The 71,688-nt window shown below is 46.6% G+C and overlaps 2 protein-coding genes across 2 annotated transcripts; both read right to left on the bottom strand.

Moving 5' to 3' along the window:
• Window positions 1-19,437: 19,437 nt before the first annotated feature.
• LOC123018043 (vomeronasal type-2 receptor 26-like) lies at window positions 19,438-35,177 on the bottom strand (the record flags this gene model as incomplete). Its single annotated transcript, XM_044419781.1, has 3 exons — window positions 35,159-35,177; window positions 34,585-34,656; window positions 19,438-20,303 (listed from the first exon to the last, which is right to left on the bottom strand). Coding segments are annotated over exons 1-3 (957 nt in total), but the record flags the coding sequence as incomplete, so codon positions are not given.
• Window positions 35,178-37,787: 2,610 nt separating this feature from the next.
• On the bottom strand, window positions 37,788-64,886 carry LOC123018042 (vomeronasal type-2 receptor 26-like). The gene is made up of 3 exons (XM_044419780.1): window positions 64,794-64,886; window positions 63,945-64,109; window positions 37,788-38,684 (listed from the first exon to the last, which is right to left on the bottom strand). Exons 1-3 carry the CDS (start codon window positions 64,884-64,886, stop codon window positions 37,788-37,790), a joined length of 1,155 nt encoding a protein of 384 aa, XP_044275715.1.
• Window positions 64,887-71,688: the final 6,802 nt, after the last annotated feature.

The raw sequence follows: 71,688 nt of genomic DNA, 5'->3' as shown, positions 1-71,688 counted from the left end.
ACTTTTTGTTGGGTGAGTTGGCTTTCAGATCATCATCAGAGACTTTTTTGGGGCAAACACATGGAAGAGACTTTCTTGGTTGTCTTCTTCTTTTCTTGGATGGAAAAATACATAATTCTACCTTTAGAATTGCCTTTATAAAATCCCCATCCATCAGGGACTGCTTTTCTCCTTAGAGTCCTTTGCCATGGGCCTTTACTTATCATTGTTCTGACTGTCTTAAAATAGGCTTTCCTGACATTCAAGCTGTCAGTTTGGCTACACTTGCATTTGCCCTCTGATTCCAGCAGAATTCCTAGTGGGATTCCAGTGAGTGGGCTGACCTATTTCAGGTCAGAGTTCAGATCCATTTCAAATTTGAAGAAGCAAATATTCCTATTCCAGGTGGCAGCTCAGTGAGCGCAGCTGTTCATGGAGAAGGGAAGGCAAAGGAGTGCAGAGGCTGCATGCAACCAGCAGGACAGACTTAGTGGACAAAGGGCAGCTACAGAAATTCTGGGGAAAGCGCCCATGCCTTACTTGGATGTTTACAGAAGGCAAATGCAAGTGTAACCAAACGGACAGCCTGAATGTCAGGGAAGCCCAATTTAAGACAGACAGAACAATGCTGCCTGTGAGTCTGAATTTCAAGGTGCTGAAAGCGGGCCCACAGTCCCATGGCTTCCAGTAGTGCAGAGCATCTGCTAATGCTTTTGCTTTTCACTGCCCCATTTTCCAGAGACTTCGCTTGTGATTTTCACTTCCCAACAGATTCTCTTCCTTGGCCTCAGCTAACTGTTGCATAGCTTGCCTTCAAAACTCATCATCATCTTACTCCTGTGCATGTGCCCCTTTCTCACTCCAGCACTCACTTTTTCTTCCAGCAGGGCTGCTTGCTTGCACTTCTTGCACATTCTTGCCACTCCGACCTTAGGAATAAAACCAGACATTGCATGGAGGTTGCAGGCCGCTACTGCTGGGGAGGTTCCTAGGTCCATATTCTCTGATTTGGAATCTACCTTTCTCTCCATGTAGCAAGATTCAATGCTATCACTTCTCCTCCCTGAAGGTGACCTGCGGAATCCACTTTGCTCTGCCTTGCCCCTTCTTGTACAACTACACTTCCGAACTCCTGCAAAGTCTCCATTTCGCTCACTGGAAGCTTCTTGCCTGTCAAGACTGGCACACCATTCCCTGTTCTTCTCAGCTGGGAACCTGAATGTATCCTGGGATCAGGTGTGCAGACACAACTAAGGGCATATTTTGTTCAGCTGGGCATAGCAGGTCCTACTTGGATTGCCTTGTGTTCTGAACCCAGGCAAGATAGCAAGCCCTCTTCTTCTTAGGTCAAGGAATCTCCGCAAGGACCTGTACAATCCGCACACTCCTTCTTAGTTCTGCTTCAAGATGACTTGAAACAACTCCATGGGAAATGACCAGTAAAAGGGACCAAATCATGGACCAGAACAGGGAATGCCAGCTGCCCCTTCATGTGAAAAATCTCACCTCAATTTCTCACATGCTAAATTCAATACCCAAGAAAGGGAGGGAATACCTGCTGTGGATGAAGTTGCTGCACACCTAGCCTGCCTCCACGTTCCATGGACATCCTCCTGGATCTGGAGGACAAAGCAGCATCCACAGCACAGGCCACAGCCTGGACTGTGCAGTAAGAGAAGCTCTCCAGAGACAGGATTCTCTCTTTGGCCACTTGGGGTAGGGCCTCTGATTCATCCTTTTCTCTGCATCTTGTCCACTCTTTTACCGACAGCACATGCTTTGAATTGGAGCACTTGAATTCTCTTTTCACAAATTCACGCAAAGTTATATAAAAATCTTGGAAACCATCATAGTTGATCCTTTCATTTTTTTGGGGAATGAAGGAAAAATATGAATAGACATGCTGCAGTATACTTAAACTATTTGTATAAGATAAATTCAAGGTAAAGTCAGACAATGTGGTGGTGATCCAGACTTTCCCATTAACAGGTTTCATAACCATTTCGATAACGACTTGCACAAATTTTATTCCATAGAGCAAGAAATAGATCTCTGCAAAACAAATGAAGACATTGATTTCTACTAACTCCTCCAGTGAATCCACCTGGATTTCAACATTGCCTGATTTCAGTTGTGAGATGCTGAGTGCAAAACTCACACAAATGCCATTCCCAAGGAGCTCTGGTTTCAAGGTTCTCATGAACTTCTCTCCATTCTCAGTGTCCAGTGCAAGGAGACCAACCATTGTCCACCTGAAATGCTGCAGTAGACTGACAATCCCTGGGTACTGGATGCCTTCTTCAGGGACCATCCTGTAGAAGGAAGGGGTGTGGGTTCTTTCTCTCTGGACCTGAGAAGTGAAAGCATAAGTGACCTTGGAAAGAGAAGAAAAGACTAATGGATTGCTTCATTTCAGCAGCAAGTCAAAGTTCCTCAACTCATGAGAATAAGTCACGTAAACTTAAATTATCTGCATCAAACATGATTTAAAAAGAAGTAATGCGTATTATTTCCAGAACAATAAAGTGCTTTATCATTATAAGTTTAAAACAATGACAAATGGATGTTGGGAGTAGCCTGAACTCTTGAGCATCTCCAGATTTTCCTTCCTCTTATACATTTCCCAAGACTTGACCTCAGAAATGGGAGAAGAATTGGGTTCTAGGGTTGGTCAAACACACATGCCATGGACACCTTCCTGAGGATTCAGAAGTGCATTTGTTGCTTGGGGGGGGGGGGGGAGGAAGGGAAACTATCTTGGTGTCCATTATATGATTGACTGTGAATGGCAGAATTATTTGCTCTACGTCTAGTGCTAAGGAAGAATACAGATATTTCCTGAGCACAAAAAAAAGGGGGGGTCAATTACTTACTATTCTATCCCTGAGATATGAATGAGTTGAAAATATAAAGCTCTGCCAATAAGGATAGAAAATGTAAAAATAAGCCTTGACCAGTTGTTTTGACACGAGAAATGTAGTTTAAGATTGTGTACAAAAAGAACATGTATGTTGTTCACTACATTTAATCACTGCAAAAATCTAAACTTATACAAGTACTGTGCATGATGCATATGACCACTGGCCTCAACTGAATGGGGGCTCACCCTCAATTAGAAATATAGAAACATAGAGAGAAAGCAAGTCGGAAGGGGTTCCCTGGGCCATCTAGTCTGACCCCTGACTCCAGCCAGCTCCACTCATGTAGACACCAATAAGTGGTTACTGGTAGTATATACAATTACTTGCTGGAGTTTCCTGTCACTCTCACAGTCAGAAAAAGAAGAGAGATCTTTCTGTTAATCCTTACCACTAACAGTACTGGATGGGTGCCTGGTGTGGGGCAGAGGGGCTTGAACCCTTTCCATCTCAGGATTGATTAGGATGGTCTGTTGTCCAGGGAAGGATATCATGCTTGCTAGTTATTTGGAGAATCTTTTGTTTTCTATTCATGGCACCTCATATCACTCCTCCCAAGCCTCTCACCTGTGGAATTTTGAAGATGCTCAGCATGTTGGAAAGCTGCATGGAGTTGTCAGAGTCAGATTCTTCCAGGACAGCCAGCAGGTGATTTCGCCTGCCACACTTGTAGTTGGGAACATGGGCCTGAGAGGTTGAGAACAGGTCTATGGCTGCGTCGGATGTCAGTCGAGCATCATGAAGGCTGTCATAGATGCTGTAGCCCAGGGTGAGGTTGGGCAAGAGACTGGGATTCTGGTTGATCTCCTGAATGGCAAAGAGGAAGCAGAGGATCTTCCAGTAATAGGTTGATCCCAACCTGAAGGAAAGTAGAAGAAAGGGTCACCCTTCCATCCCTGCTCATGAATCCTTCCACTGCCTTTTGAGGTTGGATCTTGCTTCTCAGGCTTCCACATGCTCTGCGTGGTCCCATCTGAATCATGAGCTGAACAGCTGATTCTTGCAGAATTCCTGGTGGGATTCCAGTGGGTGGGCCGGCCTATTTCTGGTCAGAGTCCAGATACATTCCCAAATTCAAGATGTGAAGGTGCGCATTCCATGCAGGAGCGCACAAGTGCAGCTGTGCACACTGAAGGAGAAGGGAAGGCAGAGGAGTGCAGAGGCAAGAAATGAGGTGCGTGTTCTGGAGCCTGGGACCTTTCAAGTTCCCTTGATTTCCCCTTGGCTTTGCTGCCTGTGAGTTCATGGTTGCCTGGGTATTCATAGGGAGAAGCCAGCTGGAAGAAATCATTCTGGCTTTTCATGCCACTGCAAGCTGCAATGCCTGGCCACCAGTGGCACTTCATGTTATCGTGTCAAGCAGGCCAATGACTTACCCAAGCTGTTCATTAGAGGCAGGTTTATTGAAAGTGTGTGGTCTAAAATGGCCATCTGTTGCAGAGATGCTGACACTGAAAATGAAGTCTCCTGGCCAGTAGTAATTCTGGGGCTGTAGCTCATCCCTGTCCCAGCTCCAGGGGCATTTGGCCTCCAGCACCCCACAGCAGGGCTCTGGGAGCAGCAGCAGCAGGACAAACTTTGCCATTCTTCTGGCACTTGATTTGGCCTCCATCCTGCCCCTTTCAACCTAATAGAGGCACAATTAGAAGAATAACTTCCTTCCAAAATGGATGCAGTGTCCAGCCAGCCAAGGATTTAGCTGAAGGGAAGGAGAAGCGCCCTGCATGGAGGCCTCCTCCCCTGCCCTCAGTCTCTCCCAAGCTGTGAGTGTGACAGCAGGGAATGAGGTGCCTTCCCTTTTGTGTCTGGATGCAAGACACACCTCTCCAATCTCTGATGTGCATCAGGGGCTCAGGATTGTCTTGAGGGAGGCAATCCCATGAAGTTTAGCAGGAGGACCAGTAATGCAGTATGATTTCCATAATTATACTGCCACATGGAAAGAACACCTCTGTGGCTTTTGAATGCTTTTTCTGTCCCACGTGCAGGAATGGCACATTATGAGATCTTCCTGATGAAGCCCCTTCGAGGCAAGCACAATCAATTGACTGCTTCAGTTTTGTCCTTCTTAATTGCCTCAAAGGGTGATCAGCTGCATCACAGCTTGCTATCCCCACACCCTTATTCCCTCTGTAGTGTGTTAATATGACCCTGCAAATGCTCTGTGTTGCCTTGTCCCATCCCATTTTTGGTGCACTCTGGTGACTAGGTCCTGCGCAGAGCATCTCTAGCTCAGAGGATTCCCATCACCATGTTGCACACTAAGTTTCCCCTCAGTGTTCAGGTTGTGCTGCAGGGATGGGACCTGTCAAAAGGTTGCTCTAGCAAAGCCAGCCAAGAAGGGCAGCAAGAGGGAAAGGCCCTGATGGAGGAAAGATCCTGTCTGTCCCATCCCAGCTATCTCTGAAGAACTAGGAAGGAAGGCACTTTCCCTCTCCCTACTCCTCTCCCCTCCTATTTCCCTTGCCAAATGTTTCTCCTTTCCTTCCACCTTTGCCAACTGCCCATTACTGGCATCCTGTTCCCCTTGAGATGTGTGTGCTGAGACTGTGTGCTTACCACTACTACATCCAGGAGTGGAAGCCAGTTTGAGGATAGGTGTGTCTACAAGCAGAACCCAAACCAGTCTGGTTGACAGATGAAGCAGAGGGAGTTTGGGTGTGCATCCATGCATGGGATCGAGTGTTCGATAAATGGGGTGGGGACTGAGAGAGCCAGGTCTGAATGCTAGAAGATCCTAGAAGATCTCTGTGTGACTTTTGGCCAGCCGCTCACCCTCAGCCTAACCTACCTCAAGGGTTGTTATTGTCTGGAAAGGAATTGAGAGAAGCATGCAAAGTGCTTGCTTTCCTCATGCATGGGCGAAGACAGGATGTAAGAGCAAGATGATACAAATAATAACAGTACCAGTGATGATAGGAATATTAATAGAAGTATCCCATTATGAAAACTAAACAGAAGAGCTTCAGTGAGCATTCCAGCCTGCCATGATACAGCCTTCCCATTGTGCAGTTTTCAGATTTCATGCCACATTGAGGCCACTGTGGAGATGGCCCTGGGATGCAATCACAGTTCCTGGCAGGTGAGATGAGCAGAATTGGGACCATGAGCCCCTTGAAGACAGTCTGAGCTCGCTGGGGAGAAGGCAGCACCCTGGATGCCCCGGCAGCCCCCTCTGGAGTGCAGGCAGGCAGCCCCCAAGGAGCCCCCAGCATGGACAAGGCAGAGGTGCAAGGAGAGTGCGAGGCCCCGGAAACCCCTTAGCACTCCTCAGCCCTCCTGTTCCCCCAGGAGCTTTCTCTTCTCTCCTCCTGTTTTATCTTTTCAGCCTGGAAGCATTAGAACCCCCACCCTTATTTTCTGTCCTTTTAATACAATGCTTTGTCCACCAAGCTTGTCTGTGTGTTGTGCTGAATCCAGAGGCCAGTTCTAACTGTTGTTTCTTGTCACGACATATAGGTTTCTCAAGAGAAAAATAAGATGGTCTGGTACTCCCATCTCTTTAAGAACTTGCCACAATTTGTTGTGATCCACACAATCAAAGGCTTTAGCATAGTCAATGAAGCTATTTGATCTCTAATTACTCTGCCTCGTCAAAACCCTGCCTGTAGTTCTGCTAGTTCTCGGTCCACATACCGCTGGAGCCTAGCTTGTAGGATTTTGAGAATAACTTTGCTAGCATGTGAAATGAGTGCAATGGTGCAGTAGTTTGAACATTCTTTGGCATGGCCCTTCTTTGGGATCGGAATGTAAACTGACCTTTTCCAATCCTGTGGCCACTGTTGAGTTTTCCAAATTTGCTGTCATATTGAGTGTCACACTTTAACTGCATCAACTTTTAGGATTTTGAATATCTCAGCTGGAATACTGTTGCCTCCTCTAGCTTTGTTGTTGCTCAGACTTCCTCAGGTCCATTTGACTTCGGATTCCAGGATGTCTCTTCTGCCTCTGTTAGGTCCCTGCCATTTTGATCCTTTTTCATGCCCATCTTTGCATGAAAGGTTCCCTTAGTATCTCCAATTTTCTTGAAGAGAACTCTGGTCCCCGCTATTCTATTGTTTTCTTCTATTTCTTTGCACTGTTCATTGAAAAAGGCATTCTTATTTCTTCTAGCTATTCTCTGGAATTCTGCATTCAATTGGGTGTATCTTTCTCTCTCTCTCTTGCCTTTTGCTTCCCTTCTATTTTAAGCTATTTGTAAAGCTTCCTCAGACAGCCATTTTGCTTTCTTGCAATTCTTTTTAATTGGGATTGTTTTAGTTGCTACCTCTATTACAATGTTGCAAACCTCTGTCCATAGTTGTTCAGGCACTCTGTCTATCAGTTCTGATTCCTTAAATCTATTTGTCATCTCTACTGTATATTCATCAGAAATATGATTTAGGTCATACTTCAGAGGCCTAATGCTTTTTCATACTTTCTTCAATTTAAGCCTAAATTTTGCAACAAGAAGCTCATGATCTAAGGTACAGACGGCTCCTGGTCTTGTTTTTACTGACTGTATAGAGCTTCTCCATCTTTGGTTGTAGAGCACATAGTCTATCTGATTTCTGTGTTGACCGTCTGGTGATGTCCATGTGTAGAGTCATCTCTTAGGTTGTTGGAAAAGAGTGTTTGCTATGACCATCGTATTCTCTGGATGAAATTCTACCAGCCTGTGCCCTGCTTCATTTTGTCCTCTAAGGCCAAACTTGCCTGTTATTCTGGTTATCTTTTGGCTTCCTACTTTAGCATTCCAATCCCCCAAGATGATATGGACATTATTTTTGGTGTTATTTTTAGAAGGTGTTGTAGGCCTTCAGAGAACTGATCAACTTCAGCCTCTTCAGCAGCAGTGGTTGGGGCATAGACTTGGACTGCTGTGATGTTGAATGGTTTGCCTTGGATTCGACCTGAGATCATTCTGTCATTTTGGAGATTGTATCCCAGTACTGCTTTTCCTACTCTTTTATTGACTATGAAGGCTATTCCATTTCTTCTGAGGGATTCTTGCCCACAGTAGTATACCTAATGGTCATCTGAATTAAATTAACCCATTCCTGTCCATTTCAGTTCACTGCTTCGTAAGCTGTCGATGTTCAGTCTTGTCATCTCATGTTTGACCACATCCAGCTTGCCTTGATTCATGGATCTTCCATTCCAGGTTCCTATGGAGTATAGATCTTTACAGCATCGGACTTTCCTTTCACCACCGGATACATCTGCAACTGAGTGTCCTTTCGGCTTTGACCCAGTCGCTTCATTCTTTCTGGTGCTATTAGTACTAGTCCACGGCTCTTCCCTAGTAGCACATTGGACACCTTCTGACCTGAGGAGCGCATTTTCTGGCATTATATTATATTTCCTTCTCCAGTGGATCAGCTTTTGTCATAGCTCTCTGCTATGACCTTTCTGTCTTGGGTGCCCCTACACCGCTTAGCTCATAGCTTCTTTTAGCTATGCAAGCCCCTTTGCCACGGCAAGCCTGTGATCCATGAAGGGGACAATTTTGTTACCTTGGCAGTATTATGGACGTGGAGGTGGGTGGGGGGGGGGGGACAGAAACAGATGTAAAAGGCCGGATGGCCAAATCAACTGCTGTGTTGCAACAAATGTGCTCATTTGGTGCACGTCCACTGAGGTTATTACAAGTACGTACAGATCAATTAATGCCATTGCTGTGCTGATTGCAAGTGAGACCTGGAAGTTTACTACAAAAATTAGTGAGAAGAGAAACATCTTTCATCAATGTTTCCTCTGAAATTTATTGCGCATTACATGTTGGGACCATATTACAAATGAGGAAGCATTGCAAAGAGGAGCTACCGGAAGACTCTCTGAGTGAAAGAATATATTTTGCTGGACATGTGTTCCATATGAATAAGCAACACTCTGCTAAGATCGCAATGGACTGGATACCACTCTGTCAGAGAAGGAGAGGAGGACCAAAAATGGCCATATGTCAACCATTTCAGAATTAACTAAGAAGTATCAACCTTGAATGGAGGGATAAAGAAACTGTTGCTGCATATTGAAAGCTATGGGAGACGCCTGTAGCCTGAAGTGCCCCACCCAGGACCCAAAGGGAGAAAATACACCCTATAGGTACAAGGACTCTATCTGTGCATTTTAGGGCCTGATCACCAACATCCTCACTGGGAGTGCTTAATGGGTCTTTTCTTTTAAACCAATCCTTTCTCCACACAGATGCTTTCCAGGAGGCAGCATAAGCTCCAAACACTCAGAGTATCACCCTACATCTTCTGCAATTGCCTTGCCTCCTTTGCACAAACCCTCCGTGTTTTAGGCACAACCAGATTTCTTTGGAGTGTTAGCCCAAGGCTGCCTCCACCTGTGGCTGGATGCAGACCTGATCTGACTCACAAAGGCACTTTGTGCTTTGTATCCGCTCAGGGACTCTGTGTGCACATTACCACACTCACAAAGGGGTGATACCTTCCTGCCAGAGCATCCCCCTATTTCTTAGCTCTCTGGACTGGCCATGGCCACAGAGCCAAGCGTTTGTGCAAAGTGTCCCCCTGACATTCCCTGAGTCAGGCTGGCCAACCAAACCCAGAGAAGAACTGCAGGTGTTCTCTCACATCACTGGCTGCTTGTGGGAAGCATGGCAGACCCCTCTTTCCTGATTTTTTTTCCTTTTCCAAAGTTTCAGCTACTACATCCCTTTCCCCATGTCTTTCATTCTCTCTCTTGTGCACCAACTCTCCCTTCACATGGGTCAAGCCTCTAAAAGCCTCTCACACACCAAGCACCAGCAATCAGGGAGCATCCCAGGCCAATCCTCCACCTCACACAATCTCTCTCCCACAGGACACACTCCCAGCACAAAGTACAAGCTTCCAGAGGATATACAAAATGTTTTTTTTTAGTTTTCTTGTCATGTACACAGGAGTGGAGTTGATGATGAGGGGAGAATAGGTACATTTCAACAGATAATTTGTTCATGAGTCAAGACAATATGAGAAACTGCTGAATAGACTGGGCATAATGGCACAGTAATTATTGGTGATTGCAGAGAGTTGACATGGCAACAAGGAAGGCACATGGATCATAACAGGTCCTGGATGTAAGCTTGACTTTCCCAACACAACGTCTCACCTGCCTGACAAGGTGGACCTCCAACAGCAGTCCCTTGAGCGGGTAGGAAGGCGCCAGACCCATGTCAAGAGTGCTTCTCAGTTCTCAGGGCTCCGCCCAACCCCCACTTCCTCTGGGAGTATCTAATGGCTTATCTAATGGCTTCCTCTGGGAGTATCTAATGGGGAGGAACAACACCTGGCAGGAGACCGCGCCCGCGCCCGAGAACCGCACCGCGCCCAAAGACCGCGCCGCGCACGCGCCCAAAGACCGCGCCGCGCACGCGCCCAAAGACCGTGCCGCGCACGCGCCCGAAGACCGCACGAAGACCGCGCCGCGCCGCCGACTCCGCCGCTACCTGACTGCCCTGCCACGCCCCTGCACACGTGGCAGGCGTGCCCGGACGGGGTGGGGCGTCGGGCGGCCGGCGGCTACAAAGCACCAGCACCAGCAGCGGCCGGGGCCGGCGGCCAAAGGGCGTCGGCCAAAGGGCGGTTTGCCGCCGTTTGGGGGGGCTGTTCGGGGGGGGCTAGGCTGGCCAGGGGACTTGCTCTTTTGTTGTGGCAGTCCCTTCTGTTGAACGGCCAATTTTAAATGTTTTATAATTTTAAAGTGTTTTAACTTGTTTTTATGGAGTCGTCCCTGGCCATGTTGCCGCCTGAGTTTCCTGGGGAGCGCACTGGCGCCGCCATTGGTGTGGTGATGGGCAATGGACGTAATAGCGGTGGGGGCTTAACGTGTCCGCATAGAAGAAGGAGGGACAGATGGCTGACACCTGTCCCTACTTCTGGTTTTGCTCCCAGCCAGAAGGTGCCAGGGAGTCTTGTCAGTCGCCCCTCGGGCCTGACGGTGCTGTTGTTTAATGCCAGGTCGGCCAATAACAAATCTGCCCTCATCCATGACTTGATTGTGGATGAGGGGGCCGACCTGGCCTGTATAACGGAGACCTGGGCGGGAGAAGGGGGGGATGTTGCCCTCTCTCAATTGTGCCCGCCCGGGTATATGGTCCAGCACTGTTCACGGCCGGAGGGGAGGGGAGGGGGGGTCGCTTTGGTTTACCGGGCCTCCATCACTCTCACGGGACTTCCTGTCCCTTCGAGACCAGGGCTGGAGTGTCTCTACTTGGTGTTGGGCGACCGAGACAGATTGGGGATTCTGTTGGTGTACCGTGCACCCTTCTGCCCAACAGTCTCCCTGCCTGAGCTGACGGAAACGGTCTCGGACCTGGTGTTGAGGACCCCCAGGATGCTGGTCTAGGGGGACTTCAATATCCATGCCGAGGCTAGTTTGACCGGGGCGGCTCAGGACTTCATGGCTTCCATGACGGCCATGGGGCTGTCTCAACATGTCACCGGCCCGACCCATGAACGTGGACACACTCTGGACCTGGTTTTCTCGACGGGGCAGGAAGAGGGTGGTCTGAGGGTGAGGAATTTATGCTTGACTCCCCTGTCATGGTCAGATCACTTCCTAGTGAGGTTTGTGCTCGAGAGCGACATCTCCCTCTGTAAGGGTGCAGACCCGATTGTGTGGGTCCGCCCCCGGAGCTGGATGGATCCGGAAGGATTCCTGAAGGCTCTGGGGGAGTTTCCGGCTGACAAGACGGGTGCTCCTGTCGAGGCTCTGGTTGAACTGTGGAATGGGGAGATGACCAGGGCTGTAGACACGATCGCTCCTAAGCGTCCTCTCCCACCGGGCAGAGCCCGCTCTTCCCCTTGGTACACTCCAGAATTGAGGGCAATGAAGCAGGTTGGGAGACGGCTAGAGCGTAGGTGGAGGAAATCACGTGATGAATCTGACCGAACACACTTAAGAGCCCACTATCGGGCCTATGCTGTGGCGGTGAGGGCGGCGAAAAAGAGACACTTCTCCGCTTCCATTGCCTCCTCACAATGCCGTCCGGCGGAGCTCTTTCGAGTGGTGCAAGGCCTGGTTCACCCAGGGCCAAAGGAAGAGCTGATTCCACCCTCAAAGGCCCGCTGTGACGACTTTGCCGAGCATTTTAGGGAGAAAATCGCTCAGATTCGTCACGAGCTGGATTCCACTATTGATTCAGAGGTTTTAAGGGAGACACCAACGCTGCCGTCTGGTCCAGAATTATTGGATGAATTTCAGTTATTGCGGCCCGATGATGTGGACAAGGTGCTTGGACGAGTACGTCCTACCACTTGCCTTCTGGACCCTTGCCCGTCTTGGGTAATAAAGGATTCCAAGCACGGGATTGGAACCTGGATCTTGGAAGTGGTTAACGCTTCTCTGAGGGAGGGTCGGGTGCCTGCCCCTTTAAAGGAGGCGGTAGTCCGACCAGTCCTGAAGAAGGCGTCACTGGATCCAGGGATGGCCGCTAACTATAGACCAGTGGCCAACATCCCGTTTCTGGGCAAGGTGTTAGAGCGAGTGGTGGCGGGACAACTCCAAGCACTCTTGGATGAAACTGATTATCTGGACCCATTTCAGTCCGGCTTCAGACCCGGGTACGGTACTGAATCTGCCTTGGTCGCCCTGTACGATGACCTGTGCAGGGAGAAGGACAGGGGGAGTGCGTCCCTGTTGGTTCTCCTGGACCTCTCAGCGGCTTTCGATACCATCGACCATGGTATCCTTCTGGATAGGCTGGCGGGATTGGGGGTCGGAGGCACCGCTTTGCGGTGGTTCCGCTCCTATCTCAACGACCGATTCCAGAAGGTGGTGTTGGGGGACTATGGCTCTGCGCCATGGCAGCTTTGCCATGGGGTACCGCAGGGTTCCATTTTGTCCCCTTTACTGTTCAATATCTACATGAAACCGCTGGGAGAGGTCATCAGGAGGTGTGGGCTGCGGACCCATCAGTATGCTGATGATACCCAGCTCTACCTCTCGTTTTCCACCAATCCAGGTGAGGCAGTGGCTGTACTGAACCGGTGCCTGGCCGAGGTAATGGGCTGGATGAGGGCCAATAAACTGAAGCTCAATCCAGACAAGACGGAGGTCCTGTTGGTTGGCGGTTCGGGCTTCGGAGAAGGTGACCTGAACCTTGTCCTGAATGGGGTTGCACTCCCTCCTAGGGACAAGGTCCGCAGCTTGGGAGTGCTCCTCGACCCGGAGCTTTCACTTGAAGCTCAGGTGACAACAGCGGCGAGGAGCGCTTTCCTCCAGCTTCGGCTGATTCATCAGCTGCGCCCCTACCTGGAGTACGACTGCCTTGCAACAGTGACTCATGCGCTGGTGACTTCCCGTCTTGACTTCTGTAACGCGCTCTACGTGGGGCTACCCTTGAAGACGGTCCGGATACTTCAATTGGTTCAGAATAGAGCTGCCAGGCTGCTGACGGGGACTGGACGTTATGTTCACATGACGCCAGTTCTCCGTCAGCTTCACTGGCTCCCCATTGAAGTCCGGGCCCAATTCAAGGTGTTGGTAATGACCTATAAAGCCCTAAACGGCTTGGGTCCTGGTTACCTGAAGGAGCGCTTACATCCATATTTGCCCAGTCGCCCCCTGAGATCGGCGGGAGAGGCCCTTCTCCGGGAGCCTTCCGTGAGAGAAATTAGGAGGGTGGCTACTCGGAGAAGGGCTTTCTCAGCGGTGGTGCCTAAGTTATGGAATGCGCTCCCCAGAGAGGTCCGCCTGGCGCCGTCGTTATTTGTTTTTCGGCGCCAGGCTAAGACCTTTTTATTTAAGCAACATTTTAAATGCTAAATACAATTGAATTTTATCTGGCCAGGGCGGCTTATTTTATAATGTGAGTTTTAATTAAGATTATTTTATATGGATTTTAACTTGTTTTATCTATGTTGTAAGCCACCCCGAGGCTTCGGCGAATGGGGCGGCATAAAAATGTTTTAATTAATAAATAAATAAATAAATAAATAAATAAATAAATCTTGGGTACCAGTTTTTAAGTTGTTGGTTCCAGGAGTGTGATTTCATGACTGGCTGAATCCTCCGCATTCTTATGATGGGATGGTGGAGAAACTGAGGAGTTTTGGGATACACCAAAGCACTGTCCGGTGGATTAGGGCATGGTTGACTGACCGAAAGCAGAAGGTAACCATTAGCGGGGAATCATCGGGATGGCAGTCAGTGACAAGCGGGGTCCCCCAGGGCTCTGTCCTGGGGCCGATCCTGTTTAATCTTTTCATTAATGACATGGAAGAAGGGGTGAACAGGCTGCTGATCAAATTCGCAGACGACACTAAAACTGGAGTAGTGGCCACAACTGAGGAGCAGGTACTCCAGATCCAAAAGGATCTGGACAGACTATGGAAGTGGGCAGGGGACAACAGGATGGCATTCAATGTGGATAAGTGCAAGGTCTTGCACTTGGGGCATAGGAATAGCTGTCATTACAGGTTAGGTGATAAGTGGCTGGAGAGCAGCATTTGTGAAAGGGACCTCGGGGTACTGGTTGACTGCAGGCTAAACATGAGTCAGCAGTGTGATGCGGTGGTCAAGAGGGTGAATGCCACCCTTGGTTGCATAGCCAGAAGTGTGGCTTCTAGATCAAGAGAGGTGTTACTACCACTCTACACCACTCTAATGCTCCCACAACTGGAGTATTGTGCTCAGTTTGGGCCCCTCATTACAGAAAGGATATAGCCAGGTTGGAGTCAGTGCAGCGTAGGGCCACAAGGTTGGTGGCCGGTTTGCAGGGGATGCCGTATGAGGCGAGACAGAGGGAACTGTGTCTCTTCAGCCTGGAGAAGAGGAGACTCAGAGGGGACATGTTGGCAACATATAGGTATGTGAGGGGATGTCACATGGAGATGGGTAGAGACCTGTTCTTCCCTGCAGAGGAAGGCAGGACGCGCTCCAATGGAGCAAAGCTCAGGGAGCCAAGGTTCCGTTTGGATGCCAGTCCTGACAGTCAGGACCCCGAGGGTGTGGAATGGACTTCCCCGGGAGGTGGTTGAGGCCCCATTGGTGCAGGTGTTTAAGGATAGGCTGGACGTCCACATGGTAGGCATGTTGTGAGCAGAGCTGGCTGGTGCCAGAGGTCAGACTAGATGGCCCGAGAGACCCCTTCTGACTTGCTCTGTTTTCTATGGTTCTATGTTTCTTTTTTTGTTGTTGTTGTGCTGCTCCGTTTTATCACTGCATCAAAGGGGGCATCCCTGTGTCCCTGGAGAATAATGAGGCATCTCCCCATTTTGCATATTGCAGGAAAGGACCTGAGAGCTGAGGCTGGGGTGTGGGTTTCCTGCTTCCTGCCCGAGGGGGCCAACCAGCACTGGGAGCCACCTGCTCCTGGCTGGCTTATTACTTGTAGGGTGAAAATAGGGGATGAAATAAAATTCCCACAAGGTGAAGAGCCGAACTGTGGCAGGAAAGCATGAGGGAGTCTGCAGGGTCCTCTGAGAGGCATGGTGATCTGGTGGGTGCGGGTCCGGTTCAACCTCCCCTTATCCTCAAAGCTCCCTAAAGATTCTTGGCCAATCACTCCCTCTGAGGTCACCTCCCTTGTAGGGTGTTGGTTGTAGAGAGGAGAAAAAGGAGAGCAGGACACATGTGTACACCACTTGGGGGCAGGGCAAGAAGGAAAAAGGCAGGGAATGAATGCAGCATGAACATAAAAGTAGAGCCTCAAACTCCTCCCCTCTCTGCTCCCCAGAATACACTCCCTCTTCTCCCCCAGAGGTCAGTAGTGGGCTGCTGCACTCTTTCAGATGAAAGGCAAGGGGACCCCCCTGAGGACATAAACTTCTGGCCTACAAAAATGAGGGGATCACAGAAATGGTGCACTGAGTTTGGCAGCCCAGTTGCCTCCAACACATCCCAGGAAATGTGAGGCAGGAGCTGATGCAGTGGTACCCAGCAGGCCCCAGCCATGTGACTGCTCTCCAGAAGGAGTCCAATCTTTGGGCATGGCCAAGGTTGCTAATACTGGAGTCCAGCTTGATATCTGCTCCAGAAAGGTCAACCACCCTCAGTGCAGTGTCACTGCTACTCACAAATGAAGCCTGATCTAGTAGGGCTGGGAAAGGATTGCTTCAATTCTACCTCATGTGAAGCAAGGCATTCCCTTCTTCTGATCTTTCTCTTCCTGCTCTCAAGAGGAGTTTCACATTGCTTTTCTTGCACATTGAGACATTTATCATTTGGCAGCATTGCAGAACTCATCTGTTCAATCTCAGAGGCCAGTTTTTATGTTGCTGGCTCCGAGAGGATAATTTGATGACTTACTGAATCCCGTGCTGCAGACCCAGTTAAGAGTGCAAACATTTTGCCACTTCCCGGTTGCGGCTCATTCCCATCACAGCAGGTGGGGTGGGGGAAGGAAAGAATCCCCCCCCCCTTGCCCACACACACAGCCTGATCACCGCCTTCCCCCAGCAAAACTCCGCCTCGCTTGGGCTCAAGCAGCTGCAGCATAGACCATTGCCTGAACCATGCCAGGGTTGCACACACCCTCCTCCCTGGGACCGGCATGCCCCCCATGCCCTCTCTTTCAGCCCAAGCTTGGTCTTCAGCCAATCAGCCTAGCAGGACAGGGGGTGCGGCTGCAAGGGTCTTCTGTTTCCTGAGATGCCCTCAGCCACCCACATGGAGCTACTGCTGCTGCCTTGAAAGGGGAATACTTTGAAACAAAGGCTTAGACGGGTGCAACACAAAGAAGACAGACACAAGCACAACAGGACTTGCTGAAAACCAATGTAAACAGATCCTGTACATCTCTAAAGAAACCCCACATTTGTGGCTCCTGGTGCCCCAGTACAAGATCCTGCATGTAGATGTCCAAATCACTATACTAACTTTTCTTTGATGCTCCGGGCTGTGTCCTACCCAGGTGGCCAGACCGTGCAAACTGTTTCCACTGGTGCACCGCAGGGGACTTCAGGAGATCCTGACCATCCCGAAGCTTCTGCTGCTACTGCAAAGGAACCTGAGTGCAGGGAGGGCTGGAAGGACCCTGCAAGTCTCTCCTGGCATCCTGGCCCTTTGGAATGCAAGAGGAAAAGGTCCTCTTTTTGCCCCTGGAGAATGCAGCTGTGGCTTGCCTTCCTATGGGCCAGGACTGATACAGGAGAACCACCAATCCCATCCTCGTTGCCATCTGTCAGAATTCCAGAGATGCTTGGAATGAATACTTGATTTCAGTGGACTCATACAATCAAGCACTCTAACTTCACTCTCCTCTCCTTAGCACTTACAGTCCAATCGGTAATATAGACCAGGTGTGCAACATAATAATATAACTTCAGATTAGGTACAGCAAAGCCTCCTTTTTCCTTTACATGGAGAATTTTTAACCTTATCCTCGGTTTCTTGCTATTCTACATAAAATTATTCAATTGTCTCTACCAATCTTAAAGGACTTTTTCCTGGATCACAACTGGTATCTGAAAAGGAAAGTTCAGTTTAGGTAAGGCATTCATTTGTATAATTGAAATTCTCCCCAACCAATTTGCTTGTATTTCAGTCCATTTTTGTAAGTCTTTTAGAATCTTCACCCAAGTTGTTTGATAATTGTCTTGAAAAAGTGTCTTTATGTCCTGTGATGTTTATCCCTAAGTATTTAACTCAGTTTGAACTTATTTCACGTCCTGAGATTTGTTTTTTTTTTTCCTATTCTCAATTTGTTACAAATTTTAATAAAATTTTGTTCTTATTCATCATATATCCTGAATAAAATCCAGATTGTTCAACTTGCTCCATTAAGTGCTGTATGGATTGATGTGGATCCAAAATAGTCCAGACTATATCATCTGGGTAACATTTTATTTTATATTCTTCTCCACCTGTTTTAAAGCCTTCAATTTTTGGATGCTGTCTTATTTTTTTGCCATGATTTCCAGTACAAGATTAAATAAAAGAGGGGATCAAGGGCATCCTTGCTGTGCTCCCTTCTCCATTTGAAAGCGGTCAGTTCATACACCATTGATTAAAATCTTCGCATGTTGTCTACCATAAAGTGACTGCATCCAATTCAAAAAGCTTGAGCCATGGTCTAAATGTTGGAGTTTTTCACTACTAAAGCCCAAGCCACAATATCAAAGGCTTTTGCCACATCTAAAAAGATAAATGCAGCTTTTTCCTTTTCTTCTTGATCCATTCAATTGCATCTATCACAAAATGGACATTGTCTTTCATATTTCTTTCCAGGACAACTCCCTAAGACACCTCCCTTAGACAAATCCCTAAGACAAAACACAAGCACACTTTTTCATGAGACATTTCAATGCCAAAGCATGGATATGAACTTGTACCACTACTCCATCCATGATCCAGGAGGCAGGTCTGTGGCCAAAGCACCGGTGGGTGTTGCTGCTGTTGCTTTGTGTGCCATCAAGTCATCTCCAGCCTCTGGAAGCCCTCTGCATGCCCTCAGAAATGCCCTGTCCCTGACAGCCCTACTCCACTCTGCATACTCAAGGCTATGGATGTCTTGATGGAGTCAACAAATCTCAGTGGATGTCTTCCTCCTCCTCTGCCTTTGACTTCCCCAACAATGAAGGTCTTCTCCAGGGAGTCTGGCCTTCTCATGAGGTGTCCAAACAGTGGCAGCCTCAGTATTGTCATTTTAGTTTCCAGGAAAAATTCTGGCTTGATATGATCTGGGACTGTCTTGTTTGTCTTTCTGTCAGTCCAGGATATTCCCCAAGCAGCAAGTATCACATGGATCCATTTCCTTCCTCTCAGCTTTCTTTACACTTGTGCTAATTCCAGCAGATGGAAACATAGAAACATAGTGAGTCAGAAGGGGCCTCCTGGGCCATCTAGTCTGCCCCTTGTTCCAGCCAGCTCTGATCATGTAGTCCCCAATATGTCCTTCAATAGCCTCACTGATGGAGCCTCAACCACCTCCCTTGGAAGCCCATTCCACATCCGATGCGTCCTGATCATCAGGAAGTACTTCCTGACATCCAACCTGAAATCCAGTTACTTGAGCTTTGCCCCATTGGACGGTGTCCTTTCCTTCACAACAGAGGAGAAAATGTAAAGGCCGTCCACTGTGTGACACCCCTTCACTTATCTCTTTCACAGCTGGTTGGCCAGATTCTGCAGGATTTTGGAAATGATGTTTGCTCCTGTGTGCCTTGCCCCCACAGTGACCACCTACTAAGCCTTTCCAGGGAATTCAGCTGTGCAACAGTCCAGGGAGACACTGCAGAGTTGTGACTTGATGGTCAATCCATTTTCCAGAGCTAAGAGCTTGACATGCCAGATCTGATGTGGCAGCTGGAAGGATCTCACCACTGGACAGACCACCTGCTGCCTGATCTGGCACCTGGTCCGTGTGTTGGTGGCTCATTCATAGGAGAGGGGAAGTCATGGACCATGCTTGGATTTGATTATCTTTTCCACTTTTCCCAAGTAATGAACAGTGCAAAAGATTTTTTCCCCAATACTTTCATTTCTGTACTGTCCATATACCTAAAATGGATCTCTGGGCTGTTCACAAAAGTAAGGATTTTGAGCTGCTGAGGAAAAATAGAAACACAATTTATGCTTTGTTTTTCATCATGAGATGCTCCTTGGTATTCAGGTCAGGCCTCCATAGAATGATGTAACACTTGGGCAGGAAGATGCAGCCCAGCAGCCCAGCACTGGAGGTCAATATGGAGAAGACCTGCACGGCCACCATGTACTTGCCCCTGGTGCTCAGGTAGGTGGGCACGAAGGACACCCAGATGCTGCAGAAGACCAGCATGCTGAAGGTGATCAGCTTAGCCTCGTTGAAGGCCCCGGGCAGCTTCCTGGCCAGGAAGGCCACTGTGAAGCAAATGGCAGCCAGGAAGCCCATGTAGCCAAGGGCAGCATAGAACATGGCCACAGAGCCTTCGTTGCACTGCAAGATGATCTGCCCCAGCTGGGAGTGCTTGTCAGAGTCAGGAAAGGGGGGAGAGGTGCCCAACCAGATGGTGGAGAGGACTACTTGGACGCTGGAACAGGACATGACAATGGAGTTGGCCAAAGTCTTCCCCAACAAGTTCCTTGTCATGTTGCCTGGCTTGGTGGCCAGGAAGGCCAGCACCACCGTGACTGTTTTGGCCAGGAGGGAAGAGATGGCCACTGAGAAGATGATGCTGAAAGCTGCTTGTCGGAGGAGGCAGGTGATGCTTCTTGGCTGTCCAATGAAGAGGAAAGAGCATGCAAAGCAAAGCAGGAGAGAGAGAAGAAGTATGTAGGAGAGGCCTCGGTTGTTGGCCTTGACTACTGGAGTTTCTTGGAATTTCCAAAAGATTCCCAATATGACTCCTGTGGCTATGGAGAAGAGTACAGCCATGCCAGTGAGGAAGGTCCCCAAATATTCTTCATAGGACAGGAAGGTGATGACCTTGGGGATGCACTGATCCTGAGCCTTGTTTGGATGCTGGTCTTCTGGACACTTCAGGCAATGCTTTGCATCTGTAGAAAGCAAAAGAAAAGAAAAGAAAAGAAAAGAAAAGAAAAGAAAAGAAAAGAAAAGACCACCCTAGAACTCTGACATCCATTCCAGTCTTGGTTCTTTACATTTCATTCATCCTTGTTGTTTTTCTTATTACTAGTGTAATTGTAAATGGTGGTATTACAACTAAGGGCTTGATTTTGGTTTAAGAGGCAACATAAAGAGCCAGTGTGGTGTAGTGAGAGCCAGTGTTGTGTAGTGGCTAAGAGCATGGGACTGGGACTCAGACGATTTGGGTTCTAGTCCCCGCTCAGCTATGGAGCCAACTGGATGACTTTGGGCCAGTCACAGTCTTTCAGCCCAACCTACCTCGCAGGGTTGTTGTTGTGGGGATAAGATGGAGGAGGCGATGTAAGCTGCCTTGAGCCCTATGTAGGAAAAAGGCATGATATAAATCAAAAAATAAATAAATAAATGTAGAGGTCTTTCTGGCCGGGGGTGGACTTTCTGGGCCCATTCATTCCCCAAAGTTAGCACATTTCCTCATATAAGCAGTCATGGCAGCCAAATACCAGGAGAGCAATTTGCAAAGTAAACTAAGTAGTTTTTTCTTTTTTATAATGAATAAATTCATGCATCAGATATTGTCTGTCCCTGGCAAGAACTCCATCCCTTTAAAGTTTTGATGGTGTGGTGTGAACATCTGAGGATGAAGTGAGGGGGACACATCTGTTCCTGGAAGTGCAGGAAGACTGTGCACTCTGGTGGGGTGGATCCCTGGACCATCCATGGTCTCACCACAAACCCAAATGGAGGGTGACACCATCCAGCATTGGTGCTTACACTCCTTTCTGAAATGAAGTAGGAACACCCAAAATAAAGTCTCTGTACAGGATGACTGGGTTTGGGCAATCCCCCTCTGACTGCACGGTTGTCAATCATGGTTGTTACATTGCACGCAAGCCCTGTCCCTGCTTCCTGCACCTCCATACTTGCTTTTACCAGCTTGAACAGGGAAAGGAGCAGCTGCATTGGTTGGAGAAGTTCAAGGAGATCAAGACACAGCACAAAATGCACTCCTAGGTGAAGCCATGTAGGCAGTCTTCTAATGACATGCACCCTTATTTGGAGGGACATGATGCAAGGTTGCACCACTCTTCTGAGGTTCCCCTAATCCCAGCCCTAATCCCAGCTCACTCCAACACTTGAGCCGCCCATCAAGAGTCAGGTAACAAGCCTTCAAGATGCATTGAGCCTGACGCTGGCTGAGCACCCACCACCAGTGCTCCCAAGCCACAAGGGGGCCATCCTGACACTCTTCCCTGCCTCCAGCTGTGCACCCCAGGAATTCCTTCCCTGTCTCCCCAGCCACCTGCCAGCCCATCCACTGTCACAAGCTCTCCAACATGGTACTTTTCCAGCACCAGCAGCCCTGCCCACTTTCCTCTGCTTAACAGAGACTTCCTCCCCTCTAAGAGTTGAGCAAAGCAACAGTCAGGACAGATTGAGGAATTGGCACCAGCCAAGCAACAGAATGAGATTCAATAAGGACAAGTGCCAAGTCCTCCACCTAGGAAAAAGAAAGCAAAGGCATCGCTCCAAGACATGGAATATGAGGCACAACCAAACTGAACAAGAGAAACATCTTGGAGTAATAGGCTAAACATGAGACAACAATGTGAGGCAGCAGCCAAAAGGGCAAATGCTACTTTGGGATGCATTAGCAGAAGCATTATGTCCAAATCACAAGAAGTAGCAGTTCCTGTATACTCCTCACTAGTCAGACTTCACCTGGAATACTGTGACTAGTTCTGAGCACCAAGATTTAAGAAAGATGCAGGAAAACTAGAAAGCGTCCAGTGGAGGGTGACAAAAATGATCCAGGGGTTGGAAACACTGCCCCATGAGGAGAGACTGGGAGAACTGGGCATGTTGAGCTTGAGGAAAGAGACTGGGGGGACATGATAACCCTATATAAGCACCTCAAAGGCTGTAACAAAGAGCAAGGTCAAGATCTATTCATGCTGATACCAGAGTGTAGGACATGGAACAATCAGTTCAAGTTGTGACAGACCAGATTCAGGCTGGGCATCAGGAAAAGCTTCCTCACTGCCAGCACAACACAATGGTGCAACCAGCGGCCTGGAGAGGGGTGGGCTCTCCCACACTAGTGAATTTCAAGGCTGAACTGGATAGCCATCTGAGTTGGATGGTGTAATGTGGTGTCCTGCAACACCAGGGGGTTGGATGGGATGGCTTTCATGACACCTTTCAACAATAATATTCTATGACTCTATGATCTCCTCAGTCATTCCCTTGACTTAACCAGGTGACTTGTGGTGGAGAAGGACCCTAAAGAGGAATCTGATGCACGGGCACTGCCAGCCCCTAATCTGCCTGTTCTGCCCCTCCCCACTTAGTACTTGCTTCAACCTTGCTCACAGCTATGGATAGAACCATCTTGGAACCAAATGGGCTGGGGCCAAGGAGCCTTTGGATCCTTCTGCCCAGGAAAACCTTCCAATTGGATTATCTCATGTTTGTAAAGGATTCTGGGAGGTTCTGTGAGTTCTGCACTAGTTCTACTTCAAAGAGATCATCAGGGTGGGAGAGAAGAGGAAGCAAACTGGGACTTGGGGATTCTGAGTTGGATGAGGGAGCTCAGCTCCCCTGGTGAGGTGGGTGGAATTCCACACCTGGCAGCACCTGCCTGACTGGGAGCCAACATAGTGCAGAGGACAGGCGATTCAGAATGTAGTCCTAACTCAGCCATGGGGATCACTAGGTGACTTGAAGGCATGACACAGAAAAGCTGTAGCCCAACATGCACAGCAGAAGATCCAAGCCACATGACCTCCTTACCAACCTTCCTGCACATCTGTGAATTCTCCATACCACAGGATCCATTGCTTGCACAATCTTCTGGGCCCAGCCACCCTCCCCAGCATCCTCCCTGAAGGCATGCCTTGCAATGCCATCAAGAGAAGTCCTCTTTCAGCTCTTCCAGATGAGGCAACAGAAGGTCCAAAAGCTCCCCATGCTCAAGAAAGATCCCTTTCTGCAAGCCACTCCCTTCTCCTTGAGGGAGCTACACAGGGCACTCCTTGTTCTGATGCACTTGGAGGGAAGTGATGACACGATAAGGCTGGCTTCATGCAGCAAGAGGTCATGAGGTATACTGTGGAGAGAGAAATGGGTGTGCTGCCAAAACACCACCCTCGATAGGGGAGGGAAAGGTTTCTCAGGAGATGGAGAAGACCAGGAGGAATGCAGGGGCAGTGGTGGGCAGGGGAGGCTTAGCATCAAGAAGCAGTGGAGGGAAAACATGTCTGCAGGGTACTGAATGCAAGGGGGTACCTTGCTGCTGCAGCAATGAGGGAAAGAGGCATTCTGGGAAGGAGAGAACACTGCACAGCAGTTGGGCCATGAAATGCTTCCAGGACTGAGTGGTGGGGCTCAGCAATGCCAACCCTATCAAAAAAGATTATCTGCTTGAATACTCCAGGAAAATCCAGGGATGCTAATAAGGCCACCATCTTTGTGGCCCTAAACTACACTGGCTATATCCTTTCTGTAATGTGGAGCCCAGAACTGAACACAGTACTCCAGTTGTGGGTGCACCAGAGTAGTATAAAGTGGCAGTAATACCTTTCTTGATCTAAAGGCCATGCTTCTGGCTAGGCAATCAAGGGTGGCATTTGTCCACCACCACATCACAATGATGAGGCACGTTTGCCCTGCAGTTGACGATTACCCCACAATCCCTTTCACAAGTATGGGTCTTCAGCCATTAGAGAGCACTACAATGGGCAATGAAATGGTTCCAGGACTGGAGGGAAGAGGTGCATTAAACCAGGCCCAAGGAAGAAACTTTTCTACTCTGAAATTCCAGAAACAAACAGGCCATCATAAATTCTTCACAGGATGGCTTAGCACACCCAAATGTGCCCCATTATTATTATTATTATTATTATTATTATTATTATTATTATTATTATTATTAGAACATTTCTATGTCGCCCCTTGCCGAAGCCTCGGGGCGGCTTACAACACAATAAAATACAAAAAAAATACAAAAATAACAATATAAAATTAAAATTAACAATATAAAATAAATAAAAACTATAAAATATAAAAGAGGTCGACCTGGCATGGTTGGATTTTGCTCCCCTCCTAATCACTGCCTTTTCCTCGGCACACCCACCTTCCTGAGTGGAGATGGTCTGTTCTGCACATGGAGCGCAGTCATAGCAGCACACGGGCTCTCCTTCCCGAGCCACCTTGAAGAATCCTGGGTGACAGCTTTTCACGCATCTGGCCTGGGGCAGCGGCTGAGTGAGAGAGGAGCATAAAAAAGGAGAGTTGGGGTAGATGAAGCTGTGGACTGAGGAGACAGAGCAGGAACTGACAAAAGAGAGAACCTTCAGCATTTCCTTGGATCCCATAACTGAATCTCATCCATTGAAGAAGAGCATCTGGACATTCTGTCCAGAGGAAATGCATTGCCTTTATTCTCTGCTCCTTTTATATCTCATGCATTTTATTTATTTATTAAATTTATGTACCTCCTGTTCCCTAAAATGTTAATGAATGGATGGGAAATGAAAACAATGGAATAATGGGGATGGTTTTCTTTACCTGATCTTGCCATCTGGTCCACACAATGGGATCTCTGTAAATGGTGAATTTGGGGTCAGGCAAGCCCCACCTTTCTAGACTCCCAACTTTCACTCTGTCAACTGTCTTGTTGGGAAACCTCACCCAACTGAAAAGGTCCAAGTTGGCTGCCAAGTCTCCGTCTTCATCTAAATACACCCCCTCGATAGAAAGATTGTGAAACTGGGAGTCTCTCAGAAAAGGGTGGAGCTGCAACAACAGAGGGAGCAACAGCATTTGAGAAGGCACGTTTCATACTCCAGTTTTTGCTAAGAGCTGGTCCCAGTTTAATGTGGTGGGTATGCCTCTTATAATGAAGAGGATTCTGATTTCAATGCTGGATACCCATGGTCACCTTTGGGAATTTAGGAAACAGAGAAAAGAAGCATTGTTTCTGAAGAGACAAGAATGGCAACTTTTCTGAAGGCAATATTTCATAAATCCTTAAAAGCAGCAAATGGAAATTTCTGCCCAGAACCTGCAGTCTTTCAGTGGCTGTCCTTGGATTTCATTGAAGCAGGCTTAATCAGATTTCTTTCTAAGCAGTTTCACAGCAATCCCAGAACAATAGATTTTCAAGGAGCAAGAAAAGATCTCCCTGTTATTTGGACCTTCTCTTCCATGTCCTGCTCTCTGGGATGATCAAGCAGAGATTGCGGCCCTGTATTTTTTTTGACAAACCATCAAGTACTTGAGGTATGCTATCATACCTCCCTTCAATATTTTCATCTCCTTGTTAAACATGCCCAGATCATTTAATCTCACTTCATATGCCTTTGTTTCCATCCATGCATGTGCTCCTCCAAATGTTTTCTTGTTTCTCCTACTGAGATACTGTGAAATTTCTTTCATGAATTTGGAAAATCCCATCACAATTTCTCACATTCTAAATTCAGTGCCTAAGAAGGGGAGGGAATACCTGCCATGGATGGAGCTGGAGCATGTGTAGCCTGCCTCCACATTCCATGGACATCCTCCGGGATCTGGAGGAAACAGCCGCATCTATGGCACGGGCCACAGCCTGGACTGTGTTGTAAGAGAAGAAGCTGTCTAGATGCAATATTCTCCCCTTGTCCACTCTGGGCAGGCCCACTGGTTTATCCTCCTCTCTGCATCTTTTCCACTCTTTCACTGACCATATGTGCTTTGAATAAGAACACTTAAATGTTTTCTTCACAAGTACATGCATAGCAATATAGAAATCTTCAAAACCATCGTAGTTGAAACGTTTGCTTGTTTGGGGAATGAAGGAAAAGTATGCACAGACATGCTGGAAATCACAGTTTGAAACAACTAAAGGCAAGGTAAAGTCACGTAAAGCTGTGTTGATCCAGACTTTCCCATTAACATGGTTCATAAACCTTTCAATAAATGTTTCTACAAGCCCTATTCCATAGAACGAGAAAAGTAAATCTTCAAAATAAATAAAGACATTGATATCTGCCAACTCCTTAAGGGACTGCAGCTTGATCTCTGTATTGCCTGATTTCAGCTGTGGGATGCTGCGTGAAAACATCACACAAGTGCCATTCCTGAGGAGCTCTGGTATCAAGGTTCTCATGAACTTCTCTCCATTCTCAGTGTCCACTGCAAAGAGACCAACCATTGTCCACCTGAAGTGCTGCAGCAGCCTGACTATCCCTGGGTACTGGATGCCTTCTTCAGGGACCATCCTGTAGAAGGAAGGGGACTGACTTTTTTCTCTCCGGACCTGAGAAGTGAAAGCATAAGTGACCTGGGAAAGAGACACAGAGACTGATGGAATGCTTCATTTCAGTACCAAATCAAAGTTCCCCATCTCATTCAAATAAACCTTAATTATCTGCATGAAATATGATTCAAAAGGAAGTAGTGTGTATTATTTTCTGAAAGACACATTGTATTATCATCATGAGTTTACAATATTGAACTACTGAGCATGTCCAGATTTATCACCCTGGAATAACTTTCCTAGCACTTCATTCCATAAATGGAAGTAAAATTGGTTCATAGGGTGGGTCAAAAACAGAGGCCATGGACACCTTTTTGGGGTTTCACTATCTTCCTTGCCCTTTTCAATTTGATGCGTGAGGAAGAAAAAAAACTATCTTGGATGCCCATGATATGATTGACAATAAGTTGAAGAATTCTTTGTACTATATCTGATCCTAATGAAAACACAAATTTTGGCTGATGAGAAAACATCAAGGGTAAATTCTTTTAGGGTTCTCTCAGGGAGAAATAAGAGAGTCAAAAATAAAAACTCTGCCAAGAAGGTCAGAATATGTAAAAGACCAGCTGGGAGGCACTTGTAGCTTGAGATAACCGTGTCCAAAAGGAAGATTTGAGAAGTGAAGCTTAAGCTCACCCTGTGCAAAAATAACATGCATGGTGTTCTCCCTACTTCTAATCATTGTAGAAAGCTGAACACATGATAGCGCTGTGTGTGATGGCCGTGGCAGCTGTTCTCAACTGCAGGTGGGCTCACTCTCGATTGTGGGAATGACTCAACAAGAGACTCTTTTGTATAAAATTTCTTGCTGGTGTTGCCTTTCTCTCTCACAGTCAGAAAATGAACAAGAGGGACATTTTTGCTAATCCTCAGTGCTAAAAGTGCCGGATGGGTGCATGGATTGAGGCAGAGGAGGCATCAACCCTTTTCATCTTGAGATTGAGTAGGATTGTCTCTTCTCCTGGGAGGGATATCATGCATGCAAAACATGTTGGGACCATCTGTTATTCCTTACCACTAAGAGTACTGGATGGGTGCCTGGTGGAGAGCATAGGGGCTTGAACCCTTTTCATCTAGGGATTGAGTGGGACTGTCTCCTGTTCTGGGAGGGATGTCATGCATGCAAATGATTTGGAGAATCTTTGGCTTTCTCTGCATGGCACCTCATCACTTTTCTGAATTTTCTCACCTGTGGGATTTTGAAGATGCCCAGCATGTTGGAAAGCTGCATGGAGTTGTCAGAGTCAGATTCTTCAAGGACAGCCAGCAGATGATTTCGCCTGCCACACTTGTAGTTGGGAACGTGGGCCTGAGAGGTCGAGAGCAGGTCTATGGCTGCATCAGATGTCAGTCTGACATCATAAAGGCTGTTATAGATGTTGTAGCCGAGGGTGATGTTGGGCAAGAGGCTGGGATTCTGGTTGAGCTCCTGGATGGCAAACAGGAAGGAGAGGATCTTCCAGTAATCTGTGGAGCCCAACCTGAAAAAAGAAAAGAAGTGGGCCACTGTGCCATCCCTGCTCGTGAATACTTCAACAGCCCTTTAACACTGTACCCTCCTTCTCAGGTTTCCACCTGCTCATCCTGGTCCCAACCCAAAGGAAGAGTGCAACTGCCAATTTTTGGAGAATTCCTGGTGGGATTCTATTGGGTGGGGCAGCCCGTTTTCCTGTCCGAGTGCAGGAGTATTTCCCATTAAAGACACCTGCAAGAAAGGTGCCCATCCGAGGTAGGAGTCCAGCAAGTCCAGCAACTGACACTGAAGGAGAAGGAAAGGTGGAGGAGTGCAGAGGCAAGGAATGTGTCACCTGTTCTGGGACCTGTTGCCCCCCATTACCCTGGACTCCCCCAGGGCCTGGGGCTTTACTGCCTATGAGTTTGCTAGCTGGGTGTTCATGAGAGAGAAGCCAGCTGGAAGGAATTGCTCTGGCTTTGCATGCCCTGCAAGCTGTGCTGCCCGGATGCCCATGGCGATTTTGGTATCAGGTCAAGCAAGCCAATGACTTACTGACGCTGTTCATTAGAAGCGGGTTTGAAAGTGTGTGGTCCAAATAGGCCTTGTGCTGCAGAGATGCTGGCACTGAAGATGTAGTCTCCTTTTTGGTAATAATTCCGTGGCTGCAGCTCATCCCTGTGCCACCTCCAGAGGCATTTGGCCTCCAGCACCTCACAGGAGGCCTCTGGGAGCAGCAGCAGCAGCAGGAAGAAGAGGGCCATTCTGCCAGCGCTTGGCACGGCCTCCATCCTTCCCCTTCCAACCAAAGAGAGCATCAATTTGAAGAACAATTTGCTTCCACAGCTTCAGCCAAAGGTAAAGAGAATAAAGGCCCTGCACAGAGGCCTCCTCCCCTGCTCTCAACCTCTCCCAAGCTCTGAGAAGGACTTAGGGAATGATGTGCCTTCCCTTTTGTGCCTGGATGCAAGACACACCTCTGCAGTCTCTTGTTTGCATCAGGGATTCAGGATGGTCCTGGGGAGGGCACCACATGACGCTTAGCGAGAGGACAGTAATACAGTATGATTTCCACAATCATACAGCCACATGGCTGCAGCACCTCTGTGGCTTCCTGAAAACCTTCCTCACTCCCACGTGCAAGAAAGGTACACTCTGAGAGTCAGGAAGTTAGCCCTGCATGACCCCTGCCTTGCTTTTTACCTTCCCATTTTTGTGCGCTCAGCTTGATCCCTGGATGGTGTGCTCAAGCCACCCAAGTGCTGCACCATCATCACAGTGTCATCTAATTTGCCCTTTGTGCCCAGCTTCACCTCCAGGGATGGGCAGGCTGTGATTTTGTCAAAATGTTGCTCCTGCAGGGATCACCAAGAAGGACAGCAAGAAGGAAACTCTCTGATGGAGGAATGATCCTGTCAGTCCTATCCCAGCTGTCCCTGAAGGACTGGGAGGGAAGGTGCTTTCCCTCTCTCTTCTCCCCCACCCCTCTTTCCCTCAGGGAAAGTTTCTTTTTTCCTAACTGCTGTGGTCACTGTCTATTTCTGGCATCCTGTTCCCCTTGGGGTGCGTGTGCTGGGACTGTGTGTTTCCCACCAGTCAATCTATGAGATGAAGCCAGTTTCCATTCTCAGCCTATCCTACCTGGCAGGATTGTTGTTGTCAGGAAAAGAACGATGGGTGAAGTATGCAAAGTGCTTGCTTTGCTTTCCTCATGCATGGAAAATTCACCCAAAGACACATCAGCACTCTCCTGGGATCCCAGGATCCATTCAAATCTGCCCTGCCCCATTGGTGTTTTGAAAGTGTAAGCAATCAGGGAGAGAACAGGCAGTAAGTGAGATTGACTTGGATTTTGGTCCTGTGGAAAAAATGCAGATAAATGAGAGGGGCAGTTTTGCTGGGGCCCATGTGCGTAATCTCAGCTCCTGCACCTGGCAGTGTCTGAGAATCCGATTTCGCAGCCTGTGAGGATGTCTGCTCTGATCTACAGGGAGACCTCTGTGGCACTGAGTTTCATCCTTTTTACACTTGGGGACTGGCAAAAATAGGAAAATTATTTCAGGGACCACTGAGGCAGAAATAAAAAGCATGATATGCATGATATAGTATTTTGTGTATTCGTTTTCAAACAGTACAAAAATAGGAAAGCAAATTCTCCTAAAATAACCAGAAACATAGAAGTAAAAATGCTAATAAAAGAATAAAATATTGAAATTACATCTAATTGGACACAAGTGAAATTTTTAGAGAGCTCTTGCGAGATCTGCTGTTGCTTCTTTTCAAGTATAATTGCTTAAAAATTCACAATAGCAAAACACAAAATCAACAGAAATGCAATGGTATATTTATAGCTAATAGGAATTCAGGTACCATTTTGACTCCAGAGCAACACAAAATCAAAGTGATTTAATACAATAATCACACTATTCAATTCAGAACTACAAGGACCCCCCCCCCCACCCCCCAGACCCCTCAGCCCCACCTGGCTGAGAAAATGCTATCCGCACCAGCCCGCCTCAGTGCTCCCCCCCCCCAGCAGAAAACGTGGTGGAGAGAAGGGAGGGCAGCTCTCGATCCCCACCCAGAGGCACACCTGGCCCAGGGTGGCTCCCGCTGAGTTGCCTCTCCCCCTCCCACCCCCTATGTCGAGGGAGAGACAGCAATTGGCAGGGGGCTCAGTGAGCTCCACATGGTCCTGGTGAGTGAGATGCCAGGATTCCTTGACTCCCGAGGCCTCTTTCAGCCACTGCAGCCTGAGAGTTTCATCCTCCTCTGAGCTGGGTCCCTCATGGTGATGCATATTCTGCCTGAGGTCATTATCACTTCTGGGCAGCCTCATTTGTATGATGTGGTACAGGATGAGGTGATGCAATTGTCTGGTGCACTTGTCAGTCCCTTGGCTTGCCTTTGGACAATTCTTCAAGATTTCATGATTTCTCCATGAAATTCATGAAGAAGACTTCACTCAGTCTTCTCTGCATTGGACCTGAGACTTTAGAGTGCCCTTGGCTCTCATAGTTTACCTGTTTACTTTCACTTTTTTTGTTTGTAGTAAGCACTGAGCCAGGACACAGAAATGGATTCCACTGGCCTCCATCACCATCACTGCAGTCCCTGCTCAGCATGAGGATGTGGTCAGGACCTTTCTCCCGGGCCTGAAGGGAAGATTCTTCCTTTGAGGTGTCTGTACACATTCTGATTCTCTCAGCTGCAGTGGATGGCACAGTTCACCTGGGTCCTGGCAGAGCACAGCTTAAACCAAATGAAGGAAAAAGACCTTTCACACTTCACAGAAGCTCATGGTAGGCAGCAGATGGCCTCACCTGCTCTCAGGATAGTTTGAAGACTCCCATTAGTTGGGGAAGAAATTGTGGAAAGTTGGGAAAGAAGATGGAAAGTCTCTGGGCTTTTTAACTCTGTCCAGCACAAGTCCCTTGAGCACAGTCTCAAATGTTCTGGGTTTTGTATCAGTCTAGCCAACACAAAGTGCACAAATGTGTATCTACAGTGATGGTAGTGGCCTGTATAAATGCCCCGACTCATTGTGAATAGTCAGAAAAATGAACTCGCACACATTTCAAAAGAACAACCAGTGCTTGTGCATTCAGATTAAATGAATGCCTATGATCATTAAAAAAATTCCAGGAGGAGCTGTATTGCTGCTTTACATTTCAAGCTGCCCATATCCTTGAGCTGACAAATGGGCTCACCAAACAGCAAATGTTAGGCTATTGTAAGGATGCTGATGATTTGGCACCACTGAGCTTGCAGTTTGCTTTTTTCCTGCCTGCCATATTCTAGGACATACGTGGGCTCAGTATGGGAAGAAAGCCTAGATAAAACCAGGCCATCTTAATTTTGCCATTTTTTAATGGAGGTGCAAAACACACCCTACTGGTTCCAGGATTCACTTTGTGAATTTTGGTGCCTGATCAGCTGTATTTTGACCTGGGTATCTGAAGGAGCATCTCCTTCTCGATGTGCCTGCCTGCCCCTTGGTTTCTGAGTCAGAGGTCCTTTTTCAGGAGCCTTCCTTAAAGGAGATTAGGAGGGTGGTTTCCTGGAGGAGGGTGTTCACAGTGGCAGTGCCCCTGTTATGGAATTTGCTCCCCAGAGAGGTTCGCCTGGTGCCAACACTGTATTCTTTTCAGCACCAGGCCAAAACTGTTTTATTTTCCTTGTATTTTAAGGTTGTGTTTTTTTTAAAAAAGAGGGGTTTTATTCTAGAGAATGGATGCTGTGCTCCACTTTGTTTTATTGTAAGACTGTCCCGAGACATTTTGTGGGGGACGGTACAAAAAAGTTTTAAATATATAAATAAATAACTTTAGCAATATTGCTAAAAAGAACCTGACTTCTTGTTTACCCAAGGGGAAAAGTAGCCTCATTGGGAATTGGGTAGGGGAATCTCCACAGACACACACCCATGTATGCACCACCCAAGAGTTTCATCCATTCCCTTCCAACCATTCCATTGCGACTTTGCAATGACAAGTTGATAAACTCACGTTTCAGAACATGTCTTTTATACCTGACTCAAATCCCACGTGAGTATGAGAAGACATTTGGTCCCTGGACCGAGCGGAAAGCTTGACTCTTTTGCTTTCTTCTTCTGGTGCTTCCTTCTTTCTGGTCATTCACACAGTCGTTGATGAATGCACACAACATCACTTTAGAAGTCTTCCTTTCCATAGAACAAATTCCCCTAGTCCCACCAAGATTTCTTTTGAGTGTTAGCTGATGCCTGCCTCCACCTGTGGCTGGAAGCACAGCTGATGTAACTCCCACAGGGACTCTGAGGTTTATACATGCTCAGGGGCTCTGTGTGCACACTACTGTGCTCACAGAGCAGTGATACTTTCCTGCCAAAGCATCCCCCTTTTTCTTAGCTGTATGCCATGGTCAAGGCCACAGAGCCAAGAGTTTGTCCAAAGTGTTCCCCTGAGACAGGCTGGCCAAACATCACTGGCTGCTCTAAGCAAGCAAGGCAGACCCCCCCCCCCCATTTTTCTCATTTCTGTTTTCTTTTTCCAAAGGTCCAGCAACTGCATTCCTTTCCCCATTTCTTTCATTCTTCATGCACCAAACCAGTATTTACATAGGTCAAAACTCTCAGACACCAAGCACCCAGCAATCAGTTCTGGGACCAATTCAGCTCAACCTTTTTATCAATGACCTGGTGGAGGGGATAACCTGTCTGCTGACTAAATTTGCAGATGATACCAAAGTAGAGGCCATGGCCTCACCTGGGGAGCTGGTAATCCAGATCCAGAAGGATCTGGCCAGGCTTTGAAAGTGGGCGAGGGACAACAGGATGGCATTCCATGTGGATAAGTGCAAGTCTTGTACATGAGACACAGAAGCAGGTGTCACAAGGACAGGATGGGGGCACATGGATGGTGAGCATCACTTGTGAAAGGGATCTTGGCATTCTTGTCAACAGCAGGCTGAACATGAGCCAGTGTTGTGATGTGACAGTTAAGAAGACAAACACCACGTGTGGCTTCCAGATCTACGGAGGTGTTGATACCACTCTCTATGACTCTGCTGAACCCACAAATGGAGTACGTCATCCAGTTCTGGTCTCCATGTTATAAGAGAGACATAGGCAGGTTCGAATTGGTTCAGCGTAGGGTCACAAGAAAGGGAGCCAGGTTTGGAGGGATCACATGAGAGGAGATGTTGAGGGAAATGGTTCCTTTCAGCCTCTAGGAGTGGAGGCTCCGAGGTGATCTTTTAGTGAATTACAAGTAGCTGAGGACATGTCATGTGGAGGAGGGCCATGGCCTGTTGTTTTCTGCAGTGGAGGGCAGGACACAATCTAAGGGAGCAAAGCTCAAGGAACCAGGCTTCAGGTTGGAGGTCAGGAAGTACTTCCTGATGATCAGGACACATAGGATATGGAATGGGCTTCCAAGGGAGGTGGTTGAGTCTCCATCACGAGGCAGAATGAGAGAGCTCTTTGCAGCAAAGAGAGTCCTTTGCCCTCTTACTTGCTCCCGAAATGACTTTTTTAAAATGAACCCAATGAGCAGCACCTTTGGAAAGGGCACGTGGTCTCCTGAACTTCATGCACCACCAAATTCATCCTCAGAGGATTCAGGAAAGATAAAAAGAGCATTTCTCCACACACTGCATAGCTGAACTATGGAACTGGCATCCAGGAGGAGGTGATAGTCACCAATTTGGGTGCCTTTCAAAGGTGATTGGAGGGATTTGAAGGGGGGAGGAGGAGGAGGAGGCAGCTATCATGGCTAGCAGCCTTGCTGGCCAAGGGCTATCTCCAGATCAGAGGCAATATCCCTGTGCACACTGGTTGCAGGGAGACCTTGGCTAGACATGACCCCTTGTTTGATCCATGGTGGCTCTTTCTAGGTTCTACAGACATGTCTGGCCAGCAGGGCATATGGGAGGGGTGCTGCGTGCACAACACACAGGACTCAATTCTTGGAAAGAGCTCAGCAATACTGGGTGTGTTTGCCAGGAACAAACTCCTCCTTGTTGTTCTCCTCCTTGTCATTGTCGTCGTCGTCCTCGTCCTCTTCCTCTTCATCTATTTACAACCAGATTCTGCTGAAATGCAGCAAACTGGGCCTATTCCACAGAATCCTTCCACAGATCTAGACTTTCACCACATGACTTCACTTGGTCTCTAAGTTTTGTGGCACATTTGGAGGTCAGAGTTGCTCTCTGTCATTTTCAATGCATCTCAGTAAAAGTCAGGACAAAGTGCCATACAAATCCTTTCACACAAAACACTGGCTCTTTAATTCAATGCAGAGAAGGACATTTAAGGCACATTTGGGTGGGTACCTTAAATACCGCATTCCCAAATGCACATTTTACCATTCACAGAACAAGAATGATGCCACAAAGGTTCATAGCAGGGAATAAGTGTGAGCTGCAGGTGGAACTGTGAGAAGTTCAACAAGCTAGAGCTTCCATGTTCCACTGATCAGGAGAACAGGATGTTATGGGATGGATAACATCAGAGGCAACCCAGTAATTTAACGTATGTGTGAGGGTGGAGAAGAGGAAATACAAGTTTTTGTTACCACTGTCTCCTCTAGGCATTCTGGAGTATGAAAGGAGCATTCTTATGGCCTATCGAGAGTGTACAAGGAGCCAATGGTTGGTTTAGAATCCTAGATAAGTGTTTAAAGCCTGCAGTCTGGCCTTGGAAATAGAAATCTGAGCACCAACCACCCTCCATTTCCCACTTGCACCTGGAATGGAAAGAGTGACACAGGCTGCTTCAAAAGGCAGGAATGCAAGCTCAAAGTGGGGGACTTGGGAAACGATTTTGGAATGGTGGAGACTGCAGGGTCCAGCAGAAAAGCTATCCCAACTCTTCTCCATCCTGTCTTTGGACAGGGAAGACTGACTGAGAAACACTACTTAGATCACAAAGTCAAAGTCTGCCCCAGCTCTCTGTCCTCATCCAAATACACTCTGCCCATGGAAGTGTCATGAAACTGGGGGCTCATCACATGAGGATGAAGCTGGAAGAGCAGGAGAAACACCATGATTGAGGAGAGAAGACAGCAAACTGACATCTTACTGCTGCCTGTGCCAGACTTAGGCCTCTCCCTAATTAATCATGGCTCTGTGTCTGTCTGTGTGTTTTAGTTTGGAAGAGTCTGTTTTCATAGAAACACCTCCAGTGGAAGCCCATCCCATATCCCAGGGGTCCCAACCATCAGGAAGTACTTCCTGACATCCAACCTGAAACCCGGTTCCTTGAGCTTTGCCCCACTGGACCACATCCTTCCCTCCATTACATCCCTCTGCCATGTGACACTCCTACACATACCTGTATGTTGCTTGAAGAGCCACACATACCTGTATGTTGCTTGAGTCTCCTCTTCCCCAGGATAGGAAAAAGAAGGATTGCACTTCCTCCTTTCCTGAAGAGCTCCAGGGCATTTAGCAAGAGCATAATGTACATCTATGAATGAGGATGGCCCAGGAGAAAGAACCTGTTGATTCCCAGTGAGCTATTGTCGCTTCTGTAACAAGAAGACCTGCCCCCTTGTATCCCATGGCTGCAAAGTTTGCTCAGAAGGCTTTTGTGGGCTACTCTTTCAAAACTCATGTGGAAGTCAAGAATGTCTATCAGATTTGCCCTGGTCATGTACTTGTGCACACTGCCAAAAAAGTCTAACAGGTAAAATGCATTTCCTATCGCAGAAGTTCAGTTGAATGTTTGTCAGCATTTCTAGGCCTTCTATGTGCTTGCTGGTCAGCCCTTTAAGTATGCTTTCAATTGATTTACCGACAGCAGATGTTAAAGTGACTGGCCTGCCATACCATGGATTTGCTCTTCTAGGCTTGGCAAAAATCAGTGCTCCACAGGCCATACCCCAGTGCTGGAGTGGAAAGCCACCACAGTATTCTTTCCTCAAAAGTCTCTCAGCCCCAGGACTAGCAGCATCAAGACATTCACCTTCAGTTGCTCACTCAAGTGCAAGAACCTTGGTTTGATGCCATCAGTGGCAGTTTGCAGATCCTGTTCCTTTTCCACTACACTGAGCTTCTGATAGTATTTAGACTTCGGAAGAATGTCTTGGAAAAGCCATTGGGTTGTGTCTTTCCACCACTTCTTTTATTGGTTCCTCAGTAACATGCCCCAGCCATGTAAAACGCATTGAATTGGAAAAGAAACTATTAACAACTGGAACATTGTTAACTGACATCCCATAAAAAACAAAACTGGATTAGTAGTGCCATATTTATTTATTAAAATGGCTATATTTCTTCTCATTGGGACAGAGTTAATTTTCTTCTATTGTAAATGATGTATCCCAACTTGTTCTAAGAAATTCTATCTCTACCTCCCTCCCTCTCTTTCCCACAACTGCCTTTATATTTCTGCAGATTCCCCTTCCATGGACTTCTCTTTGGGAGGTGCACGATCCCTTCCTCTGTGAGATGCTCTGCTGGGGATGAGGTGCTCACACTGCAGGGAAGGAGAAAGGCAGGGGAGCTGGAGGCAACTGGAAAAGGAGGTCAGAGACCCCTGTGGGGACTGCATGGTGGGCTTTGGGGGCAGGAGCCTTCCCTTTAGCTTGCTTGAAGAAGTCTTTGGAAGGTGTCTGCTTCCATGCAAGGCAGGAAAGGAAGAGCAGGAGCCCTGAAAATCTAAACTGACATCTAGGTGCCATATTTCCAGAGTGCAGATGAGGGTCCTGATACACTTTGGAGGGTGAGTGGAAGAACAATGTCTTAATTTTGGTTCCTGACTATTAACAAAAATAATAGCAGCAGCAGCAGCAACAATGTATCCTTGATGCTCTTAGCACTGTTCCTCTTCACGGCAAAATTAAGAAAGAAAGCATAATCAATTGTACACCAGAAATTCAAAACATAGACTGAACAAAGCAATGACTGAAAATAGAAACTATTATTACAAAGAAAGAAAGAGAGAGAGACAGAGAGACAGAGAGACAGAGAAACAGAGAAACAGAAAGACAGGCAGACAAAGCTCAGATCATGAGATTAACTTGGGAACATTTCAAGCATTGTGCCTCCCCATGTATGAAATGGACCTTTTTTACCCGCCGTGTTTGAAAAGGGCAAAACAATTCTCTTCCATTTCTATAATGTCCACATACACAAAATAGATCTCTAGCTGTTAAGAAATGTCAGAACATTGAGTTGCTGATGAAAAATAAAAAATCAACTTTATACTTGGCTTTTCGTCATGAGATGCTCTTTGGTATTCAGATCAGGCCTCACAAGAATAATGTAGCACTTGGGGAGGAAGATGCAGCCCAGCAGCCCAGCACTGGAGGCCACAATGGAGAAGACCTGCACGGCCACCATGTACTTCCCCTTGGTGCTCAGATAGGCAGGAATGAAGGACACCCAGACACTGCAGAAGACCAGCATACTGAAGGTGATGAGCTTGGCCTCGTTGAAGGCCCCGGGCAGCTTCCTGGCCAGGAAGGCCACCGTGAAGCAAATGGCAGCCAGGAAGCCCATGTAGCCAAGGGCAGTGTAGAACATGGCCACAGAGCCTTCGTTGCACTTCAGGATGATCTGCCCAGGCTGGGACTGCTTGTCTGAGTCAGGGAATGGTGGGGAGGTGCCCAGCCAGATGGTTGAGATGACTACTTGGACGCTGGAACAGGACATGACAATGGAGTTGGCCAAACTCCTCCCCAACCAGTTCATCGCCCGGTTGCCTGGCTTGGTGGCCAGGAAGGCCAGCACTACAGTGACAGTTTTGGCCAGAAGAGAAGAGATGGCCACTGAGAAGATGATGCTGAAGGCTGCTTGTCGGAGGAGGCAGGTGATGCTTCTTGGCTGGCCAATGAAGAGGAAAGAGCATGCAAAGCAAAGCAGGATGGCGACAAGCAGAATGTAGGAGAGGTCTCGGTTGTTGGCCTTGACTACTGGGGTTTCTTGGAATTTCCTGAAGATTCCCAAAATGCTTCCTGCAGCTACAGAGAAGAGTAGGTTTACACAAGTGAGGAAGGACCCCAAATATTCTTCATAGGACAGGAAGGTGATGACCTTGGGAATGCACTGATTCCGGGATGTGCTTGGATGCTGGCCTTCTGGACACTTCAGGCAATGCTCTGCATCTGTCAAAAGCAAGAGAAACAGCACCCCGACAGCCAGTACAGTCTCTGTTCTGTACATTGTATTCATTATTGTTGTCGTTCTTATTATGAGTATTAGTAGAAATGGTAGAACTGCTGGGAGGGGAATGATTCTTGTGTGAGAGCCAACATAGGGTGTTTTTCTGCCCTGCGTAGACTTGATGGGCCCCTTCATTCTTTAAAGCAGGGGTCCTCAGACTTTTTAAACAGGGGGCCAATTCACTGTTCTTCACACTGTTGCAGGCTGGACTATAGTAGGAAAACAATTTGAATGAATTTCTATGCACACTGCACAAATACTATTAGTAGCACAAAAAAAAAAAAAAAAGGAAAATCAAAACAATATTTAAAATAAAGAACAAGTGTAATCAGCAGAAACTTTTTATTAGTATTTCAATCAGAAGTATTGGCCTGCTTTTGGCTAAAGACAAGTTCAATGTCTGGTTCCATATTCTCTCCTCTCTTCTGCATTCTCGCTCCTCTGTTCTGTTTTCCAACGTATGCATAAAACAGGGGGAAGAGCCAGCATGTGCACAATTCATGCTGGCAAGGTCAGCAAAGCAGCGGGAGCCAGACAGAGCAAGTGGAGAGAGCAGGTGCACGCTCAGTAGATGGGAGCTGTCACAATTTGGTGCGTGCATTGGCTCTCTTTTAGTATCCGAAACTGAAATAGTTTCAGAGAACGTCTGCACTGGCTAATAGATTTTGGACTCATTCAGATATTGTTTTCTCTGAAAGAGTCTGAAAGCTCTGAGGTGAACCTGGTAAATGACCTTGGTGGGCTGTATCTGGCCCGTGGGCTGTAGTTTGAGGACTTTTGCTCTAAAGTCAATAAATGTCCTCACAGCAATTGTCATGACAGCGAAATAACTGGAAGGTAGAAATTGCACTAGGATGTGTGGCAATCATTAATACATTCATGCACCAGAAAATGTCTGATGCTGGCAGGGAGTCCTTCCCTTGTTTCTGCACCATCTCAAGTATTTCACGAAGATCATGATAGCACAAAACAACTTTCCCAGGTCAAGCCAGGCATGCAGCCTTCTCAAGACAAGCTTGCTGCAATCCTGCTTGAGTGGCGGGATATGAAGCAAGGGTGCACAACTCCTCTGGGATTTCCATAGTCCCAGCCAAAATCCTACCTCTAACTACAATGCTTGAGCCAGCCTTCAAGGGTCAGGTAAGATGCTGGAAGAGGTGCTGTTCTCCCACCCAGGACTCATCCAGCCTGACTCTGAGGCCTTCAGAATTCATTGAGCCTAACACTAGCTGTGCACCCACCATGAGTGCATGGAAGCCACACAGGGGTCGATCCTGAAGCTGTTTTCAAGGCTCCAGCTGTGCACCCTGAAAATTCCATCCTTGCCTCCCCAGCCACCAGCCAGCCCCTCTTCTGCCACAAGCTCTCCAAGAGGGCAATTTGCTGGTACCCACCACCCCTCCAGGAGTGGAGCTGAGGTACAGTCAGTGCAAACTGAGAAATTGGGACTGGTCATTTGGCCAGCCATTCCCTTGCCTGACCCAGGTGTTGTGTTAATGAGAGGGACCCAGAAGAGGACACCAACACAGGGGCACTGGCAGCCCCCGATATTCCTTCTGTGCCCTTCCAACATAATAGTTTCATCAACCTCATCCACAGCCATACATAGAGCATCTTGGAATCAAATGTTCTTGAACCAAGTGACACATTCATTGTTCTCTCTTTCTTCCCAGGAAAACCTTCTGAGTGGGTCATCTTGTGTTTGCAAAGTATTCTGGGAGGTTCTGTGAGTTCTGAACTCACTCTACATCACAGAAGTCATCAGGGTGGGAGTGAGATGGGAGAAGACTGGGGGTGGATCATTTCAATTTGTTAGAGGGAGTTCTGCTCCCCCAGTGGAGTGGGTTGAATTCCACACCTGGCAATGCCTGCCCAACTGGAGGCCAAGAAGGAGCAGGAAAAAGTGGTCTTGATTCCAGCCTTGACTCAGCCATGCTGGTCACCAGGTGGCTCTTTGCCACTGACAGACTCTCTGCTCTGCCTACCTCACAGGGTTGTTGTGAGGATAGCATTGAGAGGAGGAGAAGACTTGGATTGATAGTGGGAGGGAAGGCTTTCTGGAGAGATGGAGGACTGAAGGAGGAATGCAGGGACACTGCTAGGCAGGAGAGGCTTAGCAGCAAGGGGTACCAAAGGGACAATGTGCCTACAGTAGACAGAATGCCAAGGAGCAATGCAATAAGGCATTCTGGAAAGTAGAGAAAAATATACAGAAATGTGGTCATGCCGCCCATCCAGCATGGGGAGGGTAAATCGAACAGCTAGGAAGGTTTTCTGCTCTGTTACTCCAGAAGAAACCAGAGCATCATAAATGCTTTGCAGGATGATGAATGTTCCGCATTACAAAGCTTTACCCTCCTCCAAGGCATGACATTTTGCGCTGTACTCACCCACCTTCCCTAGTGGAGATGGTCCCTTCTGCACACGGGGCACAGTCATAGCAGCAAAGGGGCTGTCCTTCCCGAGCCACCTTGAAGAAACCCAGGCAGCAGCTCTCCACACACCTGGCCAGGGGCAGGGGCTGAGCAAGAGAGAAGGAGCATCAAGGGAGGAGGGTTGGGCTGAGGAAATTGGAGACTGAGGAGCTGGAAAGGACAGAGAGGGGAAGGATCTCCAGCATTTCAGTGGATTCCATAACTGAACCCCCAGCGGTAAAGGTGAAGCAGCTGGACATTCCCTCCAAATGAAATGCATCACCTGTTACATCTCAGGCTATTTATTCATTTAATAAGTATCTGTAGCTCTGATTATCCAGAATGTTATTGAAGGAATGGGAAATGAAAACAATGGAATAATGGGGATGGTTTTCTTCACCTGATCTTTCCATCTTGGCCATGCAATGGGATCTCGATGAATGATCAGCTTGGGTCCAGGCAAGCCCCATCTTTCTAGATTTCCAACTTTCACTTTCAGAGCAGTCTCATTTGGAAAACCCACCCAATTAAAAAGGTCCATGTTGGCTGTCAGGTCTCCGTTCTCATCCAAATACACCCCGTCAATAGAATGATTGTGAAACTGGGGGTCTCTCAGGAAAGGGTGGAGCTGGAACAAAAAAGAAAGCGAAAGCAGTTAAGACCCGTTTCATACCCCAGGTTTGCTAAGAGCTTGATCCCATTTAATGTGGCTGGGTATGACTCTTACTAAGGTCAGGATTATGATTTCACTGCTGGGTGCCCACGGTCTGCTTTAAGAATTTAGGAAATAGACAGTAGAAGCCTCATCACTGAAGGGAAAGGGAGGACAGCTTCTCTGATGGAAATTTTTCAGGAATCCAGAGCGTGCAGTCCTTCAGCAGATAACCTGGGAGTTCATTATAGCATGTTTAATGGGATTTCTTTCTGAGGAGTCTCATGGGAATCACAGAACAGGGGATTTGAAAAGGACCCCAAAGGGCTTCCTGTCACTTCAGACCTTTGTTCCATTTCTGCATTCTGGGATGATCAAGCAGAGATTGCTACCATACCCCTCTTCAGTCTTTTCATCTCCAGGTTTAATGTGTCAAGTACTTTCAATGTGAACTCAGTTCTTTGTTTCCAGTCCATGCATCATCCTTGCTTACCCCCTCTGAATGCATTCCTATTTCTCCTACTGAGAACTTGTGAAATTTCCCCCTGTCTCCCAAGTTATTAGCTAGCCCACTAGCTACGAAATTTGAAAAGCGCGGGTTTGATCCCCTCAGTACCCCACTCGTTACCTCTCTTTGTTTTCAAAAGGGGCCATTGATGAGCACACTTTGAGTCCAGTTCTGGAGCCAACTGTGCGTCCAGCTGAGAGTTGTAGTACCTAACTTGCTTGGAGCTAGTTTCCTAATTGCAACATCATGGGGCACTTCGTGCAAAGCTTTGCTGAATTGCAGATAGACGATGTCCACAGGATTCCCACAGTCCACCAGGGAGGCTACTCAGTCAAAACGTGAAATCTGATTAGATAAACTGATTTATTCCGGACAGTCCCTACTGGCCTCTGGGCATCACTGCATTATTTGCAAGGTGTCTGATGACCACTAGCTTTATAATCTACCGCTCCAAGTGGGTTCGCTCTCTGGAGGATCGCTGGCTTCCCTAGAAAGTCCTAGACCAGCTGGAGACCCATGCACTGCTCTTCTCAGCTAGGAACCAAAATGTAGGTTGCTGATTGCTATCAGGTGATTGCTGGGATTAGGAATGCAGACACAACTAAGGGAAGGCTGTGTTCAGCCAGGCCTAGCAGGTCAAACAAGGATAGTCTTGTGTTCTGAACCCAGGCAAGATAGCAAACCAATTATTTTTAGGTCAAGGAATCTGAGCAAGGGCTTGTACAGTCCTCACACTCCTTCTATGTTCTTCTTCAGGATGACTCAAAGCAACTCTAAGGGCCATGACCAGCTGGACTCAGTCCCGGCAAGCCAGTAGAAGTGTCCAAATCGGAGAACAGAACATAGAGTGTTCCAGCTGCTGCTTCATTTGGAAAATCTCATCTGAATTTTTCATTTTATGAATTCAGTCCCCAAGAAGGGGAGAGAATACCTGCCATGGATGAAACCGGTGCACATCTAATCTGCCTCCATTTTCCATGGACTTCCTCCTTGATGTGGAGGACACTGCTGCATCCACAGCACGGGCCACAGCCTGGACTGTGTTGTAAGCAAAGAAGCTGTCCAGAGACAGTGTTCGCTCCTTGTCCTCTTGGGGCAGGCCTACCAGGTTCTCCTTCTCTCTGCATCTTGCCCACTCTTTCACCGACAGGACATGCTTTGAATAGGAACACTTGAATGCTCTCATTACAAATTTCTCTATAGAGAAATATAAATCTCGTAAACCGTGATAGTTGATTCTTTTACTTGTTTGGGGAAGGAATGAAAAATATGTATAGACATGCTGGAAAAGATGATTACCATAAGCTACAACAAAGGTAAAGTCGCACAAACTTGTGGATATCCAGACTTTCCCATGAACTGGTTTCATTAAAATTTCGATAGCTCTCTCCAGAATGAGTATTCCATAGAAGAAGGAAAGCGACTCTTGAAAATATATGAAGACATTGATTTCTACAAAATTCTGAGGTGACTGTATCTTCATTGGTATATCACCTGATTTCATTTCTGAGACACTGTGAGAAAAAATCATGCAAATGCCATTCCTGAGGAGCTCCGCTTTCATGGTTCTCATGAAATTGTCTCCATTCTCAGTGTCCAGTGAAAAGAGACCCACCATCGTCCACCTGAAATGCAGCAGCAGTCTGACAATCCCTGGGTACTGGATGCCTTCTTCTGGGAGCATCCTGTAGAAGGAAGGGGACTGGTTTCTTTCTCTCTGAACTTGAGAACTGAAAGCATAAGTAACCTGGGAGAGAAAGCAAGAGACTGATGGATTTCATCACATCAGCACCAAATCAAAATCCCTTCACGCATGAGAATGAACCAGTTAACCTTTAAATGTATGCATGAAACATGATTTTAAAAGAAGCACTGCTTATTATTTTCTGAAAAATAAAGCATTTTCACACCGTAAGTTTAAAACAATGACAAATGGATGTTTGTAGTAATGTGAATTCTTGAGCTTCTGATTTTCCATCTGCAAACAATCTTCCCAGTCCTATGTCACATACATGGGAGAAGAATTTGGTTTGTAGGTGGTCAGACACAGATGCCATGAACACCTCCCTGGGGTCTCAGGATTGTCCTTGTCCTTCTGCATTTGATGCATGGGAAAGAAAAGGAAAATATCCTAGATGTCGATGATGAGATTCACCCTGAAGTGCAGAATTATTTGTTCTACATCTGCTCCTAATGATGATTCCATTTTTTTCCCTGAAAATCAAACAGTAAGGGTAAAATATTTTGGGTTCTATCAAAGACACAGAAGAGATTCTTGACGGATAAACCTCTGTCAAGAAGATCAGAATGTGGGAAAGATCAGTCTGGAGCCAGTTCATTTCAAACCAGAAGCAGAGCTTAAGATAACTGTGCACAAAAGGAACTTGCATTATATTTTCTCTGCATCTGATCATTGCAAAAAGCTGAGCATAAAATTGCCCCATGCCTGATGGTTGTGGCTGCTGATCTTGACTGGAGATGGGCTCACTCTCTAATGGCGGTGTGCACTTACGGTAAAGAAACTTTTTATACAATCAGTTCCTGGAGTTTCCTCTCTCTCTAATGGTGAGAAAATGAAGAAGAGGTACCTTTTATTAACCCTTGACTGAGGACTGAGTGGGATGGTCTGTGGTCCTGGGAGTGATACCATGAATGTAAATGACTTTGCGAATGTTTGGCTTTCTCTACATGAAACCTCATATCACTCCTCCCAAGCCTCTCACCTGTGGAATTTTGAAGATGCCATGCATGTTGGAAAGCTGCATGGAGTTGTCAGAGTCAGATTCTTCAAGGACAGCCCGCAGATGATTTTGCCTTCCACATTTATAGTTGGGAATGTGGGCCTGAGGGGTCGAGAGCAGGTCTATGGCAGCATCGGATGTCAGTCTAACATCATGAAGGCTGTCATAGATGCTGTAGCCAAGGGTGACGTTGGGCAAGAGGCTGGGATTCTGGTTGAGCTCCTGGATGGCAAAGAGGAAGGAGAGGATCTTCCAGTAAAATGTGGATTCCAACCTGAAAAAAGAAAGAAAAAAGAAAGAAAACAAATGGTTTGCCTTTCCATCCCTATTCATGAATCCTTCCAATGCCTTCTGCTGTCTGTTCCTCAGGTTTCCACATGCTCATCCTAGTCCCAACCAAAAGCAAGAGCCCAGCTGCCAATTCCTGTGGAATTTCTGGTAGGATTCCAGTGGGTGGGAAGGTCTACTTCTGATTGGAGTTCATATCAATTCCCTATTACAAGGCACACACAGCAATGGTACGCATCCCAGCAAGAGCCAGCAAGTGCATCCGTTCACACTGAAGGGGAAGTGAAGACAGAGGAGGGTAGAGGCAAGGAATACTGCACTCCTTTTGGGTCCTGGTGCCTTCCTGTTGCCTTTGACTCCTCTCTGGGCTTTATTTCCCTTCTGCTCACTGGCTGGGCTTTGCTACCCATGAGTTTGCAGGCTGGGTGTTCCTGAGAGAAAGGCCAGCTGGAAGAAATTCCTCTGGCATTGCATTACCTCCAACTTGCCCTGCCCGGCTGCCCATAGTGCCTTTTGGTATCATTTGAAGCAGGGCAGTGACTTACCAAACCAGTTCATTAGAGGCAGGTTTTTTGAAAGTGTGTGCTCTAAATCGGCCCTCAGTTGCAGATATGCTGGCACTGAAGACGATGTCTCCTGGTCGGTAATAAATCTGTGGCTGCAGCTCATCCCTGTGCCAGCTCCAAGGGCATTTGGCCTCCAGGATCCTGCAGGAGGCATCTGGGAGGAGCAGCAGGAAGAAGAGTGCCATCCTGTTGGCACTTGACACGGGCCCCATCCTGCCCCTTTCAATGAAGTAGAGGCACAGTTAGAAGAATTTGTTTCTGAAATGGATGAGGAGTCCGATTAGCCAACACTCCAGCAGAAGGGAAGGAGAGTAAGTACCGTGCCCTTCAGACTCCTCTCCTGTCCCCACTCTCTCCCAATCCCTTAGCAGGCTGTGAGGGAATGAGGTGCCTTCTCCTTTGCATCTGGATGCAAAACACCCCTGCAATCTTAGGTGTGCCTCAGGGGGTTCAGGATGGTCATGGGGGAGGGTACCCCTTGAGCCTTAGCAAGAAGATCAGTAATTTCCATAATTTTACAGCCACAGGGCTGGTTGAACTCTGGGGCTTTCTGAATGCTCTCCTCAGTCCCATGGGCAGGAAAGGCACATTCTGAGAACTTGTTGTTGCAACTCCTTTGAGGCAAGCAGAATCAAGGGACTCTTTTGGCCATGCAGTCTGCCAGTGGCCTTGAAGATATGACCTGCTGCATCTCAGACTTGCCATTTTCCCCTCCTTTATTGCCTCACAGTGAGGGAAGCAGGTGCAGCAAAAACTCTCTTTCACTTTGCCCTTTCCCTTTTTTTATGCTCAACTAGGTTCCTTGAGGTCCTGGTCAGGGCACCTCCAGCTCAGAGGAAGAATTGGGCTGGCTCCAGAATTGGGCTCTTCATGAGGCAGACAAATTTTCTCTTGGGGCCCAGCTTGAGCTCCAGGGATGGCACAGACTGTGATTCTGTCAAAATGTTGCTCCAGCAGAGCCAGCCAAGAAAGGCATGAAGAGGAAAATTGCCTGATAGAGGAACAATCCTGTCCATCCCATCTTAGCAATCCTCGAAGGACTGGGGGGGAAGCCACTTTCCCTTTCTCTTCTCCTCTCCCCTCCTATATCTCGGGGGAAATGTTTCTCTTTTCCTCTTTTCTACCATCCTACTTCCCTTGGGGGGTGGGGGGGGTGTTTGCTGGGACTGCATGTTTCCTGCTAGTTCATCCTGGAGATGAAACCAGTTTTAGGACAGGCATGTCTAAAAGCAGAACCGGAACTGTTCTTGTTTGAGAAGATGAAGCAGGGGGCTTTTGGGTGTGCATCCGTCTGTGGGATCCAGTGTGTATTTAGTGGGATGGGAATGTGAGATCCATGTTTGAATACCCACTCATCGCTTAAGATGTCTGGGTGACTGTTGGCCAGTCACACACTCTCAACCTGCCCTGCCTGACAGGGTTGTTCTTGTCAGGATAAGAATGGAGAGCAGACATAGGCAAAATGCTTGCTTTCCTCATACATGCAAAAGGACACTGTTTAAGTGCAAGGTGATACTAATAATAATAGTGACTGTGGTGGTAAAAATATTATTAGCGCTACCCCATCACAAATGTGAAGATTGCCCTGCTCTGGAGTCTCAGGTTTAGCAGCCATGATTTGCAGAAATGATGGGACTTTTTCTCGTGTTTAAGGTTTCAGAGAATGGGACATCCCTGTGTCCCTGTCTCCAGAGACTAATGAGACTCTTTTCCATTCTCATGGTGCAGTAACGTTTTTCCCATTCCACTGCAGCTCCAACATTCCAGGATTGGGGCCATTCTGTGCAAAGTGCTGCAGAGATGCCTGGTTACACCAAGGGAAGCCTTGGAGCTGCGTGGCTTCCAGAACAGAGTGGTGATTGATGTCCCAGGGCTCTGTTCCCCTGAGGGGAATCCCAGATGCTGTGAGGCTGATGGAGCATCTGCACAGCCGAAGGCACCATCCCAACTTGCAGGGGTTCAACTGGAAACCAGCAGCATCCCCCAGACGTATCATATTCTCCACACAACCTGTTATATGTAGGGAGAAAATAATGGACCGGACAAAATTACCCAAGCTGAAGAGTTGAACTGTGGCAGAGAAGGCCTGAGGGAGATTTTAGTGACTTCTGAGAGGTAGGGTGGCCTGGTGGATCAAATGCCAAGCAGGAGACATGAGAGTTCCCAGTTCCACTCCCGCTTCATCCACAAGGCTCCCTGTAGATGCTTGGCTAATCACTCCCTCTGAGTACGCCTCCCTCACAAGGTTGCGGTTGTTGGGGACATCAAAAGGAGAGGAGGACAGGCTTGGGAGCCTTTTTCCTGCTTGGCACAATGAGAAAAGGCAGGGGGAAAATGCAGCACAAGGTTCTCCCCACAGGCTCCTTTTCCTCACTGATGTAAGTTTGTGGGCTTGTACAGGCCTTTCTATGCAGGGCTTGAGGGTGCAGGAGACCCCTCCTCCCAAGGACATAAACATAGAAACACAGAAACAGATCGAGTCAGGAGGAGCCTCCTGGGCCATCTAGTCTGACTCCCGACTCCAGCCGGCTCTGCTCACAACATGCCCAACATGGGCATGTCTACTCTATCTTTGAACACCCTCACCAACATAGAATCCCTCCTGTAAAGCATGAGGGAAGCATGCAAATGACCAGCCATCCCCAGCCATGCTGCTACTTTCCAAGAAGGATTCCAAGCTGCAAGCAAGACTAAGGTTGCTAAAACATGAGGAGTCTGGCTGAACTCCTGCTCCAAGATAAGCCAGGGCGACTTATTTTATATGCCAGGGCGACTTATTTTATATTGTTATTTCCTGTATTTTAATTTTATGTTGTGAGCCGCCCCGAGGCTTCGGCGAATGGGGCGGCATAGAATGTTTTAATAAAATAAATAAATAATTAAAAAGAATGGCAACATCAACCCTTTGCGTGTCTGCCAACTTTCGAGTAAACCCTGAGATTTCAGGGCAGCAAAAAGGACTTCTTCAACCCATCCTCATCTGGAGCAAGACATTCCCTGCTCTTGATCTTTCTCTTCCTGCTCTCAGCAGCAGGAAGAGAAAGATCTCTCTTTCAGGACCTCCCTGCAGCAATAGCATGATGCATGTGACGGTGTGCTTGGCAGCCATGCATGTTTGTGAGCATGTCCTGGGGAGCCATCCCTGAGCAGGCCAGCAAGGGAAGTGATCTGCAATGCTGGATGTACCTTCACTGAGGAAGCCTCCCACCCCACAGGAATCGCCCCTGGAAAACAAGCAGGAGGGATTTCCAAGTTACTTGAAAATGTTTTAGAAACTGAGAAACTGCATTCCCGTTACCCTGTAATGTTCTTGGCAGTAATTACTCATCTGATCACACTTCAGAATAAGGCATACAAATGCCAAAGACTGAAAAAGGAATTCATAGTCACAAAACAAGAAAACACAACGCTTAGCTTATGAGATCAACAAGGGAAAATTTCTTGCGTGCTGCTTCCCCCATGTATGAAACAGAGCTTTTAATTTTCCCAACTACTGAAAAGTGCAAAGGATGATTTTTTCAATTGTTTCCATTCTATACTGTCCATATAACAAAAATGGATCTCTGGGCAGTTCACAAAAGTTCAAATCATGAGCTGTTCAATGATAAAAGCACAATTCATGCTTTGTTTTTCAGCATGAGGTGCTCTTTGGTGTTCAGGTCTGGCCTCACTAGAATAATGTAGCACTTGGGGAGGAAGATGCAGCCCAGCAGGCCAGCGCTGGAGGCCAAAATGGAGAAGACCTGCACGGCCACCATGTACTTGCCCTTGGTGCTCAGGTAGGTGGGCACGAAGGACACCCAGACACTGCAGAAGACCAGCATGCTGAAGGTGATCAGCTTGGCCTCGTTGAAGGCCCCGGGCAGCTTCCTGGCCAGGAAGGCCACCGTGAAGCAGACGGCAGCCAGCAAGCCCATGTAGCTGAGGGCAGCGTAGAACATGGCCACAGAACCTTCGTTGCACTTCAGGATGATCTGCCCAGGCTGGGAGTGCTTGTCAGAGTCAGGAAAGGGGGGAGAGGTGCCCAGCCAGATGGTGGAGAGAACTATTTGAACACCAGAGCAGGAGATGACAATGGAGTTGGCCAATGTCTTCCCCAACCAGTTCCTTGCCCTGTTGCCTGGCTTGGTAGCCAGGAAGGCCAGTACCACAGTGACTGTTTTGGCCAGGAGGGAAGAGATGGCTACTGAGAAGATGATGCTGAAGACTGCTTGTCGGAGGAGGCAGGTGATGCTTTTTGGCTGGCCGATGAAGAGGAAGGAGCATGCAAAGCAAAGCAGGAGGAAAACAAGCAGAATGTAGGAGAGGTCTCTGTTGTTAGCCTTGACTACTGGTGTCTCTTGGAATTTTCTGAAGATTCCCAATATGCTTCCTGAAACTATAGAAAAGAGTAGGGAAATTCCAGTGAGGAAGGACCCCAAGGATTCCTCATAGGACAGGAAAGTGATGTCCTTGGGTATGCACTGATCCTGGGCCTTGTTTGGATGCTGATCTTCTGAACACTTCAGGCAATGCTTTGCATCTGTCAAACAAAGAGAAACAGCACTCTAACATCAATTCAACTTCCAGCTTCTTGCATTTTATTCGTTATTATTGTTGTTCTTATGACTACTATTATCATCAATTGTATTAGTTGTATTAGGGTCATAATTTTAGTGTAAGAGATAACATGGAGTGGATTTTCAGCCTGATTGTGCAGGAAGGCCATGCAGTCTGGTCAGACCGATCTCTGGATCATCCATTTCCTCATCACAAACCCACATGGAGGGCGACATCCTCCAGCATCGGTGCTTAGATTGCAATCAAAAATTTTTAGGAACTGCTGAAATAAAGTCTCTGTAGATTATGACTGGGTTTACACTGTCCCACTCTGACTGCTCATTTTCAGAATACATATCATGGGTTTGGCATTCCCGGGTCAATCCAGGCACCCAGTTCTTTCATGACCAGCTCACTGCAATCCTGCTTGAGTGGGGAGATGTGATGCAATGTTGCACTCTACTGAGATTCCCATTGCCCCAGCTCTAATCCCAGTTGTTGCTACTCTGCTTGAACCATCTTTTAAGTGTAAGGAAAGAGGGTGGAAGGAGTTCTGATCCCAAAGCCAGGACTCATCCATCCTGACTCCCAGGCCCTCAGGATGCAATGAGCCTGATACAGGCGAGGCACCAATGAGCAGTGCACCCAAGCAACAACAAGACCATCCTGACACTGCTTCCATACCACCAGTTGTGCACCCTGGGAATTCCATCCCTGCCTCCACAGCCACCAGCCAGCCCATCCTCTGCCACAAGCTCTCCAACAAGGCTCTTTTCCAGCATGAGAAGCCCCACTCACCCCTAAGCTCAATGGAGACCCCCACCCCTTCATGAGTTGAGCAGAGGGACAATTTGGATAGACTAAGGAATTGGAAGCAGTTATTTGAAAATGGCAGAAAGTGAAGAGGATTTGAAGATCTTCTTGATGAGGGTGAAAAAGGAGAGCACAAAGGTTTGCTTGAAACTCAACATTAAGGAAACTAAGAGCACAGCATCCGACCCTATCACTTTCTGGCAAATAGATTGGGAAGAAAGAGAGGGAGTGGCAGATTTTATTTTTTTGCGCTCCAGCATCACTGCAGATGGTGACTGCAGCCAAGAATTTAAAAGATGCTTGCTCCTGGGAAGGAAAGCTACGGCAAATCTAAACAGCATACTAAAAAGCAGAGACATCACCCTGCCGAAAAAGGTTAGCATACTCATGGCTATGGTTTTTCCAGTTGTGGCTATGAAAGTTGTACCATAAGGAAGGCTGAATGCCAAAGAATTGAGGCCCTTGGATTGTGGTGCTGGAGAGCAATCCTGTGAGTCTCCGGGACTGTAAGGAGATCAAACCAGTCAGTCTTGAAAGATCAACCCTGACTGCTCTTTACAAGGCGAGATACTGAAGATGAACCTCAAATACTTTGACCACCTAATGAGAAGGAAGGACCCACTGGAGAAGACCCTAATGCTGCCAACAATTGATGACAAAGAAAGGGTACGGTGGAGGATGAGGTGGCTAGATGGAGTCAGTGGGGAAGTGTGTGTGAGTTTGGGTGGACTCTAAGGGATGGTGGAGGATAAGAAAGCATGGAGGAATGTTGTCCATGGGATTGCAAAGCATCAGCAATTACTTTTGCATCTGAGCAAGAACAATTTATCAGCCATCCCTTTGACTGACCAAGGTGGCAGATGAAGATGGACCCTAAAGAGGACCCTGACACATGGGTATTGCCAGTCCCCAATCTGACTTTCCTGCCCCTCCCTACTTTGTAGTTTCCTTGACCATCTCCACAGACCTGCAGTGAACCATCTCAGAGACAAATTGTCTGGGGCCAAAGGACATGTTTTGGATTTGGCTCTATCTGCCCAGGAAAGCCTTCCAAGTGGGTCATTTCATGTTTGCACATTATTTTTGGAGGTTCTGCGAGTTCTGAACTAGCTCTATTTCTCAGAGGTTATCAGGGTGAGAGAGAAGAGGAAATAGATTGGGTGTGGGAGGTTGTGCTTAGGTAGATGGAGCTCAGCTCCCTGAGTGGGGTGGGTGAAATTCCACACCTGGCAACACCTGCCTGACTGGGAGCCAAGATGGTGCAGGAGAAAGGCGATCCAGAGTCTAGACCTCACTCCACCATGGAGCTCAGTGGGTGACTGTGGGCCCCTCACAGACTCTCAGCCCAGTCAAACTGAAAGGGTTGCTGTTCAGATAGCAGTGAGAGGAGGAGGAGTAGAGCTTCATGAATCACCTTGGGATTCTTGATAAAACATGGCTGGATGTAAAGAAACTGAATAAAGAGATACTGGATGCTTTATGATGTGGCATGCTCAGCATTTTAACCCACTGCACCTTGTTTTTTTACTGTTAGATAAATATGTAATGTCATGGAAGCACATCACTCCCCAGTCTATCTGACAATATGCTGAAACCCAGCATGCACAGCTGAAGATCTGACCCATGTGCCCTCCCTCCCAACCTTCCCATACAATGTGAATCCCCCAAACAACATGGGAACCATTGCTTGCATAACCCTCTGGTAATAATCCTCCCCAGCATCCTCCCTGTTGGCAAGCCCTGCTGTGCCAGCAAGAGGAGAAGTCCTCATCTGTGTCTTCCAGATGAGGCAACAGAAGGTCTAAAGGTTTCTCATGCTCAGGAATGTTCCTCCTCTGCAAGCCATGAAGTTTTCCTTGGGGAAGCTGCACAGGGTGCTCTTGGTTTCTTTGTAAGTGGAGGGGAGTGACCGCCAAGGTGCCATGAGGAATACTATGGTGGGACAAAAAGGTGTACTGAAAGAACAGCACCCACAAGATGGGAAAAAAGTTTTCTGGAGAGGTGGAGGAGACAAGGAGTAATTCAGGGGAGGTTTAGGAGCAAGAGGTTCCAAAGGGAAATCATGCCTGCAGTAGATAGAATGGCAAGGAGTATGTGGCTGCTGAGGCAATGAATAAATGAGGCATTCTGAGAAGCACAGAACACTGGGCACGAGTTGGCCCTTGTAATGCTTCCAAGACTGGAAGGAAAGGGTGGGTAAAAGCACTCCCAAGGAAGAGAATTTCCATTCTGATACTCCAGAAACAACTAGGCCAGCCAAAATTCTTTTCAGGATGGCCGAGCACCCCTAAATGAGCACCCTACCATGGTTGAATATTGCCTTTTCTGCCACATTCACCCACCTTCCCCAGTGGAGATGGTCCCTTCAGCACAGGGATCACAGTCATAGCAGCAGATGGGTTGTCCTTCCCGAGCCACCTTGAAGAATCCTGGGCGGCAGCTCTCCACACACCTGGCCTGTGGCAGTGGCTGAGTGAGAGAGAGGGAACATCAAAGGAGGAGGGTTGAGCTGAAGAAGTTGGGACTGGGGAGACTGAGCATGAAAGACCTAGAGGGGTGCACCTCCAGCAGTTCAGCGGATTCCCTAAATCAGTTGTTTTTAACCTTTTTACCATTGGGAACCACCAAAAATTGGAAAAGTATTTCAGGGACTGCTGAGGCAGAAAGGCCTTATATGCACAATATAGCATTTTGTGCATTTATTTTTAAACATAGTACAAAAAAGTTTTTTTCTAAAATAAGCAGAGACTGAGCAGTAGCAAATACTAATAAAAGAATACAACATTGAAATTCAATGTTATCGAATAAAACAGAAATTCTTAGGCAGCAATATGTACTTCAGCTAGGGTTACTGTGAAACCTGCTGTTGCTTCTATTCAAGAATACTTGATCAAAAGTTAACAATAGGAAAGTACAAAATCAACATAATTGCAATATTATATTTATAGGAAATAGAAATTGTAATATTAACAGCAGAGGTATCCAAAATCAATCAAAGTTACTTAATACAATGATATTCATAATGTGAAATATGGAAAGATAGCACCCACCCCCAATCCTGCACACAAAAGAGCACAGTCTGGCTGAGCCCAGCTAAGAGTTGCCCTTCCCAGCAGAAAACAGCAGAGGAAGGAGAAGCCCAGCCTCATTCCCCACCCAGAGGCCAGACCTCGCCTGGCGAGGCGTGACTCCAGTGGGCTCCCTCTGAGCTCCCCCTGCCCTCCCCTCCCCTCCCCTCCCCGGGCAGGAATCTGGAGCCAGAGCACAATGAGCCCACAATGGCTCTTCCATGGACTGGCAGGAAATGCGGGTTGAAATCCCCTGCACTAAATGAATCCCATCCTCTGAAGCTGAAGCAGCTGGACATTCCCTCCATATGGAATTATTCACCTGCATTCACAACATCTTTGACATCTCATGCTTTGTATTGATGTATGAAATGACTGCACATCCCATTAGGCAGAATGTTAGTGAAGGGAAGGGAAATTTAAACAAGGAAATGATGGAGATGGTTTTCTTCACCTGATCTTGCCATCTGGGCCAAACAATCAGATCTTGCTGAATGGTGAATGTGGGACCTGGTAAGCCCTGTCTTTCTAGACTCCCAGCTTTTTTTGTTACAACAGTCTTGTTGGGAAACAGCATCCAATTGACCAGGTCCAAGTTGATTGCCAGGTCTCCATTCTCATCCAAATACACCCCGTCAAGAGAATGATTGTGAAACTGGGGGTCTCTCAGGAAAGGGTGGAGCTGGAAAAACAGAGAAAGCAGAAGCATTTGAGAAGATGCATTTCATACCCAAGTTTTTGCAAAGAACGGGTTCCAGTTTATTTGGCAGCATATGACTCTTACTATGGAGCAGTTTCTAATTTCATACATGGATGTCTATGTTCCAGTTAGGAATTTAGGAAGCAGAGAATGCTCACCTCATCACAGGAGGGGAAGGGAAGGTACCTTCCCTTAGGGGAAAATTTCAGGAAGCAGCAAATGGACAGTTCTTCTCAGGAACCTGAGGTAATTCAGAAGCTGATTTGGGAGTTCATTTCACTTTGTTCAATAGGATTTTTTTCTAAGGAGTCTCACAGGTTTCTCAGAGCAAGGGATTTGGAAGGGGCCAAGAAGGGCTTCCCCCCTTCATGTGTCACTGCTTTGTTGTGGTGAAGGGGTTTGTGTAGCTCAGTGAAGCTATGGGCTATGCCATGCACCCAAGACAGACAGGTCATAGCACAGAGCTCTGACAAAAGGTGATCCACAGGAAAAGGAAATGGCAACCCACTCCCGTACCCTTGCCATGAAAACCCCATGGACAGTACAAAAAGGCAAAAAGATACGACGCCAGAAGATGAGCCCCCAGGTCGGAAGTTGTCCAATATGCTTCTGGGGAAGAGCGGAGGGCAAGTATTAGTAGCACCAAAAAGTCTATTCAAAATGCCATTCAAAAATAGGCCTCAAAACAAAATGAAAGATTGGATAAATTGGATAGTCATGTTTTGGACATGAATAATCAACTTACAGATATTCAACTCAAAGTAGGACAAAATGAACAAAAGTACAAGAAGACTGAAGATATTGATAAGGCAATTGGAAAGATAGATAAAGAGATGCAACAACTAAAACAAATAAGTCACTATGGGATTCAGTTGTTACACTGGAGCTGAAGAACGTGTCTAACTATCTAAGATTTCAGAATATACCAGAGGCAAAAAATGAAAATGTAAGTGACTTAATAAACACTATGTTAACAGATGCTCTTGACTTGGAAAAGGAAGAGCTTGACAAAGAGATTGACCTGCTTTATAGAGTTAACTCAAGCTATGTAAGAAGGCATAAACTTCCGAGGGACGTTCATGTTAAATTTACAAAAAGATCTGTAAGAGATGATGTCCTCAGAGCTTCACATGATAAACCATTAAAATTTGACGATAAACACAATGTAATTGTTTTGAAACAAATACCATGGAGAATCAGAGAAGGACAGAAGAAGTATCAATTTCTCACTTCCAAGTTGATAAAGAAAGGAATTATGTTCAGATGGAAAACACCAGAAGGGATGTTCTATTGTATTTCAATGTATCTTATTGTGTTGTAAGCCGCCCGAGGCTTCGGCAAGGGGCGGCATAGAAATGTTATAATAATAATAATAATAATAATAATAATAATAATAATAATAATAATGTTTTTACTTGGAATGCCACAAGATATAAACTGGATTCAATCTTCAAGGCACAAGAATTTTATGAAAAATTTAAAACAGACTGCTAGGATAATAGTCAATGGAGAATTTACAGACACTAAAGACATTCAAAAGGGCACAAGACAAGGATGTCTTGGACAAGGATCACCATTGTTATTTATATTGATTCTCGAAGTTTAAAACAGAAATGTTAGAGAAGACACTAAAGGCTATTAAAGGCGCTAGAATCAGAGATGAAAGCTAAAAACTTCAAGCATTTGCAGATGACCTAGATTTTATCATAGACAAGGACTCAGCAACCTTTAACACTCAAGGAGCCATTTAGACCCATTTTCCCACAGAAAAGAAAACACCGGGAGCTGCAAAACCCTTTTGACATCTAAAGAAGATAACACTGCATATATAGTTTTTCACCTTTATGCTATGTATAAAAAAACTATAGTGTGTTGCATTTATGAAATCAATGAACTGCTACAGAGAAAACAAATTTGTATTTCTGTTTGCAACAAAAACATTTTCAACTCCAAAAAAAAAAAAAAATGCTGGGTTGAAAGTCACTTTCAAATAAAATACTCAATGTCTATCTGAGTCCTCCTCATATTTATGAAATAAAAAGCCGAACTTAAATTATCCACCTGCAGCATACCAAACATGCCACCTCCAGCATACCAAAAACGCAGTCTGCTTCTTTGTGCCCTCATCATTTTCTCACGTGGTGAAATATTGAACAAACATCCCTCTCCCAGTGTAATAATGTTGCTGGAATTTTTAAAGAATCTTCTTAAGTAGATCTATAGCTTCATTATGATTTAGCTGCAGCTCTTGTTCAGTCACTAAATCTGTTATTTTTAATCTTACATTATAAACTAGCAGGATTCCTTTCATATATTTTGAATAGGAGAACAGCTTCCTGCAGAGTCAAAGTTGGTGCTAAAGGGCTGCATGCATTAAACAGCAAACCCCGTAAGTTCATCATCAGTAAAAGCAAATGAATCTACCTACGTACCATTAAATGTTCGATTCTCTTCAGAAACTTTTCTTTTCTTCGGATTTATCCATGGTTGGAGGGAGGGAAAGCTCAGTAAATTGGCGCTGGTTGCAGATATAGGTGTGTTATATAAACAGCAGATAAACAGTCAAGTGATGTGAATTGTGACAGGTCCCAAGCACAGCTTTTAACATTCAGATGAAGGAGATTACATTGGGACAAAGAGAATCTTTTCAGCAGCTTTTCCTGTATCATGAGAGCCTGCAGGAAGCTTGCTTAGCAGAGGAATGTAGCATTTACTTAACTAGCTGATTTACTTAACTAGCTCGCCTTGTGTTCCTGAGTGGAGCTTCGAGCAGATCAGCTGTTGTGCCAGTGAGTGCTTTGAGTGACAGAGCCACAGCAGAGGGGTTCAAGAGCCACGTGCAGCTCTGGAGTCGCGGGTTGCCAACCCCTGTCCTAGACAATTCTTTGGTAACGACGCCTAAACTCTTAAAAAATATAGAAGGCTATGGTGAAGTTACCGGGATGAAAATAAATAGAGAAAAGACTAAACTGTTAGTGAAAAACCTTACATTGGATCAAAACACAACTTTGATGGAGCAAGTAGATCTTCAAATAGTTAAAAAGGTTAAATATTTTGAATTTCTCTTACAGCTACATGTGCTACATTGAAGGAAGATAACTATGTTAAATTATGTAAGGAGATTAAGAGTGATCTAGAAAAATGGGCTAATTGTCAATTATCACTGTTGGGAAGAACAAAAAGAGTTAAAATGAGTATATTACTAAAGCTTTTGTTTTTATTCCAAAATATTCCTATAAAACTGGATAAAAAGTGTTTTGATGATTTAAATACTCAAGGTTTTGAGATTTATATGGCAAAAGAAGAAATCAAGGATTAAATTAAAAATGCTCCAGGAGGCCAAAGGGAATGGGGGCTTTGGCCTTCCTGATTGGATGCTGTGTTATCAAGCTTGTGTTTTAATGTGGTTAAAAGAATGGATAACACTAAGAAATAAGAGAATTTTATATCTTGAAGGGCATGATTTACAAAGGGGATGGCATGCTTATATGTGGTTTGAGAAGTGTAAGACACATGGCTATTTCTTAAATCATTATATTAGAAATTCATTGATGTCGGTTTGGGAAAAGCTATAGACAAAGCTTTATACTAAGTTGCTGAGATGGCTTTCTCCAATGGAAGCTCTTACATATCCAAATGCATTGAATTTTAATATGATTGTGAGATATGATATTTTAGATAATGATGGAGAATTGAAACCAAATCAAGAACTATTTATTGTTGTAAGCCGCCCCGAGGCTTCGGCGAAGGGGGCGGCATAGAAGTTCACTAAATAAATAAATAAACAAAAAAACAAACTACAGGAGCAGGGTATTGATCTTTCTTGATGGCACAAGGTTCAAATACAATTGTGATATAATACAGACTATAGAATGTATGGTTTTTATAAGGAACTAACAACATTTGATCAAATGATTTTAACATTAGATGAAAAAAAGGTTAAAAGATTGTATACTTTTCTTTTGGACATGAAAATGGAAGATGAACAAGTTAAGGAAATTATGTTAACATGGGCACAACATTTTGGATATAATATTGAGTTACAGAAATGACAAATGCTGTGGGAAAGAAATATTAAGATGACCTTAGCAACTTCTTATAAAGAAAACCTTTATAAAATGTTTTATACATGGTATTTATCACCAAATAGATTAGCATAAATGTTCCCAAATATGTCAAGTAGATGTTGGAAATGTAAACACAAACCTGGTACTTTTTATCATATGTGGTGGACTTGTGTTAAGGAAAAAAATATTGGGTTAAAATACATAAATGGCTTGAAGAAATGCTACAAAAAACTTTAACATTTAAACCTGAAGTTTTTCTTTTAGGCTTTATCCCTGATGACTTTGATGAACAATGCATATATCTGATCTTACATGTAATTACCGTGCATTTGCCCAACACTGGAGGAATGAAGAGCCACCTACTGAAGAGCTGATTTTTAAAAAGATTTTGGATTGCGCATAAATGTAAAGATTGTCTTTGAAGGAGAAGGATATTGGTTAGAGAAATGGGACTATATCTAGAATTGAATATGGTTATTGATTGTAAAAAAGAGTAAGATGTCAACCCAATGTCTTGGGAATAATTGTTGTTTTGGATTTGTAGAGAAAATAATAAAATTTGAAAAAAACAACTGAGGCCTTTGAATTGTGGTGTTGGAGAAGACTTCGGCAAGTCCCTTGGACTGCAGAGAGATCAAACCAGTCAGAGGAGATCAACCCTGAGTGCTCTTTAGTAGGTGAGATACTGAAGATGAAACTCTAGTACATTGGCCACCTATTGAAAAGGAAGGACTCACTGGAGAAGAGCCTAATGCTGGGAAAAATAGATGACAAAAGAAGAAGGGGATGGCAGAGGATGAGGTGGCTAGATGGAGTCACTGAAACAGTCAGTGTGAGCTTAAGTGGCCTCCAGGGAATGGTGTTGTCCATGTGGTCATGATGGATTGGATGTGACTTCGCAATTAACAACAACAAGAAGGGCTTCCTGTCTCATGAGCCCTTTGTTCCACATCCTGCACTCTGGAAAGATCAAGCAGAGATTGCTATCATAGCTCCCCTCAGTCTTTTCATCTCCAGGCTAAACATGTCCAGTTCATTCAATTTCTCCTCATATGGCTCTGCTTCCAGTCCACACATCCCCCTTGCTCTCCTCCTTATGGATGCTTTCCTCTTTCTCCTACCGACATCCTGTGAAATTTCTTTGTGACTTCCAAGGTATCAGCTAGCCTATCTTTCTGTCGTGAGATCTCCATATTTAATCAGCAATTTCTGCACTTCCTCATTGAAACCATCAATACAAAGGTGGAAGAGAACAGAGCCACAGACCAAACTCTGCAGTACCACGTTTGTTACCTTTCTTGTCTGAGAATGGGCCATTGATGAACACACTTGAGTCCGATTCTGTAGCCAACTGTGCATGCAGTTGAGAGTTGTTCTACCTACACTGCTTGGAGATGCTTGAGTAAGCATGATCTCATGGGGCACTTTGTCCAAAGCTTTGTGGAAGTCTGTATAGATGAAATCCACACAATTTCCTCAGTCCACCAGGGAGGTCACGCAATCAAAAACTGAAATGTGATTAGATGTCAGGCTATCTTCCTGACAAATCCAGACTGGTTTCTTGGCAACATGGGATTATTTGCAGAGTGTCTGAAAATTGCTATCTTCATCAGTGGACTCTTTTGGGACAGGACAGTCAAGGAAGCAACTCAGAATTTTGGGCTTCCCTTGTCCTCTGTCAGAATGTGGTCACCTGCAGGGACTACCTGAACCACAACATCTTTCCTCTGGCTTTTCCTCTGGATGTATCTGGAGAAGCCTTTTGGTTGCTTTTAGCATCCCTCACGGACCTCCACTCCACTTTTCATGGTCCTGAAGTTGGTTGCATGACTCCACGGGTTCTAGTCATGCAGGGCATCTTCTAGATCCTTTGCTCCAGACTGACCCACTCTTCTGGGGACTTTCCTCCTCATTTTTGTTTCCCTCAGGATTCCGTTCCTCAGCCTCAACACTCTTTCACTCCTCTGTCCTCCGCACTAGACTTAGTGTCCCAGCTGCACTCCTCGACCTGAAAACTTGTAATTTTCTCATTCCCTTGAAGTTGCCCACTCGCTGCTCCAAAGCTCTCATGTTTTGTTCCAAGATGGCTGCTGGATTGCACTTGTTGCACCTGCCTGCCATTCTGGCCTAAGGCAGAAAACCAGGCATGGCATGGAGGTTGCAGGCCACTAAACCTGGGGAGTTTTCTCGGTCCATACTCTTTAATTTGGATTCTACCTTTCTCTCCATGTTGCATCCTTCTGTGCTTTCTTCTCATTTCCCTGAAAGTGGCCAGCAGAGTCCCCTTTCCTCTGCCTTCCTCTCCTCTTCCACTAAAACTCCACTTCCAAACTCTGGCTAGCTCTACAAGTTGGCTCAATTGCTGGAAGCTTGCTTGCTTGTCTAGAAAATCCCAGACCAGCTGAGGCACCATTCCCTGTTCTTCTCAGCTAGGGACCAGATGAATGCTGGGATCTGGAATACAGACACATCTAAGTGTAGATTGTGTTCAGCTGGGCATAGCAGGTCCAACATGGATTGCCTTGTTTTCTGACCCCTGGCAAGGCAGAAAGTGAACTTATTAGTAGGACAAGGAGTTTGAACAAGGACCTACATAGTCCTCATGCTGATTCTTTGTTCTGCTTCAGAATGACTCAGAGAAACTCCACAGGTGGACACAGGTGGACCAGATGGACTCAGTCGTGGGATGCCAGTAGAGGAGACCAAAACAGGGATCAGAACAGAAAGCGTTCCAGCTGCCCCTTTATTTGTTAAACATCTCATGTTGTAAGTTTAATAGCTAAGGAAGCGGTGGTTTGGGGAAATACCTGCCATGGATGAAGGTCATGCACACCTTGCCTGCCTCCATGTTCCATGTCCTTCCACCTGTATCTGGAAGAAACAGCCACATCCATGGCACGAGCCAGAGCCTGGACTGTGCTGTAACAGAAGAAGCTGTCCAGAGAAAGTATTTGCTCCTTGTCCACTTTGGGCAGGCCTTCTGGTTCCTCCTTCTCGCTGCATCTTGTCCATGCTTTCACTGACAGCACATGCTTGGAATATGAACACTTGAATGCTCTCTCCACAAATGCATGCATGGTTTTATACAAATATGTAACACCATCATAGTTCGTCCTTTTCCTTTTTTGGGGAAGGAAGGAAAAATATGCATACACGTGCTGGAATGTACTCATACTATTTCGATAAGCTAAATCCAAGGTAAAGTCAGCCAAGGTTGTGGTGATCCAGACTTTTCCATTAACAGGTTTCATAACCATTTTAATAACTCTTTCGACAATTTCTATTCCATAGAAGTAGAAAAGGAGCTCTTCAAAATAAATGAAGACATTGATTTCTATTAACTGCTTCAGTGACTGGAATTTGAGTTTTACATTGCCTGATTTTAGCTGTGAGAAGCTGTGTGAAAAAATCACACAAATTCCATTCCTGAGGAGCTCTAGTTTCAAGGTTCTCATGAACTTGTCTCCATTCTCAGTGTCCAGTGAAAAGAGACCAACCATTTTCCACCTGAAGTGGAGCAACAGCCTGACAATCCCTGGGTACTGGATGCCTTCTTCAGGGACCATCCTGTAGAAGGAAGGGGACTGACCCTTTTCTTTCTGGACCTGAGAAGTGAAAGCGTAAGTGACCTGGGAAAGAGAGGCAGAGACTGATGGACTACTTAATTTCAATACCAAATCATAGTTCCTCATTTCATTCAAATAAAGCTTTAATTATCTGCATGAAATATGATTTGAAAGAAAGCAATGTTTATAGTTTTCTGAAAAATGCAATTTGTTTTGAAAAATTTCTGAAAAAGAAATTGAAAACATAGAAAAGGAGGCTGGGTGTAACCTGAATCCTTGAGTATCTCTAGATGTTCCATCCTGTTTTAAATTTCCCAAGACTTCATCCCATAAATGGGAGAAGAAATGGTTTGTAGGGTGGGTCAAACACAGATGCCGTGGACACCTTCCTGGGGTCTCAGAGTCTCCCCTGCCCTTCTGCATGCTATGATGGGAAATAAAAGGAAACTATCTTTGCCGCCCATGACATCCTTGACCCTGAAGTGTAGAATTATTTGCTCTACATCTGGTCCCATGAAGAATGCAAATTTTACTGATGACTGCACATCAAGCGTCAGTTCTTTATGGTTCTATCAGAGAGACATAAGACAGTGGAAGATAAAAGACGCTACACTAGAACTTCTCTAAAAGAATTTCAGAATATGTAAAGGATCAGCCTGGAGCCTGTTGTTTGGATTCGAGAAGTGAAGCTTAAGATAACCATGTGCAATTGTTATTTCCTTGAAGTTCTCTCTGCATGTAATCATTGCAAGAAACTGAACATATGGAATCCCAGGATATGGTGGCTGTATCAGCTAGTCTAGAGATGGGCTGACTCTCAATTACAAACTGAGAAACATGGAAGCAAAGCAAATCAGAAAGTCCCTGGTTCCAGCTTACTCTGCTATAGTAATATTCAGCATGTGGTTATTGGTCGTGTACCTACAATAGGGGGGTCTTTTTCATACAGTTCCTTACTCGAGCTGCCATCTCTCTCACGGTCAGACAAGGAGCATGAGGGATTTTTCCGTTAATCCTTACCACTAACAGTACCAGATGGGTGCCTGGTGTGGGGCTTAGGTGGCTTGAGCTCTTTTCACCTTGGGACTGAGTAGGATTGTCTGTTGTCCTGGGAGGGATATCATGCTTGCTAATTACTGGCAGAATCTTTTGCCTTCTCTGGATTCCATCTCATACTGTTTCTCCCAAGTCTCTCACCTGTGGGATTTTGAAGATGCCCAGCATGTTGGAAACCTGCATGGAGTTGTCAGAGTCAGATTCTTCAAGGACAACCAGCAGATGATTTTTCTTGCCACACTTGTAATTGGGAACATGGGCCTGGGTGGTTGAGAGAAGGTCTATGGTGGCATCTGAAGTCAGTCTGGCATCATGAAGGCTGTCATAGAAGTTGTAGCCCAGGGTGATATTGGGCAAGAGGTTGGGATTCTGGTTGATCTCCTGGATGGCAAACAAGAAGGAGAGGATCTTCCAGTAATATGTTGAGTCCAACCTGAAAAAATAAATCAAGCGGGTCACTCTGCCCAGGAATCCTTTCACTGCCCTTTCAGGCTACAACTTGCTTCTTAGGCTTCCACCTGCTCAGTCTGGTCCCAGCTGAAAGCAAGAGCTCAACAGCTGATTCCTGCAGAATTTCTGCTGGGATTCCAGTGGTTCAGCACACCTGTTTCCCATCCAAGTCTAGGTCTATTCCTTATGCCAAGACACCTGCAGCAAAGGGGCCCATCCCAGGCAGGAGCCCAGCAAGGTCAGCCATTCACACTGAAGGAGAATGGAACTCAAAGGAGTGCAGAAGCAAGAAATGTGGAAGTTGTTCTGGGGCCTGAGGCCTCCCATTGCCCTGGACTACCCCCTGGACTTTGCTGCCTCTAAGTTCACTGGCTGGGTATCATGATAGAGAGGCCAGCTGGAAGAAGATGCTCTGGCTTTGCATGCCACTGCAGACTGCAATGCCTGGCTGCCTGTGGTGCTTTGTGCTATCATGTCAAGCTGGCCAATAACTTACGCAATCTTTTCATTAGAGGCAGGTTTCTTGAAGCTGTGTGCTCTAAATCGGCCTTGTGCTCCAGAGATGCTGGCACTGAAGACGTAGTCTCCTGGTCGAAAATAATTCTGTGGCTGCACCTCAGTCTTGTGCCAGCTCCAGGGGCATTTGACCTTCAGTCCCTCACAGCAGGTCTCTGGGAGGAGCAGCAGCAGCAAGATGAACTTTGCCATTCTGCCGGTACTTGACACAGCCTCCATCCTGCCCCGTTCAACCTAATAGAGGAACAATGAGAAGAATAACTTCCTTCCAAAATGGAAATGGTGCCCAGCAAGTCAAGGCTTCAGCAGGAGGGAAGGAGAAGATGTGCCTTCAAGGAGGCCTCTTCACTTGCGCTTAACCCCAGCTGAGCTCTGAGAAAGAAAAGCAAGAATGATGTGCCTTCCCTTTTGTGCCTGGATCCCGGACACAACCCTGTGATCTCATGTTTGCATCAGGGGGCTCTGGATGCTCCTGGGGTAGGGGACCCCATGAGATTTTTCAAGATGACCAGTAATGCAGTATCATTTTTCTAAATTTGCGGCCCCATGGCAGGAGCACCTCTCTGGCTTCCTGAACAATTTCCTCACTCCTGTGTGCAAGTACACAGCTGGGGACAACACACTTCTGGGAACTCTCCCATGTGGCCCCTTTGAGGCAAGTAGGATCAAGGGACTCCTTCTGCCGTGTGCACTGACATGGGCTTCCAATGGTTGATCGGCTGCATCACACACTTTCCCCCCCCCCCCCCCCGCCCTGCCCTCCAATTCTCTTGCATCAATTCTTCAAGTTTTCACAGCCCAGACTTCACTCAGCCTTCTGCTTTGGAGGTGAGGTTTTAGAGTGCCCTCATTTCTCACAGTTTGCCTGGTTGTTTGAGTCTTTCATTTCTTGTGGTTCAAGCAAGGATTCAAGCAGGATGCAGAAATGGATTCCAGTGGCCTCCATCACCGTCACTGCACTTTCTGGAACTGAGAGTAACATGGGGACATTGTGTGGACCTTTCCCTGAGGGGTGAAGGGCAGATTCTTTCCTCCGAGGTGTCTGTGCACCTGCTTAGTCTCTCAGTTACAACGGATGGCACAATTCATCTGGGTTCTGGACGAGTACAGCCCGGAACTGGTGAATGAAAAAAGCCTTTACACCTTTCACAGAAGCTTGCCGTAGGCACGAGATGGCTTTGCCTGCTCTCAGGATGTTTTGAAGACTCACATTAGTTGGGGAAGAAACTGTGGAGATTTGGGAAAGAGGATGGAAAATCTCTGGCCTTTATATCTCTGTCCCAGCACAAATCTCCTGAGCATGGTCTCACAAGTTCTGGGTTGCTGTATCAGTCTACCCAACACAAAGTGCACAAACATGACAAAGAAAATCTGCTGCTTTCCCTGCCTAAAGGAAAAGGTGCTCTCTGATGGAGTTTACAGACAATGAGAATCAAGTTTCCCACAATTTTTTTATCGACATTGATGGTATTGGCCTTTATACACTGGTTCAAAATGCCCCAACTCGTTGTGAATACAAGAAAAGCTGAACTAGCACACACTTCAACCAAACCACTGAGACTTGGGCATTTGGATGAAATGAATGCTGATGCTCATGGAAAAGTTCTAGCAGGAGGTGAATTGCTCCTTCGCCCTTCGAGCCGCCCACATCCTTGGGCTGACAAAGGGGCCCACCCTTCTGCAAACATTAGCCTACTACAAGGCATTGTGTTTGGCCCCATCCATCAATTTTCTGCCTGCCATATCCTATCCTGTGGTATTAATAGGCTGGCTATGAAAAGAGAGCCCAGAAAAATTTTGCCATTTTTTAAATTTTGGTGTAAAACATATACTTAAAACAGGGTAGTATTATGGACTATATTGGGAATGCATGATATTCCTAAGAAATATGTGTGATCACTGCCTCCTTTAAAGGGGTTCTCTCAGTGAGGCGTTGATGACCCATTGGACCCAGGTACCAATTCTGTGTCTGGCTCTAGGAAGCAGCCATGAAGGGCAAGGGTCAAGTAAACCGGTGGTAGGGAGTACCAGCCCAAGCACCTTGTCCACATCCTCAGGCCGCAACAAGTGGAACTCATCCAACAATGGTGGGGCTCTGGATGCCTCCTGTTCTGGAATCCTACCAACGGTGCAGTCCAGCTCGTGCCAGATGTGAGCGATTTTCTCCTTGAAGTGCTGGGCAAAGTTGTCACAGTGCACTACAAATGGTGTCACCAGATCTTTGCCTTTTCCCTTTCTGGGAGTCCCTTGGGTGCCCACATGGGAATTCTCAGCCCCTTGTGGGTTCTTCCAGCAAATGCAAACCAGCCACCAGCCACCTCCCCTTTTGCCTCTTTTCAGCAACTGCAAGCCTTTATCCCAGTCAAAGGAAAAGCTGCTTGTCTAGGGGAGCCACAATTAGGAAGGTTACATGGCGGCTTAAACACTTGCGCAGTTTTGGACAGATGCCAATAATGTATCAGACACCAGTGTTGCCATTTCTAGCAAGGAAAAGACCTGCTCCAAGCTTTTCCCTATATACTACTTGTTCACCATTTTGACAGGACTGACAGCTCAGACTCTGAGAATGACCTGCATGGAGGGGATTGGTTGATCCCGGGAAGACCAACAGCTCGGGCTCTGATAGCAAGATGGTTCTCAAAACAAACATTGCTCCAGCTGCAGTCATGCCTTTGTGTACCTGGCTGTGCTTGTGAGGGAAGAGCTTAGTTCAAGGGCAGCCGGGGGACTGGTCAGCCCACCCGTGGGGAGCAAGAAGAGCCACAACAGCCTTGAGGGGGGTGATTAAAGATGAGGAGACCATTGGATGGAGAACTCCAGCCTCCTGTGGAAGGGGACCCAATAGCCCAGCATCACAGGAACAGGGTAGCACAATTGGGACCTCAGAGAGGAGAACACAAGCATGCCCGGGTCCACAGTGCTTCTTCCTCCCAAAACAGGCACAGAAGGATTCATCAGCAGAGTTTTGGGAAAGGGAGAAGAGAGGATTCAACTTTTCACTTTGTGTATGGTCAGGGATTTAGATGTTAAATAATGACATTTGGCAAGAAGCACTGGTGTCTGTAACTGCAGGGAGGGGATACTCAGCTCCCAACAAGAGACCTGGTTTGCCAGTTTGCCTTAATTCTTTTAATTTATCTGCCATGACCAATGCCGGGATCAGGCCAACACCATTTTCCAGATGCAGTCTCCAGCTGGCCCAACTGGAGGTTACTCCCTGATGTCTGAACTGGAATACTATGGGTCATACATTGGTTAAAACAACCCAGATCTGACCAGCATTAATCTATTTATTTGATTTATAGCCTGCTCTTTTCTTATGTACTCAAATTGGCTTCTGCCATTCTTTTCCTCCTGCTCTCAATCATATGCCCAAAACAACAACCTTGCCAGGTAGGTTGGGCTGTGAGTCTTTGGCTGGCTGACAGTCAGCCAGTACTCTCCATGGCCGAGTGGAGACCCGAGAATCCAGGTGGCCCAAGTCCCCATTCCACACTCATAACCATGACACCACTCTGGCTCTCCCATCGGTAGCCAGGTCAACAGTGGGCCCCAACTAAGGTGCCATGGAGCAACCTCTCATCCAGCCAACTGCAGGTGCAAAAGTATGGCAGCACGAGCCATGGAAAATCATGGATTAATTAACCTGTGGTTTGCTGCTCTTCCATGTGAATGCAGCTGGGATGCGAAGTAGGATATTTCTAGTTAATTTCTTGGTCTGGTCTTATATGTCAGCTACTTTTGTATAGGGGGCATTCTCTCTCTCTCTCTCTTTCAGCAGACATTACTCTGCCAATGCAGTTCACACAATCTGTTCTCTTTCCAGTAATCAGAGCTTCTGATAGTCTTAAGATTTTGGAAGTATCTCCTTCAAAAGGCCACTGGGTCATGTCTTTCCACGTCTTCTTTAATTGGTTAGTCAGGGAGTAAGCTGTCCACCCACCCTGAAATGAGAATGGAACTGTAATAGAGCAACGTAAAGGGAACTCTATTAATTGTCTTCCCATAAAAAAAAAAAAAAAAAAAGAATACAAAGAACAAGACTGGATTATCAATGCTTTATTTCTTTAAGATGGCTATATTTCTTCTCATTGGTACACAATTCATTTTCTCCTATTGTAAATTGTGCATCCAAACATTTCTAAGAAATAATATTTTAACTTCCTCCCTCCCTCCCTCCCTTCCTCCCTCCCTCCCCCCTCCCTTCCTCTTTTGCCTTTTCATTTAGGCAATTTCCCCTTCCACTGACTGCTCTGTGTGAGGTGCAGGATCCCTCCGTCTGTGGGCTGCTCTGCTGGGGATGAGGTGCTCACTCTGCAGGAAGGAGCAAGGAGGAAGGCAGGTGAGCTGGAGGCAGCTGGGACAGGAGGCCAGAGAGCCTGTGTGGACCATTCGCTGGGCATTGGGAGAGGGTGTCTTTCTTTTTGCTCAACTGAAAAAGTCTTCTGAAGGTGTCTGATTCCATGCAAATAAGGAACTGAAGCAGAGGAATCTCCAAATCTCCTCCACTGACATCTGGTTGCAATATTTCCAGAGTGCAGATGAGGATCCTGATACACTTCTGATGGTGAGTGGAAGAACGATTTCTTAATTTCAGTTCCGACAACAAAATAGTGTTGTGGATGCTCTTTGTGCCTGTTCTACATCACAAGAAAATTCTAAAGTTAAGCAGCTTCGATTGGACACTTTGTGGGCCCTGAATTTAGAGTAGGTTTGTGGGCCCTGAATTTAGGTGCAAGAAGATTTGGGAAGGGAGATGTACAGTCCTCACATTACATTCATGATAAAAATATATCTCCCATTGTAGGAAGATAAAGTTTTTAAAAAACTGAGAAGCTGCATTCTTGTTTTCCTGCAAAGTTCTTGTAAACAAGGATTTGTATTCTAACACTTCAAAACGTAGTAATGAAGATGCCAAACACTGAAAACAGAAACTATTTCTAAAAAAGAAAAAGAAAACACAAAGCTTAGCTAATGAGATAAAAATGGGAACATTTCTTGCATGCTTCTTCGCAAGGCATAAAATGGAGCCTTCCCCTTTCAAAGTGCAAAAGAATTCTATTCCATTTTTTTCATTTCTATCCTGCTCATATACCAAAAATGGATCTCTCAGCAGATTCTCATTCACATTCTTATGCTGTTGATGAATAATACAAATGCACTTTATCCTTTACTTTTCATCATGAGATGCTCTTTGGTGTTCAGGGCAGGTCTCACTAGAATAATGTAGCACTTGGGGAGAAAGATGCAGCCCAGCAGCCCAGCGCTGGAGGCCAAGATGGAGAAGACCTGCATGGCCACCATGTACTTCCCCTTGGTGCTCAGATAGGCAGGAATGAAGGACACCCAGACACTGCAGAAGACCAGCATGCTGAAGGTGATGAGCTTGGCCTCGTTGAAGGCGCCGGGCAGCTTCCTGGCCAGGAAGGCCACTGTGAAGCAAACGGCAGCCAGGAAGCCCATGTAGCCAAGGGAAGCATAGAACATGGCCACAGAACCTTCATTGCACTGCAGGATGATCTGTCCAGGCTGGGAGTGCTTGTCAGCATCAGGGAAAGGGGGAGAGGTCACAAGCCAGATGCAGGAGAGCACTACTTGGTCACTGGAACCGCAGATGACAATGGAGTTGGCCAAACTCCTCCCCAACCAGTACCTTGCCCTGTTGCCTGGCTTGGTGGCCAGGAAGGCCAGCACTACAGTGACAGTTTTGGCCAGGAGTGAAGAGATGGCCACCGAGAAGATGATGCTGAAAGTTGTTTGTCGGAGGAGGCAGGTGATGCTTCTTGGCTGGCCAATGAAAAGGAAAGAGGAAGCAAAGCAAAGGATGAGGCAGACAAGCAGAATATAGGAGAGGTCTCTGTTGTTGGCCTTGACTACTGGGGTTTCCTGGTATTTCCTGAATATTCCCAATATGCTTCCTGAGACTATACAGAAGACTAGGGCTACACAAGTGATGAAGGTCCCCAAAGTTTCTTCATAGGACAGGAATGTGATGGCCTTGGGGATGCACTGGTCCTGGGCCTTCTTTGGATGCTGATCTTCTGGACACTTCAGGCAGTGCTCTGCATCTGTCGAAAGCAAGAGAAAAAGCCCCTGACATCTCTTCTTGATTATGCTCTGTACATTTCATTCATTTTTCCTTATGAATAATAATATCAGTATTAACTGTAGTGGTGCTAGAAGGGACATAATTTTGGTGTGCGAGGCAACATATAGTGCTGCCCATCCAGGAGTGGACTTGGTGACCCCTCTTTTTCCAATCTCAACATGTTTGCTCAGATAAACAGCCTGAAGGGAACTTTGCAGAATGGACTAGGATGTGTGGTGATCATGGATCAATTCATACATCAGAATATGTCTGAACTTGGCATGGACTCCATCCCTGGAGTGGGGTAAAGATGGGATGAAGCGTTGGGGGTTGTCTGTGCTCAGAAACTTGGGAACAACATGCAGTCTTGTGGGGAAAATCCCTGCACCATCCACTGCCTCCTCACAAATGCACATTGGAGGGCTACATCCTCCAGCATCAGTGCTTAGTCTGAAAGGATTCAGGAATGGCCAAAATAAAATGTCTGTAGGGCATGTCTGGATTAGCACAATCCTGCTCTGACTGATAAGCTGTTCTAAGCTTGCACAGGACAAGGAGCAACTGCATGTGCTGTGGAAGTTCAAGGAGACCATGAATGCCCACAAAAGGCATTCCCAGGTGAAGCCATGTAGGCAGCCTTCTGATGACCAATTCCCTGCAATCCTACCAGTAACAAGCTGCTCTCCCAGCCAGAAAGCTGCTCTCCCACCCAGGACTCATCCAACAGACTTCTGAGCCCTCAAGATGCATTGAGCCTAACACTGGCTGAACACCCATGTCCAGTGCACATAAGTCATAGCTGGGTCCAGGAATCAAGCTGTGTACCCTGGATATGCCATCTTTGCCTCCCCAGCCACCAGCTAGCCCATCCCCTCCCACTAGGTCTCCAGCAATGTGTGTTCCGCA

Source organism: Varanus komodoensis, unplaced genomic scaffold (assembly GCF_004798865.1).
Source record: "Varanus komodoensis strain SLA01 unplaced genomic scaffold, ASM479886v1 scaffold108, whole genome shotgun sequence".
Taxonomy (NCBI): Eukaryota; Metazoa; Chordata; class Lepidosauria; order Squamata; family Varanidae; genus Varanus; species Varanus komodoensis.
Note: the sequence above shows the minus strand (reverse complement) of the source record. Positions and strands in the feature narration are given on the sequence as shown.

Excerpts from the sequence above, each read along its gene's own strand:
- LOC123018042 (XM_044419780.1), bottom strand. The coding sequence starts at position 64,886 with ATGGCAAAGTTCATCTTGCTGCTGCTGCTCCTCCCAGAGACCTGCTGT. Across the intron at positions 64,110-64,793 it reads GGAGCTGGCACAAGACTGAG|GAGATCAACCAGAATCCCAA; the intron begins GTGCAGCCACAG and ends TTTGCCATCCAG. Across the intron at positions 38,685-63,944 it reads GCAAGAAAAATCATCTGCTG|CATTGCCTGAAGTGTCCAGA; the intron begins GTTGTCCTTGAA and ends ACAGATGCAGAG.